A 72,089-nucleotide genomic window follows, 5' to 3' on the forward strand; every position below is an offset into this window, starting at 1 on the left:
TGATCTCTGTAATTAACACAAGAAAAATTCTACTGTCCCCGAAAAAAGGGATCAGAAGTTTACATCAATGGACTATATGATTTTTGTGGGATCATATCATAAACAAGTCCCAGCCTTTGATTTGAATTTCTCCTAGTTTTATTTTCTGGGTTTACTAGATCCACTCTTAATACAAACCGAGCACATGTTAGTGGTGGTTGGGCTTTAGTGGTAATGATGAGTTTTGGTGTGGATGTGGTTATCGGCCTCGTCTAGACAGATAACAGGGAGGGAGGGAGGGAGGGAGGGAGGGAGGGAAGAGAAGGGAAAAGAGACTGCGAGAGGGTGGAAAGGGAAAAGAGGTGACTGCGGTCGGGATAGGGGAGGGATGTGGCAGTTATCGGAAAAGTGAAAGAAGAGACAGATCCAGTATGAGAATAGAAGGGTGAGATTATCAGGTGTGTTACAGTGTATGTAATGCATGAACAATCATGAGCAAATTACTTGTCTTACAAATTAATGCTGACATGGCGCATAATCATTGGTGACATGGAAACCAGAAGATAAGTAAGAAAATACTATAGATAATTACATTTACCATTATAAAGGAAATTCATCAAAAGAACTGATGCCTACTTTTCAAAATAAAAATTAAATAAAATTTTAACTAGATAGGATGTTTTACTAATTTATAATATTTATGGGTTTATATTTTATTTTTGTAATCTTTTCCGAGACTAAATAAGTTTGAATTAAATATTTTAGGAATTTAATAAATTCAATCAATATTTAAGAACTAAATGGACTTTGATTTATATACTTTAGGTGCTTATTAGACTCAATCAATAGTTCAGAAACTAAATAGATAATTTGACGATAATTTAGGAGTAGAAAGTATAATAAACCTTAAAAATTAAAAATGCTCTATTGTCTCAATTTTTTATTTTAAAAAAATAGGCAAATTACACTAATAGTTCCTATAGTTTGGGACTCGTGTTACTTTGATCCTTGATTTTTTAATTGTGACAGATTTGACCCTAAATTTTGAATCTTGTTCCAAATAAGGACAATTGAATATACCATTACTCAATTTCAAGGGCAAAATTATCAATTTGATAAAATATAAACTAATTTGAAAAAAATAAATGTCAAAAAAAAATTTTGAATTCTTTAAAATAATTTCTACCTACCAAAGATAAAATTATGTAATATTGATAAATTTTTTAGACATTTTTTTTTTTACCAAATTAATTTTTATTTTTTGTTTAGATGATGGATCATGTAATGGGTGGTAACTTTGTAATTTGTAATTTATCCGGACACCAAAGATAAAATTTATAATTTATCCTGAATTGAATAATAAGCTACTTGCCCTTAAATTTAAAAATTTAATGTGTTTTAAGTGTAACTTTATTCACATAATAAATTAATCTCTCGAACGAGTTGTAACTAGTCAAACAAAAATTGAACTCAAATAGAATGGTTAGTAGCATAGCTCCGTCCAAGCTGCAAGCAGTTTCCATAATTCTCACAATCCGAGAGGATGAGTAAATTCAGAGTGCTATTATTAGCACCCTATAGATTATTTTGGACTTTTCAAGTTTTAATTTTTTTTATTACAATAATAATCTCAAATAAAATTACTATAAAGGACATCATTAATTTAGAACACCCCAAGTCACAATTAAACAGGCACACCAACTAAATCATGAATTACGATTTATGAAAACATCCACCTCCGCCATCACCCATCCATCATCATCAACAACAATATCATCAATATCAATATCAATGCCATCTTAACCTTTCAATTCCTCGCAACAATCTCTAGATATATATGTGAAAACTCTCAATTTGATATTTTTGTTTCTGTTTCCAAACATTGCTGCTTTACATTCCATCAATGGATCGACACTCAATTCCTGTTAGTTGAGATCTCGTATCAAGTTCTGCTTCAATTGAATGAATGAATTTTAAACTTGTGTTGAATTATTTTGAATCTTGTTTGTTTGTTGTTTGTTGTTACAGAGAATACCAACTATGACAATGGTTAAACCAGCAGAAATAGTATTCTTCTTCTTCTTCTTCTTCTTCTTCTTCTTCTTCTTCTTCGTGGATTTTGAAAAAATTGAGACTCTTCTTCTTAATGGGTTTCGTTAGTGTTTTTTGGAAGGGAGTTTTTTTGGGGTTGTAGGAGGTGGCATTCAATGAGTAGAATGTTTAAGGAAAATTTTGATATTATTTTGGAAGGAAAAAGAAATTTTAAGGCTTTCAAAATTTATAAGCGGAGATCCAAAGAAATGAGGAGTCTAAAAGAATTTATGGGGTGCTAATAGCACCACTCTAAATTAAAGGACATTTGGGAAGATGGATATAAATCATTTTGTGAAATTATCGAAGTACCCTTCATTTGGAAAATGTTAATGAAGGATAAAATGGTAATTTCATAAATATGCATGAGGGTAAAATAAAAATTTTACAATTTTAAAAAATAATGTGACACTATATTATAATAATTTAAAAAAAAACAAAAAAAAATACTTATTTAACGCTTCCCAAATACATTTGTAAAAAATCACAAAAAAAGCACACAAAAAAAAACTACGCATCTTCCCAAAACACCCTTGCCAGGCTTAGGATTGTTAGCAGTTAAGAAACCATCTCGAGCCAATTTCAACTATGAATTTTGTCTTTTAGATTCTTCTCTTTCTCATCGTTTGATGTGGGGGAACTTTCAACTTTACCATCACATTTAGATACAGAGAGAAATGTCAAACACATTAAACATGTTTGTATTGGGAGTATCACTTTCGAGCCCACAACTCGTGATATCTTTGAATAATAATATCCTTTGTGAAATCTTTTTTTGAGTGGAACATCCATTCAATCCTCCACCTGTTTATTTTTCCACATGTTAGATTATTTGGTTATATTTGTAAGTTGTGGATGGAAAGGACAAGAATTTTGATGGTAATCATAGATCTTGTGATTAGCACATCCAGAAGGTTTCACTATAATTTCATAATAGTCATAGCCCATGTCAAAGCTTGGAAGATTTTTTTGACAAATAAGCTTGAAAGGCTTTGAAATGTTGTAGAAAATTTGAATTTCAACACAAATCCTACAAGAAGGAAAATATTTATATATATATATATATATAAATATTCTTGAATGAGTGGACTGAAGAGCCAATGATCATTCTCTCTTAATCGGAATAGTGTTGTTGATGTTGTGATTGAAAAGATATGGAATGTTAATTTTGAGCTCTTGAAGAGGAAGATGTTATGTAGAAATATAAGGATATAAAAAATTACAAGGCAAACCACCAGTGATACTTGTTAGAATTAAAGGTGGAAGAGAGATTAGCCAGAATTGGGTATTAGATGTAGTGGGTATTGGATGAAATCAGTGGTGGAAGTGGTGGTCAAACGAGAGAATATTAAGGTGTTATTTGTCATAACTTAAAAAAGTCAAAAAATCACTATCCTATTTAAGTTATGTAAGAGGGGCTAATTTGAGCCCATTAAATTAATTAGGCCCAATAGTCCAAGATTGGTGGGCCCGAATTTATCACCATCAAACGGGCTAAATGGCTCTAAGCCTCGAAAGGGTTCGGATCCACGAACCTAGAGACTTACTCAGGCCCGGAACTCGAAAGGGTATTAGGCAAGCCTAGAGATCCGAGGCACTCGGACTCGAAAGGGTTCGGATCCACGAACCTAGAGGTCCGAAATACTTGGCTTCGAACGGATTCAGACGCAATCTAGAAGTCGCTCCGTTAATGAGTCCCAGAACACTTGCGGGGTCGGAGCTTTCCGGGATCTACGCACCAGAACCATGGGCGTAATGGAGTTCGAACAAAGGACCCGATCCCGAGGACGGTGAGTGGAGACAAATTCACTCTTCGGTTAAACTAGCCTATACTCGGGTCGAGGTGGCACGACCCCGGGGGGTCCATGAGACTCGGCAATATTTTGCGGCAGGACGTCCTCTGGGACTACCCCTGACCCTTTGGGATGATTGGGGATCATTGGTTAGGTGTGGCTAAGAAGAAGGGTTCGCCGAGGGATTGATCTCCTCTTCGGGGTTTTCTCATCCTCGGAGAAGTCACCTCCTCGGAGAAGTCACCTCCTCGGAGAGGTCACCTCCTCGGACAAAGTGGTTAGAGAGAATATCCCCCATGTGCCTTGCACATAGGCTCCATCCTACATCATGAGGTGTCTATAAATAGCACCCACCCATAGCTTTACAAGGGATGGATTTTGGAGATTTTTGAACTCTTGGGAAAGAACTAATTTCCCCTCTCCATTATCAACCTTGAGAGTGAAAGTGGGAGATCCCTGGGAGAGCCTTGCCATTATTCTCTCTCTAGCCATTTTGCCTTCTTCTTCACCCAATCTCTTATCTCCATCATCTCCTTTGTTTTTGTGTTCCTAAGTTGAGATTATTGAAGAATCTAAGCCTCTCATCATATTCTAGAGAATTCGAAGTTGTTTTTCAAGGATCTTGAAGATCTTCGAATTTTCCAACTCCTTTCTTGAACCCTCTCCTACATTTTGGCGACTCTGCTGGGGAGGCGGATTGGTTAATGGTCTCAACGAGATCTGGAATCCACACAACTCCAACAAGGATGGCGGGAGAAGATGAAGTTCACCAACAAGGATCCTCTAATGGTGGTGATGACAGAACCATGGCTCCAGATCAACCACTTTTGCTTGAAGCCATTCAAGGACTTCAGAATACTCAGCAAGAGATTCTTATCACTCTTCAGAATCTCACTCACACCATGTTGGTGATGAGTTCTAACTTTGCACCGGCGCCAAACGGAAATCAAACTGGTGGTGGAGTTATTCCCGCCGGAGCGCAAAATCAAATCCAAGGAGAAGTAGGCCCCAATCAGCCTATGGCTCATGGCAACACGGCCACAGTAACACATGCTCAAACCACAGTAGGCGGCGGCAGTTTGCCCATACCCGGGCTCCATGGCGTGCCAAGCCAAGATCCAATGGTGACTAGGGGAGTTTCTGGTGTAATGAATGGTGCTCCGGCGACTGCTGGTGTCCAGGAAAACATAAGGAGCGTGATGGCGCAAAAGAGAGCTCTGCCTGTACCTAATCTTGTCACGCCACCAGTAAATGTTACCCAAGCACTAAGCGGGCCTCCTTTGGTGCCGACAACAAATCTGCAAGCACAACCCGGTATAGCGGCGCCGTACGGTGGACTTTACGGGCCTCAATTCAATATCCCATCACCAACTGGCTTGTCTATAGGCGCTGATGGCCAGTATCGTCAAATGTCCTCACCAATGATGAATCCGCAGCACCAGAATGGCCAAGACGCCCCTAGCTCAGTCTTCGGGTACATAAGCCAAGTCCCGGGAATACCACCATCAAACTCTCTCCCTCAACAGTTTCTCACTCTCGCCGATGTGCAGGCCATGTTCGATCTCGAACGGGGCAAGAGGACCTTACCCTCTTTGCCTGATCCAGACATCAAGCCGCCTTACCCCATTGAGATGCTGAGCTATCCATACCCTGAGGGGTATACAGTGCCGAAGTTCATCAAGTTCGACGGCAAACAAGGAAATGCCCGAGAACATGTTGTGCGATTCATCGAGACTCTGGGTATTCATGGTTCAAACCACGTCCTCCGACTGAGAGAATTCTCTAAGTCCCTCACCGACCGAGCATATAGTTGGTATGTTAATTTGGCCCCAAACTCTGTCCGAAGTTGGGAGGAAATGGTTAACAAATTCCACTCCAAGTTCTTTCAAGTGGCGGAGAAGGTGACCACACTTACATTGTGTAAAGAGAAGCAACAAGAAAGTGAAGACATCCTTGACTACGTCAAAAGGTTTCAGGACAAGGCCATAGATTGTCATGAAGCAGTCGAGGAGAGTTATCTGGTTCAAATCTGTCTAGAAGGGGCATTGAGCAGATACAAAATGTTTCTAGTTAATCACAAGCTACCCACCTTCTCGGCATTAATAGAAGCAGCTCGGAACATTAGCATTCCTCATGCTCAGGAGTCCGGATTTAAGGCCAGTTACAAGACTAGTTTCAAATCGTCTCGTGGACCTATTGTTGCTGCTGCCTCTGCCCCAGATACCCGAAATTCACAAGGAGGAGGTCATAGAGGCCAGAAGAGAAAGCAATATAATGGTGAAAAGGGGAATGTTTCTTATCCATGTGGAATCGAGGAAGTGAAAGCTCTAGTTAAGGAATGGGTGGCTGACGGAGAGCTAAAATTGCCTTATGTTGAAGAAATGCCATCAAAAAAGGACCGCGAGAGCCCTGAATTTTGTGTCTACCATCGTACATTGAAACATCCGACAGAGAAGTGTTGGACTCTTAGGAAAATCTTCAGAGATAAAGTCGAGGCAGACGAATTGAGGTTCAAAAAGCAAGGGACTCAAGACATCCGAGAACAACCATATCCTCAACACCGAGACAAGGGCAAGAATGTTGCTATGATAGCTTATGAAGGCCCGATGATCGAGGCTATCGCCAATCTTGATGACGATGATTGTTATCTGGACGACATCCTCGAGCCAGAGGGTGAGCAAGTTTACTATGGAAGTGCTCTCGATCCAGAGGGCAGAACATTTATGACTCATAGCGAAGATCCCTTTGATCCAGAAGGAGGAGCAGAGTACTACAGAAGAGGAGAACACCATGTTTATGTGGCATCTTATTTTGAAGAGACCGAGGAGATGGTTAACTACGAGCCTCCAAGAGTGGAAAAAGATCCGAATCACTATGCCAAAACCCTGCAAGACTGTGTAAAGTTCAAGCAGTTCTTTGACCAGCTTGGACTTTCCAGGGAGGCAAGAACGGAAATCACCAAGTCTATCATTAATATAGCCGAGGCACACCATGAGGAATGCATGTCGACTGAGGGGTCTATCCCGAGGAAGGCAAAAGAGCAATCTAGTGCCATTACTTTCTCCGAGGCTGATCGAAAGTATCCTTTTTCTCACAATCGCCCGCTTTATGTGACTGTTTTTATTAACGGGGTTGAGTTCAAAAGGGCCTTTCTAGATAGTGGAGCCTCTATCAACATTATGACTCGCGCTACTCTAGAAAAAGCCGGAATCTCTGAAGAACGCATTGTGAAGCAGCCGATAGTCATCACTGGCTTCGGTGGAGAAAGGAGAGTTACTATCGGATGCGTAACAGTTGATTTAGCCGTTGGAGAAATTCGCTCGGCCACCAAGTTCCATATTATCGATTCTGAAGCAAATTATCACATCATTCTAGGGAGGACCTGGATGCATAGATATGGGGCTGTACCATCAAGTTATCATCAGTGTGTTAAGGCTAAATGGGGAAAGAAGACGGTGACAATTCAGGCTACAGAAAGGCCTTTCGAGATCCATGAAGCTCATTATTCTGATGCCATCTACTTCACCGAACTGGCTGTCGAAGAAGTTCCCACCACCTCTAAGCCTCGAGGGGTCAAAATTCCTCGTTGGGAGGATATCAAAGATGACAAGGAGCCGATGGCAGAGTCAAGTAAGCGGGCAATGTCTAGACCAGAAAGTCCGCCTATTCCTCGGAAGGTGATGAAAGTTCGAGAAGGAGGCAAGATGGTGTACTATTTATGAAGGTGCGGGGAGTCGGTTTCTTCAGTCACCGACTCCGAGTCAAAAGAAGAGCCTCCTGACAATGATATAGTAATAAAGCCTGAAGTGGCTCCAGAATGTATGCAAGATGGGCCGAAGCCTCAGCCCGAACAACTTATTGAAATAGATCTGAGTGATGGACAAGATGCATCGAGGCCGGTATTCGTAAGTTCGAGCCTTAGCCCAGAGAAGCGGGAACAGTTGTTAAAGTTGATAAGCAGATACTCAGATGTGTTTGCTTGGTCATATAAGGAAATGCCCGGACTAGATCCTGACCTAGTCTCCCACTATCTTGATGTGTTCCCAAACTCCAAGCCAATTAAGCAAGCTGCTCGAAAATATCATCCAGATCTCGAAGAGAAGACTAAGGAGGAGATTGAAAAACTTCAACAGGATGGTTTCATCCGGCCAATACAGTACCCCACGTGGTTAGCAAACATCGTGCCAGTAAAGAAGAAGAATGGCCAAATCAGAGTATGTGTAGACTTTCGAGATTTGAACAAATCTTGCCCGAAGGATGAATTCCCTCTTCCTCACATCAACACCCTCGTGGATACTACCTCGGGACACCAGATGTTCTCATTCATGGATGGATTCAGTGGATACAATCAGATTAAGATGGCTGAAGAGGATACAGAAAAGACTGCTTTTAGAACACCTCTCGAAAACTTCTTCTATACAGTCATGCCTTTCGGACTCAAGAATGCCGGTGCAACTTACCAAAGGGCTATGACTGCAATCTTTCATGACATGATCCATCATGAGGTGGAAGATTATGTTGATGATCTAGTGGTGAAATCCAAGAAAGAAGAAGACCATCTTCGAGACCTTGAGAAGGTATTCAAGAGGTGCCAGAAATTCAAAATGAGGATGAATCCTCTCAAATGTGCTTTCGGGGTGACGGCCGGGAAGTTCCTCGGGTTTCTTGTACATAGGCACGGTATCGAGGCAGATGAAGACAAGGTCAAATCTATCAGAGCAATGCCTCCCCCGCATTCTCAGAAGGAGTTAAAGAAGTTCCTCGGGAAGGTGTCTTATATTCGGAGGTTTATCCCAGCACTGGCAGAGATCTCTGCGCCTTTCGGCTCTTTGTTAAAAGGAGATGCCAAGTTCGAGTGGAACCAAGAGCACCAAAAGGCCTTTGAGAGAATCAAGGCGGCCTTGACCTCGCCTCAAACCATGATAGCCCCGCAGCCCGGGGTGCCTCTAATGTTGTACCTAACTTCAACCCCCAAGTCCATAGGGGCATTATTGGTCCAAGATGTAGATGGAGTAGAACGCCCGGTGTATTACATCAGTCGGAAGATTCGAGGAGCAGAAGTCCGATATACTCCAGTAGAGAGACATTGTTTAGCTTTGGTATTCACTGCCCAAAAGCTCAGACATTACTTCCTAGCACATCAGATTCAGATTGTTACTAGAAGTGATCCAATCCGATACCTCCTCAGCAAGCCTGCTCTAACCGGGAAGGTGGCAAGATGGTTGTTAGCACTGGGTGAATTCGAGATCACATGTGTAGCCCCCAAGGCGATCAAAAGCCAAGCCTTAGCTGATCTCCTTGCCCAATTTCCAAGTGGTGACTATGAACCAGTGAATGAAGAATTAAGAGGAGAGGTGCACGCAGCTATGGCTTCCGAGGAAAGCTTCTGGACATTGAGCTTTGACGGAGCAGCAGCCGGAGGGAAGGGAGGAACCGGGATAGTCCTTACAAGCAAAAGTGGGGAAAAGTTATATTTGTCTTATAAACTGGATTTTCATTGTTCGAATAACGAAGCCGAGTATGAGGCTCTTATTTTAGGCTTGATAGCAGCTGAGAAGCACAGTATCAAGAAGATTCGGATCCGGGGGGACTCAAAGCTGATAGTGAAGCAAGTTTCAGGACAGTTCGTCTTAAAGGAGTCTGCCTTGGCCACATATCGAACAACAGTCCAAAGGCTTCTTGACAAATCTCAGAAGGTCGAAATAGAGCATGTGCCTCGCTCCGACAACAAGTTTTCAGATGCCGTCGCAACATTAGGGGCAAGAGTTGACATTGTAGAGGAAGAGGCAACAATTGTTATCAAGAAGAGAACAGAACCTCCAATAATACCCGAAGACAAAGACCTTCCGGAGGACTGGAGAGGAGAAGTCCTCGAACAACTCAGAAGCAAAGTTGGAAAACTGACCAGGGCCAAGCTTGCCCAATTCATAATTATTCAAGGTGAACTTTACTTTCGAAGAGGTACCGGATTCCTAGCCCGGTGTGTTGGCCAACAAGAAGCGAGTTTCCGACTACAACAGATCTATGAAAAGTCTTGCGGGGATGTGGATATCAGTCTGTACAGAAAGATCCAAAGACATGGCTATGATGGTGCATGATGGCCACAACCCGAGCAGCTGGTGAAAACTTTCCAAATGATCTTACAACTCTAGGGGCAAATGTCAACATTCCGTAAAAGAAGTCTACCTATGACATTTACAGTTTGCATTTACTGCATTGTCCATAAAGTTCTATCTTTCTTATGTTATGAAGAAATTTACTTCCTCCATATTATGTATCTCCATTAAAAGTTATTTTCTCTACATTGTATATCTTCATTGTGTTATGTTGCTTGAAACAGTTTTCAATTTTTTTTTTACTGCCCCTCGAAGAAGAAAGGGGAATAGTAGACTCGGTTACCAACCTGAAGAGACCTTTCTTGACGTAGTAGAAGTATACTCCCACTCAGACCTCCGAAGAGCAGCTATTGCTTCCATCAATGCAAGCTTCGAGGGACTTTCTTATTGAAGCAAAGTGTGTGGTCCCACTTCAACTTCCGAAAAATAGCCCTCACTTCTGTCAGTTCAAGCTTCAAGAATCTTTCTTGTTGAAGTAGAGTATACTCCTACTCGGACTTCCGAGAGATAGACTTGTTTCTGCTCGGACTTCTGAGGGAGAGCCTTCCGAGGGACAACTCTTGCTCTCATTAGTGCGGGTCTGAAGAACAACCCTGGATTTCATCAATACGAGCTCCGAGGATCTTTCTTTTCAAAGTAGAGTGAACTCTTACTCGAACTCCCGAGGGATAGCCTTTGCTTCCATTAGCTGCCAAAGTAGAAGTGCGCATCCACTCGGACTTCCGAGAGAAAGCCTTGTTTCTACTCGGACTTCCGAGGGACAGCCTTATTTCTGCTCAGACTTCTGAGGGAGAGCCTTGCCTCCTGCTCGAACTCCCGAGGGATAGCCTTTGCTTCCATTAGCTGCCGAAGTAGAAGTGCACATCCACTCGGACTTCCGAGGGACAGCCTTGTTTCTGCTCGGACTTCCGAGAGACAGCCTTGTTCCTGCTCGGACTTCTGAGGGAGAGCCTCCCGAGGGACAGTCTTGCTTCTGTTCAGACTTCCGAGGAACAGCCCTTGCTTTCATTAGTGCGGGTTCTAAGGGCCCCCGAGGTCGTGGATTTCAAACAAGAATTCATTTGCCTGAAATAGCAAAGCCAACAAACGAGACAAACAATATCAATTTCAGATCATGATTCAGGCATTATCAGAATGAGGCAACATCAACAAATAATAATGATCTATTTAAGTTACAACAATTTTGTTACTCTGAGCAAGTTTATGAAAATGCAACAATCAAGTTTTTGTCTCTCCGGGCCAATTCCTCTCAAGCCGACGTAAAGCTACAACGGTCACACAAAATTTTGGCATCAGCTATGTATTTCCCAAGCATCCACAAGTTAAACAAACAACAATATATCATCTTTATTATTCAACGAGAGGAAGAGGGAGCCGAATTTCATACTCACAAATTTGGGACTGTTAGAGGGGTGAAGTCCGAAGCCGATGTTGGAAATTCAAGTTGAAATCAGAGAGGTTTTATAGACTGTAATCAACAGGACTGAGCTAGGCTGGGCAAGACCACGCACGTTGCGTTGAGTGGGCGAACGTGCGTGGTCGGCGTTGGACAAGTTAAGGCCGGAGGCAGCAATGGTGTCGGAAAGAAGGTGGTGACCATACACGTCGCGTTGAGTGGGCAACGTGTGGTCGGTGCTGGAATAGTTGAAGCCGGTGGCCAACTTGCAGCAGAAAGCAGCGTCGGAGAAAACTAAGGCCGAGATCGTTAGAGCCAGCGCTAGGGGCAGCCAAGACAGGGCGGCAGCAGTGAGTGTAGCTTGGACAAACAGTAAGTGAGAAGGGTGCTAGACGAACCAACGACGCGTTGAAAGGGCGACGTGGTCCACTTTGATTAATCACGGCCGAATCCAGTGAGTATACAAAAATCGAGATTCAAACTCCGAAAAAAAAAAAAAAAATAGCGCCGGGCTGTGAGACTAACGAGCTGGATGGTGTTAGGCAAAACCACACATCGCGTTGAGTGGGCGACATGTGGTTCGCGTTGAACAGCCGAAGACGAAGGCAAAGCATCGGGCATCCACTATTTATCTTCCGAGCATCTACAAGATCGACAAGACAATAATTAATTATTCAACATCAAACCTGTATGTATGTCAAAATTATTGTCAAAATTATCGGCACAGGTTCAAGATTCAATAGCATGGATTCAAGACAACAAAGCCAGATTTCTTCAATAAAATTAGCAAGGATTCAACATTGATTATTCCAATATTCACACAAAAAAAATCAAGATCTCTTCATCAAGATGTGCAACAGCAGAAATTTATGGGTTACATTATCCAAAAATTTATAAATCAGAGTTTATACAAATAAGAAGTTCAAAAATGGATTTCACAAAATGTTTGCTCACGGATCAAAAATCATAAGAAGAAGAGTATGTTTGAAATCAGAGAAATCAAGAGTGAGAGGGATTTGAGTTTTCTCATAGATTGGATGTATGAGACAAAACTTAGTCACAGCCTGAAGAAATAAAGAATGAGATTGGTAGAACCAGCGCCGAGGACAGCCAAGACAGGTTGGCAGCAGCGTGAGCACTGATATTTCGAGAGCCAAATCAGTCAGAGGAATTTCAGGCGGCTGGACCGACCAGCGACGCGTTGAGAGTGCGTCATGGTCAGCGCCAACAGTGACTCTCACGAAGGCCGGCGGTGGTGGCTTGTGTGGTCTTCGATGATTGTAACAGTGGGCAGTGAACAAACAGCAGCAGCCACGGTATTGCAGCAGCAGAACCATCCTTGAAGAAGAAGAGACCTGGGTTGGTCTCTCTGCGTAGAGAGAGAGAGCCGAAATGACTCTGCTTGCCGAAATGGGTTTTGGCAAAAAGGGAGTAGGGTTTTTTTTATCCTTATCCTTAGAAAATAAAAAAAAATCTGATGGCCCTCAAATATGCTAAGGCTAAGGCTCTATGTATAGATAATGGGCCTTTAAATATTTTGAGAATTTACGGATTTGAAAGCTGTTGCAGAAAATGTAAAGTGAGGTTTGACTCAAATATTTCAAATATATATATATATATATATATAAATAAAGGCCTTTGATTTGGACACCTGCAAAAAAAAAAAAAAAAAAAAAAAAAAAAAAAAAAAAAAAAAAAAAGAAGAAGTGGTTAGGCTTTTGATCTTTTGGTTTCAAGAAAGAAAAAGAATTATTATTATTATTATTTTCTTTGAACAACTTAGTTGGTGCCATATTAATTACATGCCCAGGTTGGTTTGGTGGAGCATTAAACAATTCAAGTTTTGTTTTTCTTTCAAAAAAAAAAAAAAAAAAAAAAAAAAAAAAAAAAAAAAAAAAAAAGAAAGAAGAAGAAGAAGTGGTTAGGCTTTTGATCTTTTGGTTTCAAGAAAGAAAAAGAATTATTATTATTATTATTTTCTTTGAACAACTTAGTTGGTGCCATATTAATTACATGCCCAGGTTGGTTTGGTGGAGCATTAAACAATTCAAGTTTTGTTTTTCTTTCAAAAAAAAAAAAAAAAAAAAAAAAAGAAGAAGTTATTTATTTATTTATTTATTTTTTATTATTTGTCGATTTTATCTGTAAATTACGGTGAATCCTCAGTTATATCCTTAGACTCTGTCAAGATCAAGTATTCCCGAAGACGTAATGCGGAGCATGACAGACAAGGTGAAACTATGCATGTCTGAGAAAATTACAATTTCTCATACATGCAAGGGGCAAATGTAAGAGGGGCTAATTTGAGCCCATTAAATTAATTAGGCCCAATAGTCCAAGATTGGTGGGCCCGAATTTATCACCATCAAACGGGCTAAATGGCTCTAAGCCTCGAAAGGGTTCGGATCCACGAACCTAGAGACTTACTCAGGCCCGGAACTCGAAAGGGTATTAGGCAAGCCTAGAGATCCGAGGCACTCGGACTCGAAAGGGTTCGGATCCACGAACCTAGAGGTCCGAAATACTTGGCTTCGAACGGATTCAGACGCAATCTAGAAGTCGCTCCGTTAATGAGTCCCAGAACACTTGCGGGGTCGGAGCTTTCCGGGATCTACGCACCAGAACCATGGGCGTAATGGAGTTCGAACAAAGGACCCGATCCCGAGGACGGTGAGTGGAGACAAATTCACTCTTCGGTTAAACTAGCCTATACTCGGGTCGAGGTGGCACGACCCCGGGGGGTCCATGAGACTCGGCAATATTTTGCGGCAGGACGTCCTCTGGGACTACCCCTGACCCTTTGGGATGATTGGGGATCATTGGTTAGGTGTGGCTAAGAAGAAGGGTTCGCCGAGGGATTGATCTCCTCTTCGGGGTTTTCTCATCCTCGGAGAAGTCACCTCCTCGGAGAAGTCACCTCCTCGGAGAGGTCACCTCCTCGGACAAAGTGGTTAGAGAGAATATCCCCCATGTGCCTTGCACATGGGCTCCATCCTACATCATGAGGTGTCTATAAATAGCACCCACCCATAGCTTTACAAGGGATGGATTTTGGAGATTTTTGAACTCTTGGGAAAGAACTAATTTCCCCTCTCCATTATCAACCTTGAGAGTGAAAGTGGGAGATCCCTGGGAGAGCCTTGCCATTATTCTCTCTCTAGCCATTTTGCCTTCTTCTTCACCCAATCTCTTATCTCCATCATCTCCTTTGTTTTTGTGTTCCTAAGTTGAGATTATTGAAGAATCTAAGCCTCTCATCATATTCTAGAGAATTCGAAGTTGTTTTTCAAGGATCTTGAAGATCTTCGAATTTTCCAACTCCTTTCTTGAACCCTCTCCTACATTTTGGCGACTCTGCTGGGGAGGCGGATTGGTTAATGGTCTCAACGAGATCTGGAATCCACACAACTCCAACAAGGATGGCGGGAGAAGATGAAGTTCACCAACAAGGATCCTCTAATGGTGGTGATGACAGAACCATGGCTCCAGATCAACCACTTTTGCTTGAAGCCATTCAAGGACTTCAGAATACTCAGCAAGAGATTCTTATCACTCTTCAGAATCTCACTCACACCATGTTGGTGATGAGTTCTAACTTTGCACCGGCGCCAAACGGAAATCAAACTGGTGGTGGAGTTATTCCCGCCGGAGCGCAAAATCAAATCCAAGGAGAAGTAGGCCCCAATCAGCCTATGGCTCATGGCAACACGGCCACAGTAACACATGCTCAAACCACAGTAGGCGGCGGCAGTTTGCCCATACCCGGGCTCCATGGCGTGCCAAGCCAAGATCCAATGGTGACTAGGGGAGTTTCTGGTGTAATGAATGGTGCTCCGGCGACTGCTGGTGTCCAGGAAAACATAAGGAGCGTGATGGCGCAAAAGAGAGCTCTGCCTGTACCTAATCTTGTCACGCCACCAGTAAATGTTACCCAAGCACTAAGCGGGCCTCCTTTGGTGCCGACAACAAATCTGCAAGCACAACCCGGTATAGCGGCGCCGTACGGTGGACTTTACGGGCCTCAATTCAATATCCCATCACCAACTGGCTTGTCTATAGGCGCTGATGGCCAGTATCGTCAAATGTCCTCACCAATGATGAATCCGCAGCACCAGAATGGCCAAGACGCCCCTAGCTCAGTCTTCGGGTACATAAGCCAAGTCCCGGGAATACCACCATCAAACTCTCTCCCTCAACAGTTTCTCACTCTCGCCGATGTGCAGGCCATGTTCGATCTCGAACGGGGCAAGAGGACCTTACCCTCTTTGCCTGATCCAGACATCAAGCCGCCTTACCCCATTGAGATGCTGAGCTATCCATACCCTGAGGGGTATACAGTGCCGAAGTTCATCAAGTTCGACGGCAAACAAGGAAATGCCCGAGAACATGTTGTGCGATTCATCGAGACTCTGGGTATTCATGGTTCAAACCACGTCCTCCGACTGAGAGAATTCTCTAAGTCCCTCACCGACCGAGCATATAGTTGGTATGTTAATTTGGCCCCAAACTCTGTCCGAAGTTGGGAGGAAATGGTTAACAAATTCCACTCCAAGTTCTTTCAAGTGGCGGAGAAGGTGACCACACTTACATTGTGTAAAGAGAAGCAACAAGAAAGTGAAGACATCCTTGACTACGTCAAAAGGTTTCAGGACAAGGCCATAGATTGTCATGAAGCAGTCGAGGAGAGTTATCTGGTTCAAATCTGTCTAGAAGGGGCATTGAGCAGATACAAAATGTTTCTAGTTAATCACAAGCTACCCACCTTCTCGGCATTAATAGAAGCAGCTCGGAACATTAGCATTCCTCATGCTCAGGAGTCCGGATTTAAGGCCAGTTACAAGACTAGTTTCAAATCGTCTCGTGGACCTATTGTTGCTGCTGCCTCTGCCCCAGATACCCGAAATTCACAAGGAGGAGGTCATAGAGGCCAGAAGAGAAAGCAATATAATGGTGAAAAGGGGAATGTTTCTTATCCATGTGGAATCGAGGAAGTGAAAGCTCTAGTTAAGGAATGGGTGGCTGACGGAGAGCTAAAATTGCCTTATGTTGAAGAAATGCCATCAAAAAAGGACCGCGAGAGCCCTGAATTTTGTGTCTACCATCGTACATTGAAACATCCGACAGAGAAGTGTTGGACTCTTAGGAAAATCTTCAGAGATAAAGTCGAGGCAGACGAATTGAGGTTCAAAAAGCAAGGGACTCAAGACATCCGAGAACAACCATATCCTCAACACCGAGACAAGGGCAAGAATGTTGCTATGATAGCTTATGAAGGCCCGATGATCGAGGCTATCGCCAATCTTGATGACGATGATTGTTATCTGGACGACATCCTCGAGCCAGAGGGTGAGCAAGTTTACTATGGAAGTGCTCTCGATCCAGAGGGCAGAACATTTATGACTCATAGCGAAGATCCCTTTGATCCAGAAGGAGGAGCAGAGTACTACAGAAGAGGAGAACACCATGTTTATGTGGCATCTTATTTTGAAGAGACCGAGGAGATGGTTAACTACGAGCCTCCAAGAGTGGAAAAAGATCCGAATCACTATGCCAAAACCCTGCAAGACTGTGTAAAGTTCAAGCAGTTCTTTGACCAGCTTGGACTTTCCAGGGAGGCAAGAACGGAAATCACCAAGTCTATCATTAATATAGCCGAGGCACACCATGAGGAATGCATGTCGACTGAGGGGTCTATCCCGAGGAAGGCAAAAGAGCAATCTAGTGCCATTACTTTCTCCGAGGCTGATCGAAAGTATCCTTTTTCTCACAATCGCCCGCTTTATGTGACTGTTTTTATTAACGGGGTTGAGTTCAAAAGGGCCTTTCTAGATAGTGGAGCCTCTATCAACATTATGACTCGCGCTACTCTAGAAAAAGCCGGAATCTCTGAAGAACGCATTGTGAAGCAGCCGATAGTCATCACTGGCTTCGGTGGAGAAAGGAGAGTTACTATCGGATGCGTAACAGTTGATTTAGCCGTTGGAGAAATTCGCTCGGCCACCAAGTTCCATATTATCGATTCTGAAGCAAATTATCACATCATTCTAGGGAGGACCTGGATGCATAGATATGGGGCTGTACCATCAAGTTATCATCAGTGTGTTAAGGCTAAATGGGGAAAGAAGACGGTGACAATTCAGGCTACAGAAAGGCCTTTCGAGATCCATGAAGCTCATTATTCTGATGCCATCTACTTCACCGAACTGGCTGTCGAAGAAGTTCCCACCACCTCTAAGCCTCGAGGGGTCAAAATTCCTCGTTGGGAGGATATCAAAGATGACAAGGAGCCGATGGCAGAGTCAAGTAAGCGGGCAATGTCTAGACCAGAAAGTCCGCCTATTCCTCGGAAGGTGATGAAAGTTCGAGAAGGAGGCAAGATGGTGTACTATTTATGAAGGTGCGGGGAGTCGGTTTCTTCAGTCACCGACTCCGAGTCAAAAGAAGAGCCTCCTGACAATGATATAGTAATAAAGCCTGAAGTGGCTCCAGAATGTATGCAAGATGGGCCGAAGCCTCAGCCCGAACAACTTATTGAAATAGATCTGAGTGATGGACAAGATGCATCGAGGCCGGTATTCGTAAGTTCGAGCCTTAGCCCAGAGAAGCGGGAACAGTTGTTAAAGTTGATAAGCAGATACTCAGATGTGTTTGCTTGGTCATATAAGGAAATGCCCGGACTAGATCCTGACCTAGTCTCCCACTATCTTGATGTGTTCCCAAACTCCAAGCCAATTAAGCAAGCTGCTCGAAAATATCATCCAGATCTCGAAGAGAAGACTAAGGAGGAGATTGAAAAACTTCAACAGGATGGTTTCATCCGGCCAATACAGTACCCCACGTGGTTAGCAAACATCGTGCCAGTAAAGAAGAAGAATGGCCAAATCAGAGTATGTGTAGACTTTCGAGATTTGAACAAATCTTGCCCGAAGGATGAATTCCCTCTTCCTCACATCAACACCCTCGTGGATACTACCTCGGGACACCAGATGTTCTCATTCATGGATGGATTCAGTGGATACAATCAGATTAAGATGGCTGAAGAGGATACAGAAAAGACTGCTTTTAGAACACCTCTCGAAAACTTCTTCTATACAGTCATGCCTTTCGGACTCAAGAATGCCGGTGCAACTTACCAAAGGGCTATGACTGCAATCTTTCATGACATGATCCATCATGAGGTGGAAGATTATGTTGATGATCTAGTGGTGAAATCCAAGAAAGAAGAAGACCATCTTCGAGACCTTGAGAAGGTATTCAAGAGGTGCCAGAAATTCAAAATGAGGATGAATCCTCTCAAATGTGCTTTCGGGGTGACGGCCGGGAAGTTCCTCGGGTTTCTTGTACATAGGCACGGTATCGAGGCAGATGAAGACAAGGTCAAATCTATCAGAGCAATGCCTCCCCCGCATTCTCAGAAGGAGTTAAAGAAGTTCCTCGGGAAGGTGTCTTATATTCGGAGGTTTATCCCAGCACTGGCAGAGATCTCTGCGCCTTTCGGCTCTTTGTTAAAAGGAGATGCCAAGTTCGAGTGGAACCAAGAGCACCAAAAGGCCTTTGAGAGAATCAAGGCGGCCTTGACCTCGCCTCAAACCATGATAGCCCCGCAGCCCGGGGTGCCTCTAATGTTGTACCTAACTTCAACCCCCAAGTCCATAGGGGCATTATTGGTCCAAGATGTAGATGGAGTAGAACGCCCGGTGTATTACATCAGTCGGAAGATTCGAGGAGCAGAAGTCCGATATACTCCAGTAGAGAGACATTGTTTAGCTTTGGTATTCACTGCCCAAAAGCTCAGACATTACTTCCTAGCACATCAGATTCAGATTGTTACTAGAAGTGATCCAATCCGATACCTCCTCAGCAAGCCTGCTCTAACCGGGAAGGTGGCAAGATGGTTGTTAGCACTGGGTGAATTCGAGATCACATGTGTAGCCCCCAAGGCGATCAAAAGCCAAGCCTTAGCTGATCTCCTTGCCCAATTTCCAAGTGGTGACTATGAACCAGTGAATGAAGAATTAAGAGGAGAGGTGCACGCAGCTATGGCTTCCGAGGAAAGCTTCTGGACATTGAGCTTTGACGGAGCAGCAGCCGGAGGGAAGGGAGGAACCGGGATAGTCCTTACAAGCAAAAGTGGGGAAAAGTTATATTTGTCTTATAAACTGGATTTTCATTGTTCGAATAACGAAGCCGAGTATGAGGCTCTTATTTTAGGCTTGATAGCAGCTGAGAAGCACAGTATCAAGAAGATTCGGATCCGGGGGGACTCAAAGCTGATAGTGAAGCAAGTTTCAGGACAGTTCGTCTTAAAGGAGTCTGCCTTGGCCACATATCGAACAACAGTCCAAAGGCTTCTTGACAAATCTCAGAAGGTCGAAATAGAGCATGTGCCTCGCTCCGACAACAAGTTTTCAGATGCCGTCGCAACATTAGGGGCAAGAGTTGACATTGTAGAGGAAGAGGCAACAATTGTTATCAAGAAGAGAACAGAACCTCCAATAATACCCGAAGACAAAGACCTTCCGGAGGACTGGAGAGGAGAAGTCCTCGAACAACTCAGAAGCAAAGTTGGAAAACTGACCAGGGCCAAGCTTGCCCAATTCATAATTATTCAAGGTGAACTTTACTTTCGAAGAGGTACCGGATTCCTAGCCCGGTGTGTTGGCCAACAAGAAGCGAGTTTCCGACTACAACAGATCTATGAAAAGTCTTGCGGGGATGTGGATATCAGTCTGTACAGAAAGATCCAAAGACATGGCTATGATGGTGCATGATGGCCACAACCCGAGCAGCTGGTGAAAACTTTCCAAATGATCTTACAACTCTAGGGGCAAATGTCAACATTCCGTAAAAGAAGTCTACCTATGACATTTACAGTTTGCATTTACTGCATTGTCCATAAAGTTCTATCTTTCTTATGTTATGAAGAAATTTACTTCCTCCATATTATGTATCTCCATTAAAAGTTATTTTCTCTACATTGTATATCTTCATTGTGTTATGTTGCTTGAAACAGTTTTCAATTTTTTTTTTACTGCCCCTCGAAGAAGAAAGGGGAATAGTAGACTCGGTTACCAACCTGAAGAGACCTTTCTTGACGTAGTAGAAGTATACTCCCACTCAGACCTCCGAAGAGCAGCTATTGCTTCCATCAATGCAAGCTTCGAGGGACTTTCTTATTGAAGCAAAGTGTGTGGTCCCACTTCAACTTCCGAAAAATAGCCCTCACTTCTGTCAGTTCAAGCTTCAAGAATCTTTCTTGTTGAAGTAGAGTATACTCCTACTCGGACTTCCGAGAGATAGACTTGTTTCTGCTCGGACTTCTGAGGGAGAGCCTTCCGAGGGACAACTCTTGCTCTCATTAGTGCGGGTCTGAAGAACAACCCTGGATTTCATCAATACGAGCTCCGAGGATCTTTCTTTTCAAAGTAGAGTGAACTCTTACTCGAACTCCCGAGGGATAGCCTTTGCTTCCATTAGCTGCCAAAGTAGAAGTGCGCATCCACTCGGACTTCCGAGAGAAAGCCTTGTTTCTACTCGGACTTCCGAGGGACAGCCTTATTTCTGCTCAGACTTCTGAGGGAGAGCCTTGCCTCCTGCTCGAACTCCCGAGGGATAGCCTTTGCTTCCATTAGCTGCCGAAGTAGAAGTGCACATCCACTCGGACTTCCGAGGGACAGCCTTGTTTCTGCTCGGACTTCCGAGAGACAGCCTTGTTCCTGCTCGGACTTCTGAGGGAGAGCCTCCCGAGGGACAGTCTTGCTTCTGTTCAGACTTCCGAGGAACAGCCCTTGCTTTCATTAGTGCGGGTTCTAAGGGCCCCCGAGGTCGTGGATTTCAAACAAGAATTCATTTGCCTGAAATAGCAAAGCCAACAAACGAGACAAACAATATCAATTTCAGATCATGATTCAGGCATTATCAGAATGAGGCAACATCAACAAATAATAATGATCTATTTAAGTTACAACAATTTTGTTACTCTGAGCAAGTTTATGAAAATGCAACAATCAAGTTTTTGTCTCTCCGGGCCAATTCCTCTCAAGCCGACGTAAAGCTACAACGGTCACACAAAATTTTGGCATCAGCTATGTATTTCCCAAGCATCCACAAGTTAAACAAACAACAATATATCATCTTTATTATTCAACGAGAGGAAGAGGGAGCCGAATTTCATACTCACAAATTTGGGACTGTTAGAGGGGTGAAGTCCGAAGCCGATGTTGGAAATTCAAGTTGAAATCAGAGAGGTTTTATAGACTGTAATCAACAGGACTGAGCTAGGCTGGGCAAGACCACGCACGTTGCGTTGAGTGGGCGAACGTGCGTGGTCGGCGTTGGACAAGTTAAGGCCGGAGGCAGCAATGGTGTCGGAAAGAAGGTGGTGACCATACACGTCGCGTTGAGTGGGCAACGTGTGGTCGGTGCTGGAATAGTTGAAGCCGGTGGCCAACTTGCAGCAGAAAGCAGCGTCGGAGAAAACTAAGGCCGAGATCGTTAGAGCCAGCGCTAGGGGCAGCCAAGACAGGGCGGCAGCAGTGAGTGTAGCTTGGACAAACAGTAAGTGAGAAGGGTGCTAGACGAACCAACGACGCGTTGAAAGGGCGACGTGGTCCACTTTGATTAATCACGGCCGAATCCAGTGAGTATACAAAAATCGAGATTCAAACTCCGAAAAAAAAAAAAAAAATAGCGCCGGGCTGTGAGACTAACGAGCTGGATGGTGTTAGGCAAAACCACACATCGCGTTGAGTGGGCGACATGTGGTTCGCGTTGAACAGCCGAAGACGAAGGCAAAGCATCGGGCATCCACTATTTATCTTCCGAGCATCTACAAGATCGACAAGACAATAATTAATTATTCAACATCAAACCTGTATGTATGTCAAAATTATTGTCAAAATTATCGGCACAGGTTCAAGATTCAATAGCATGGATTCAAGACAACAAAGCCAGATTTCTTCAATAAAATTAGCAAGGATTCAACATTGATTATTCCAATATTCACACAAAAAAAATCAAGATCTCTTCATCAAGATGTGCAACAGCAGAAATTTATGGGTTACATTATCCAAAAATTTATAAATCAGAGTTTATACAAATAAGAAGTTCAAAAATGGATTTCACAAAATGTTTGCTCACGGATCAAAAATCATAAGAAGAAGAGTATGTTTGAAATCAGAGAAATCAAGAGTGAGAGGGATTTGAGTTTTCTCATAGATTGGATGTATGAGACAAAACTTAGTCACAGCCTGAAGAAATAAAGAATGAGATTGGTAGAACCAGCGCCGAGGACAGCCAAGACAGGTTGGCAGCAGCGTGAGCACTGATATTTCGAGAGCCAAATCAGTCAGAGGAATTTCAGGCGGCTGGACCGACCAGCGACGCGTTGAGAGTGCGTCATGGTCAGCGCCAACAGTGACTCTCACGAAGGCCGGCGGTGGTGGCTTGTGTGGTCTTCGATGATTGTAACAGTGGGCAGTGAACAAACAGCAGCAGCCACGGTATTGCAGCAGCAGAACCATCCTTGAAGAAGAAGAGACCTGGGTTGGTCTCTCTGCGTAGAGAGAGAGAGCCGAAATGACTCTGCTTGCCGAAATGGGTTTTGGCAAAAAGGGAGTAGGGTTTTTTTTATCCTTATCCTTAGAAAATAAAAAAAAATCTGATGGCCCTCAAATATGCTAAGGCTAAGGCTCTATGTATAGATAATGGGCCTTTAAATATTTTGAGAATTTACGGATTTGAAAGCTGTTGCAGAAAATGTAAAGTGAGGTTTGACTCAAATATTTCAAATATATATATATATATATATATAAATAAAGGCCTTTGATTTGGACACCTGCAAAAAAAAAAAAAAAAAAAAAAAAAAAAAAAAAAAAAAAAAAAGAAGAAGTGGTTAGGCTTTTGATCTTTTGGTTTCAAGAAAGAAAAAGAATTATTATTATTATTATTTTCTTTGAACAACTTAGTTGGTGCCATATTAATTACATGCCCAGGTTGGTTTGGTGGAGCATTAAACAATTCAAGTTTTGTTTTTCTTTCAAAAAAAAAAAAAAAAAAAAAAAAAAAAAAAAAAAAAAAAAAAAAGAAAGAAGAAGAAGAAGTGGTTAGGCTTTTGATCTTTTGGTTTCAAGAAAGAAAAAGAATTATTATTATTATTATTTTCTTTGAACAACTTAGTTGGTGCCATATTAATTACATGCCCAGGTTGGTTTGGTGGAGCATTAAACAATTCAAGTTTTGTTTTTCTTTCAAAAAAAAAAAAAAAAAAAAAAAAGAAGAAGTTATTTATTTATTTATTTATTTTTTATTATTTGTCGATTTTATCTGTAAATTACGGTGAATCCTCAGTTATATCCTTAGACTCTGTCAAGATCAAGTATTCCCGAAGACGTAATGCGGAGCATGACAGACAAGGTGAAACTATGCATGTCTGAGAAAATTACAATTTCTCATACATGCAAGGGGCAAATGTAAGAGGGGCTAATTTGAGCCCATTAAATTAATTAGGCCCAATAGTCCAAGATTGGTGGGCCCGAATTTATCACCATCAAACGGGCTAAATGGCTCTAAGCCTCGAAAGGGTTCGGATCCACGAACCTAGAGACTTACTCAGGCCCGGAACTCGAAAGGGTATTAGGCAAGCCTAGAGATCCGAGGCACTCGGACTCGAAAGGGTTCGGATCCACGAACCTAGAGGTCCGAAATACTTGGCTTCGAACGGATTCAGACGCAATCTAGAAGTCGCTCCGTTAATGAGTCCCAGAACACTTGCGGGGTCGGAGCTTTCCGGGATCTACGCACCAGAACCATGGGCGTAATGGAGTTCGAACAAAGGACCCGATCCCGAGGACGGTGAGTGGAGACAAATTCACTCTTCGGTTAAACTAGCCTATACTCGGGTCGAGGTGGCACGACCCCGGGGGGTCCATGAGACTCGGCAATATTTTGCGGCAGGACGTCCTCTGGGACTACCCCTGACCCTTTGGGATGATTGGGGATCATTGGTTAGGTGTGGCTAAGAAGAAGGGTTCGCCGAGGGATTGATCTCCTCTTCGGGGTTTTCTCATCCTCGGAGAAGTCACCTCCTCGGAGAAGTCACCTCCTCGGAGAGGTCACCTCCTCGGACAAAGTGGTTAGAGAGAATATCCCCCATGTGCCTTGCACATGGGCTCCATCCTACATCATGAGGTGTCTATAAATAGCACCCACCCATAGCTTTACAAGGGATGGATTTTGGAGATTTTTGAACTCTTGGGAAAGAACTAATTTCCCCTCTCCATTATCAACCTTGAGAGTGAAAGTGGGAGATCCCTGGGAGAGCCTTGCCATTATTCTCTCTCTAGCCATTTTGCCTTCTTCTTCACCCAATCTCTTATCTCCATCATCTCCTTTGTTTTTGTGTTCCTAAGTTGAGATTATTGAAGAATCTAAGCCTCTCATCATATTCTAGAGAATTCGAAGTTGTTTTTCAAGGATCTTGAAGATCTTCGAATTTTCCAACTCCTTTCTTGAACCCTCTCCTACAAGTTATATCATCTTATTTAAATCACATCACCTCTCTACCGCATCACTTCAAATCCAACTCATACCCAACTCATGTTTCATAAAAAATCAAAAAATATACTTATTTAGATCATTTCAAACCACCTCTAAAGCCGGATTTGGGTATTGCATGGACGGAGGTATTGGGTGGAGGATAGAGGTCCTTGTCAAAATTTTAGGAAGGCATAAAGAGGTTTGGACATTTGGTGGTCTAGGGATGGCAACATGTTAGATATATATATATATATATATTGAGGTTTCATGTCCGAATTCATAGTTTCAAATTCAAGTAATTTAGTGATCAATAATGATTAAGAACTTTAAATAATGAATTCTAAATTCACTATTAGTGAGGTGAAAAAAAAATAAAAAGCACAACATGGGTTAATAATAGCTCTAATTAATAATCTCAAGCATTATTGTTTAGTGATCCAATTTCATACATCATTCAAAACCTGACAATTTCGACTCAGAAATTGCTTTGGAGCTCTAAAAATGTAACTCTAAATTGGCATTACATTGTCTTTTTCTTCCCTTTGTTTTGTCTTTTTTTGCTTTTTTTTTTTAGAAAGGGTTGTCAGCTCAGCAAAGCTGCTATTAAAGCAACTTTACTAGAGCTCTCAATCACTGCCATTTCGACTCACCTAACCTGACAATTTCGACTTACTTGTCCTTTCCATCATAATCATATTTGTAACTTGTAAGAGGTGTATGTGTTGGCTTTTTGACTTTTCGAAGGGTATTTTTGTAAATGTGAGCGTGCCAGCAAGGATCAATCAGTCCTTACAGAAATTGTGATTGCCAACCAATTATCAGACGATTGTGTTTTAATTCTTTTCAGCCTCAATAAAGAGGACTTTTACTGGTGGCTTGACTTAGGAGAAATTAAGAGAAATAACAGTAATATGAAGAACAATTGAAATATTTCATAAAAATGAACACTTACAATGGTCCAAACTCAGCCTCGGAGAGGTTTACAACAGCAATCTACTTGAATCTACTTGAAGCTACTCCTATGAATCGAAGTGCAGTGCGGGTATTTAAAGTGCGGGTATTTAAAGAACAGGTATTTAAAGACTAGAAATGTAAAAGACTGGAAAAGAAAATATATGAAGTAAATGACTGATTTGTATGATCTGAGTTCCGTCCTCCTCTTTTCTGGGGGCTACCCTGCTATTTATACTCGTCAGTGATGACCTTCGAACTGCACTTCGAACCGTCGAACTGCTCCTCCATGATCGTTGATCATGCTTCCTTACAAGTAGCTCCATTACGCTATTACTGGCAGTTAAGCTTCCCTCTTGTACTTGAATTTGAATATGAGTAACCGTTGAAGCTATGTCATCTTGCATCCCGTTATTGATCTAGTGTTACTCAGATCATGTGAGGACCAATATTTTTGCCACGTGTACGATCAGGATTGAAGGCTTGAATAACCTTCCTTTATTACCCTTACTCTGCCACGTGTCGAACTGTAACTGACTTTTACAAAATATATAGCTAACAGTATGAAATTGTCGAAATGGTAATCATATTTGTAATTTGTCCTTCCCATATTACTCCACCTTCCTCTTTTAATGCTCTTCCAAACCTTTTTTGGGAGTTGGGTACCAAACTTTTTTCTGTCATCATCCCCAGTGGTGGAATAAGTAAAAGAAATAATTTTTGTACCTATTAAGAAGATGAGAGTTCAACAATAGCTCAATAAAAAATTAAGGGTAAATTATAAATATATTTTTTAAAATTTGTTTAAAATACAAATTGTATTCTGTAATTTAAAAAATTACAAATATTTTCCTGTCAGAATTTTTTATTTAATAAAATTAATTAAAAAAATAAAATTTCTTATTGTGCACCTATACAATAATAAAATTATCTAAATTATTAATTGAAATAAATTTTTTATATTATTAAAAACTGTTAATTAACTTGATGATTTATTAATAAAATGACATATTTGTTATGAAATTAGAAATTTTATGATTTATTAATAAAATAACTTGTTTCTTATGAAATTATAAACTTTAGAAGACCTAATGTAATTTTTGAAATCATAAAAGATAATTTGTAATTTAAAACCAAAGAAGATAACCACAAGAAATAATTTATAATTTAAATAAACCTCAGTTGTAATTTATCCAAAAATTAAAGTAAGCAAAGATTTGAGACAAATACATGTAACAATTCTTTTTAATTTTTTATAATATAATTACAAAATTAATTTTGTAAAAAAATAAAATGAAAAAATCCCACACACCATTAATATGACAACCAAAGTACTACTTTTGTTTATAAATAGATAAATATACATAGGTAGATGTGTATGTATAGAAAGGGAATATGTGCAGAGATGGAGAGAAAGAGGGCATGGCAGTAGGAGAGAGAAAAATTTGAGAATGAGAATTAGACGGTTGGGAGGCCCGCTCAAGCGAGTTCTGCAAAAGTAAGCAGCGTCAAAGCTTGGCCAGCCTATAACCCCTCCATAAATTCATGCGCACAAATCTTGTGTTTTGCGCGACTCTCACCACTCACTTTGTTTTCCTTACTCAGTAGTTTAAGGCAATTTTTAATTATCGAAGCCCCTCTCTACTTATAACCTTTTTTTGGGTTCATTCTTTCTTTTGAAACCGACATGGGACATACTTAAATATTCCATCTATCTATTAGTTTTATTTGGCTGTTGATGCTCTCTTTCTATTTGCTTATATATATGTTGTAAAATTAATTGACTTTTACTCACGGCTGTCCCGTTACCCAATTATAATGTGCCACGTCAGTTAGTTCCCAAAGCCACCAAAATCATCTTCTTTCTTCCTCTTTCTCGAATTGTGATTCTCTCTATGGGCTCTATCCTTACTTTTTTAAGGCTCTCCAAGATCTTCAGACTCATTTTTTAGGCTCTTCAGGATCTTCAAGATCTTAATACTCCTTTTTTTAAGCTCTTCAGGATCTTTAGGATCTTAGGCTCCTTTTTTATCCTTACCATTAATATGATACTTTTGTTTATAAATAGATAAATACTCCTTTGTTTAGACTCTTCAGGATCTTAGCCCCCTTTTTTATCCTTACCATTAATATGATATCTTTGTCAAGATCTTTAGGATCGTAGTCAGGATCTTCAGGATCGTAGTCAGGATCTTAGGCTTCTTTTTTATCCTTACCATTAATATGATATTTTTGTTTATAAATAGATAAAGGAAAATGAGTGGGAGTTCTAATTAGAGCTACCACTAATAATGTGACAATGACAATGGGTATCCACTGCCACAGCATGTCTCGTTGTTGTTTTTCTTTTCTTTTTTTCTTTTTTTGCTTTTTCACTTCATTTAATGGTGGCTTTGTGGCTTGTCTCTTTTTTTTTTTTTTTTTTGCTTTTTCACTTCATTTAGTGGTGGCTTCGTGGCATGTCGCGTTGCTGTTGTTTTTTGCTTCTTTTTTTTTTTTTTTTTTTTTTGCTTTTTCACTTTATTTAGTGGTGGCTTCGTGGCATGTCTCGTTGTTGTTGTTTTTTTTTTTTCTTTTTTTTTGCTTTTTCACTTCATTTAGTGGTGGGTTTAAAACCACCAAATTAGTGTTGGATTTAAAACCACCAAATTAGTGATCTCTAACATGATTAATAGATAAATATACATAGTTGCATGTATAGAAAGGGAATATGTACAAAGAGAAAGAGAGCATTGCAGTAGGAGAGAAAAACTTGAGAATGGGAATTAGGCTGTTGGGAGGCCCGCTCAAGCGAGTTCTGCAAAAGTAAGCAGCGTCAACGCTCGGCCAGCCTATAACCCCTCCATAAATTCATGCACACAAATTTTGTGTTCTGCGCGGCTAGCGGCTTTCACCGATCGCTTTGTTTTCCTTACTCATTAGTTTAAGGCAAATTTTAATGTTGGAAGGCCCTCTCTACTTATATCCCTTTTTTGGGTTCATCCTTTCTTTTGAAACCGATGTGGGATAAACTTAAATATTCCATCTATTTATTAGTTTTATTTGGCTATTGATGCTCTCTTTCTATTTGCTTATATATATGTTGTAAAATCAATTAACTTTGACTCACAAGCTGTCCCGTTACCCAATTATAATGTGCCACGTCAGTTAGTTCCCAAAGCCACCAAACTCACCTTCTCTCTACCTCTTTCTTGAATCGAGATTTCTTTTTCGACTCCTATCCTTGCACGTCTTGCACTTCTAAGTATTTCATTATTTAAACTACTCATCTTTTATCACATATTATATCTAACTCTTTATTCTAATTTATTATTATTAAAATATTATTTTCTTATTATATTTGTTTTTTTTTTATTAAATTGATAAGTTATCATTCAAACAATTCTTAAAAAAAACAACAAAAAAAAATTACTGTTGACCGGTTGACTGGCCAGACTTTTGGCCAGACATCCAGTAACACACAAATAGTAACGAACAGTGCCTCATTTGTTGTAACGAGTTACTGTAGCCATCATAAATTTTGATGGCTGTAAACGAGTTTGATAAAGTTGATTTTTTGAAGTTTTTAGCTAAAAAATAATTTTAAAAAGCTTGATACAGATACTCTTACTTCTTTACTTGCAATGTTGGAGATATACTTTAAGTTGATCCAACAGTTCAAATTTGATTATTTAAAAATAATAAAACAAATTTAAATTTGTTTTTTTTGTCTAAATTTGAACAGTTAGGGATGGCAATTTCAACCCGGCCTGACGGGGACCCGACCCCCCGACCCTGATTAGAATGGTTTTTTCCCAAAAAATATCCCCGTGGGAACGGGGATGGTATTCAAAATTAAATCCCCGATCAATTTTGGGCCAGGGACGGTGATAAATTTTCCGGCCCCGGCCCCGGCCTCAGCCCGTCTTCGCCCCGAAACTTCCCCGTATATATATATGTTTAGGTTATATATATAATATCTACTGTGTTGTGTTTAGGTTATATAATATAATATCTAGGTTATATAATATAATATCTATTGTGTTTAGGTTATATAATATAATATCTATTCTATTTATCTATCTTGACTTTGTCTCTCTCTCACTCTCTCTCTCTCTCATTCTCCTCTTTCTACTCTTTGAAACTGTCTTCCCTCTCTCTCATCTCTTCACTCTCTCATCCCGTTCTCCTCTACTCTCTGAGACTAATGAAGATGAAGATGTTGAGCTCAGATTTGTTGAGAAGTTAATGAAGATGAAGATGAGCTTCAAATCTGAAAAATAATGAAGATGAAGATGTTGTTGAGCTCAGGTCTGTTTTTTTTTTTTTTTTGGATAAATAAGCTCAGATCTGTTATTGATGATCTAATATGTAAGATGATGTGTTAGATGATGAAGCTCAGATCTTTTTTTTTTTTTTATCAACGAAGCTCAGATCTGCTTAATGTGTTAGATGATGAAGATGATGTTGTTGTTGTCGATGATGTTGATATTGTAGTTGAGTTCTTGTATTTTTTGGAGTTGATTTTTTTTTTTTTTTTTGCCAGGGAGTTTTTGGGGTCAGGGAAACCCGATCCCCGTTAGGGGCGAGGGGCAGGGGCAGTGATAAGTTCCTCGTCGGGGATCGGGGACAGGGAGTGTGATCCCCGGCCCCGCCTCGCCCCGTTCTCATTACTATAAACAGTTGAATCAACTCGAGATACATCTCTACTATTGTAAGTAGGGAGATAGAAAGAGAGTCCAAGTAGAGGAGCCCAACTCCTCTTTCCCTATATTTACACAACGAATGCCTTCACTACAATTAAAGCACAATTAAAGCAAACCCAGCACAAGCATGTAGATTGAAATTCCAACATAATCCGATTCGCCGGAGCACCACCGTTAAAGTCTCATCACTAATCTTGCTTCCCCTTCCTCTCCCACTATTGAAGAAAATTATTGATCTTTGTAATTAATACAAGAAAAATTCTACTGTCCCAGAAAAAATGGACCAAAAAAGAATCAAAAGTTTACATCAATGGACTGTATTTAATCTGATTTTTGTGGGATCATATCATAAACAAGTCCTAGCCTTTGATTTGAATTTCTCCTAGTTTTATTTTCTGGGTTTAGTAGATCCACTCTTACAAACCCAGCACATGGTGGTGGTAATGGGGCTTTAGTGATAATAACGAGTTTTGGTGTGGATGTGGTTATGGGCCTGCTCTAGACAAATAATGTTACGTCTTAAAATTTGAACAATTAAATATTAAATTAGGACTAAATCTCAATTAATATTTCATCATCCAAATTCTATGGGTGAAACAAAATCTAAACGTTCTCGTCTCCATAAGGTTTAAATAAATTTCCATCCTCAAAAGATAACAAGAGATTAAAAAAAAAATTTAATAAACGCCAACCAAACTATTCATCATAGATTCATAACTATCTAATACCTTCAACATTAAAGTAGTAACAACTAGTCAAAACAACTTAAATAATGTAACGTTGAAAAACAACCCACAATGCCAAATTGTCAAAAATACTAAAGTCATAAAAAATAATAAATACATAAACTAATATCAACCCTAAACTCAAGAAAACTAAAAGTCCAAAAGACATGTCCTAAGATCATAGTTATTCCTTGTCACCACCATAGTCTCAACTGATCCTGCAAAGGAAGTTCAGCTGCGCTCAAGTAGAATGCACCCGAGATGCCAAGAGACAAAACGAATTAGTATACAAGTATACTGATATGAATACAAGATTTGACACCCACGTGTCCACCAGACACTAACAAATAGTACATTAATTCTTGTTACGGGACATAACAAGTAGTTTCACCCGCACCCAGACAAAGGAGTAGTTTCCCGAGATATAGTGACATTTAGTTTCTTACCCATACACAACTAAATATAAATTGAGTATAAAATAAATATAAAAATATGGTAGGTCAGCCCTGCATAAAAAGTTAGTAAGACTTCTGCAAAAAAAAAAAATTAGTATAATTTAATAATAAGAAACTTGCTGAATAAGTATAAAAATATACCGTTTCATTCTTAAATAATTCGAATTAACCAAAACTCAAAGAACAAAAGTTGTACAAAATTAAATTTGCTAAAAGGAAATGCGAACGAATTAAGTAGAAATTGAACAAGTTGAGAAAAAAACTTAATAAAAGAACCTAGACGGAATTCCACCAAAAAATCTGAAGCTGAAAACGAAAAGAAACTGTCCTAAGATGATTTTTTTTGAAAAAGTTCAAAATATGAAAAGTGTGCAAAATAATATTTTACTTCAATTTACGCAAAACCAATAAAAATGAGCTCATTTCGTGAGTTAAAACATCTAAGGTCTACACTGCTAAAATGAATAAAAATTATTGTAACCAAGATCATCCGATTGCAAGTTATAATCGATCTTTTTAATAAAAATTTAAAACACAAAAGTTGTCTAGAATCATGTATACATGCCTCTGCTCAAATTTCATAATTTATCGAGGTCGTTTACTATTTTTCAAGATGTACAAATTAATACAATTCACAATATAACAATAAACTCATATTTAATTCTTTATACCTTAACTCCAGCATTTCGGCCCTTCACTTCCGGCCTACACATATATCTCATGTGCCTCCTATAAGCCAAACTTGCACGGGATATTGTCCCGAGTTTAACCCACACTCCCCGACTGGTTAGCATATACGTACACGCGTAAATCAAAACACCCGTCTACTCATGAGAACGAGACAACAATATATATATACACAATCTCTCATCTACTCATGATAACAAACATAACAATGTCAAACCTAAGGCATTCAAATAAATCTCATAATCCTCACTTTTTTTTTCTTATACACTCTTTCTCACCATCACTCAAATAAAACAACAATCTATAGAGTCATGGTGGAGTATAAGGAATTTATCTATGGGTTCTAAATTTGTTTTAATTCATAGATTCATGAGTGTGATTACAACCATAAAATAAATCAGTTCCGATAGGTAGCTCGAATTTGGCTCGAATTCGGAGAAGAAGAAAAGAAGAAGAAGAAGGAAGAAGAAGAAGAAGAGGAGGAGGAGGAAGAGGAGGAAGGAGGAGGACTGGAGGGGGCATAATCACAGGGGAAGGAGGAGGCGGGGCCAAAGGCGACGGCGGTGGTGCTGCGACGATCGCTGGTGCTGCAACGATCGGCGGCGGCGAGGCGACGGCGGTGGTGCTGCGACGATCTCCTCTCCTCCTCTCTCTTTCTCCCTCTCTCCTCCTCTTTCTCTTCTCCTCTCTTCTTCCTCTGCTCTTCTCCTGTGTTCAACGAAGAAGAAGAAGAAAGGAAGAGAAAGAAAAGGCAGAAGAAAAAAAAAATCGATTTTCCAAAATAAATACATATAAAAATCCTAAATCTGATATACACAACTAATCAAAATAATTAAAATCAATCTATCATGTACATACAAATATAAAATCCAACCAACATCAAATAAATATAAATAAATAAATAAAAATAACGAATTAAATGTAAATCAAGAAAAATAAATTTTGTACTCACAATTATTTTTTAAAATATTAAAGAAATATTTAAAAAACTAATAGAGCCACCAAAACAAAACTCTAACCATTTTTTTTTCATTTCTCTCCACTCTTTTTTCTTTCTTCCGCCGGTTCTCCTTCTCTCTCATAAACTAATCTCCTCTTTGGTGATTAAACTCTCTCTCTCTCTCTCTCTCGGCTCTCACTCCGGCAGAGCACTTTTTTTTTTCTTTCTTTCCTAAGCCTCTTCTGATTTAACCTAATTGACATATATTATTATATTATAATTTACAAATACCACCTAAATACACATATATAAATATAAATATCTTATAGAAAATCTATATAAATAATTTCTTTTATATATATATATATATATATATAAATATATAAATATAAATATTTAGATTAATTATATATAATTAACTAACACATTAAATTAACTAAATATCACATTAAATTTTTATATAAACACACAATTAATAAAGTCAAAAATAAAATAAAATAATCATAATCATAATCATAATAATAATAAATAATGCCTTATGAAAAATTAGAATTAGAGTAAGATAACAGGGAGGGAGAGAGGAGAAGGGAAAAGAGACTGGGAGAGGGTGGAAAGGGAAAAGGCTGTCGGGATAGGGGAGGGATGTAGCGGTTATCTGAAAAGAGAAAGAAGAGACAGATCCATTATGGAGAATAGAAGGGAGAGGTTATCAGGTGTGTTACAGGGTATGTAATGCATGAACAAAATTACTTGTCTTACAAATTAATGCTGACATGGCACATAATCATTGGTTACCTGTAAACCTCTGAGTTTACGGTAAATAAGTTTATCTCGTAATTAAAACTTAGCTTGAGAATTTGGTTCTTATCATCTGAAAAGAGACATTTCTGACTCAGCTTGAAAACTCTCAAATTACATCACAGTAAAACAGACGTGTAGCTATTAAGCCTCTGTTTGGCAAGTTAGTTTTCAGGCTTTTTTGGCTATTTTAGTCACAAAAAACAAAATAGGCTATTTTAGCCATAACAAACAAAACATCACATCCAACTTATAATCATTACATTCTTCTCTCACAAAAAAAGTCAAAAAAGTCAAAAAGCCAAAAAGCCCTTCCCAAACCAAGCTTTTTAGCCCAGGCTAAAATAGCCAAAAAAGTCAAAAAGCCAAAAAGCCAACCTACTTCCCAAACCAAGCCTAAATGGGCATGGCGTCTTCTTCTGAAAGTTCTAAAATATTATTGCACATCGAAATTCGCACATAATCTGACATGTGCAAGTGTGTTTGGGAAACATAGATTAAAGAAGGATTTTAAGCGTGGTAAGAGTGCAATAGAGCCAGTTGTTTTTGCTAACAAAAAGCACAAACAACAGGGGACATTTCACAAACTGCTTTGTCAAGCATCATAGGACTTGCATACAATCTGCAAACTTTCTTCAGTTTGACAAATCTAAAACAATCCTCACTATTGATTTACTTCCAGTATTACAAGCAAAAACTTACAGGTGGCAACAAAATAAACAATGATTGCATGATTTTTTTTTTTAATCATCATGCCACTAATGGTGTGCTTGTGTGTGCTCGGGTTTATGAGTGTACTCATAATCAAGATGAACAAAAGCACGTTCAATTTCTGGGAGGAGCTCAAGCTTCACCTGCAAAGACTCCCCAATATCATGTGCCTCTTGCAAGGGCATGCCAGCTGGCAGGACGATGTCAACCTCGACGAAGTAGTGGGACCCAAATGTGTAGGCCCGGACAGTGTCGATGTGTCGAATGGCCTTGTGGTGGTTCCAGCAGAGGTATGTGAGTTTCTGCAAATATTCTGGCGCAGCTGATTTTCCCACCAGGGAGTTGACGTTCTCCAGCACGGTTAATGACCATGTTCGGATGGTGTACAAGGCAAGCTGCAATTGGTAGAAAATATAAATTTTAAATACAGTGAAGGATGAGAAATTAAGACATGGGAAACAGTAATTTAAGGCCAAGATGAGGAGAAATTCTAATCCACAGTTGGAAGGATCTCGACTCCCAAAACAACAAAGCAGCGAGAGCATGGGCACGCACACGCATATATTTCTATGTACTTGCATATATACATAACAAAGAAGGAAAATATAAAGAAAGGTAAAAGTTGTCATTCAACAGTCACCAAAGAAAAGAGCCGCTATCTTGTAACAGTATCTGTTTTGGCAGAAAACTTTTTGCAGAAAATATTTTTCATAAAAAACATTTTCCTTTAGTTGGTTACGACCTTGAAACTAATGTAAAGAATAGAGATCTCCCACCAGCACATGTAGTGGGGTCACGTTGGGATGGTGGTGGTGATAGTGGCAGTGGTAGTGAGGTGACATCAGTAAACACTTTAGTCCCAAAAATGCTTTCCACCTTTCAAAAGTGAAAAACATTTCTACCCAAATAAAGCTTGTTTTCCATTGTATTAAACACTTAAATGTGAAAAATGTTTATTGCTGAAACATGTAAGGATCAATCAATCTTTATTTTTATTTTTTTTTGATAAATATGATAGGATCAGTCAATCTTACTCATTAAATATAGGTTTGGCTTGGGAAGTGGGTTGATTTTTTGGCTTTTTTGGCTATTTTAGCCTGGGCTAAAAAGCTTGGTTTGGGAAGGGCTTTTTGGTTTTTTTTGTGAGAGAAGAGTGTAATGATTATGGGTTGGATGTAATGTTTTGTTTGTTGTTGCTAAAATAGCCTATTTTGTTTTTTGTGACTAAAATAGCCAAAAAAGCCTCAAATCTTGCTTCCCAAACGGTGCCATAATTTTATGGCGGGAGTTTTTCATAAAGTATGTTAAAATACCCCAGAGTACAACATGAGTGCATGCATAAACAACCCTGACACTGCAATCAAAATAGTAGAACATCCTGATAAATGTTGGGCATCCTTTTAATTTCACTTACAATGATAGCTCCAAGAGGGTCCAGCCAATCACTGAAGTAGTTAGCCAGTAATGCAGCAACAAGGCCAATGACATTGGTGATGACATCAAAAAAGTGATCCTGTGCATAAGCTTTGACAATCTCATTGGTAAAAGAGCGGCAATACAAAACCAGAACGAGTTTTACAAATGTCACAGACAGCATAATCCCAACAACCCATTCTTCTTGTTCCTTGGTCAAGTTGAACCCATTATCCTGGAAAAGTTCATAGTGGCTTTTATTAATTGTACAAGAATATAAAACCAGATTATGAGAATGGTTCAGAATTCAAAGAATCAAGCATTAGATTACACTTCCTAGCATCCAAAAGGTCAGAATCAACTTTCAATGAATGAAAATGAAACCTCAGCATACTAAAATTAAAGCAAACTGTTCACTTACATCAGAAATTAGTGTGCGCACAGACTCCAAGATGATCTGAAGTCCCAGAGTTGCCATGACAGAAGCAAAAACAAGGATTCCCTACAAATCATATTTTTAATGTAGAATTTGAGTATCACAATAGCAATATAGAATTTGAGCTTCACGCATATTAATAAGCAGTAGGCACTGTGCCAATAGACTGGTCAAAATTCAATTGGACTCGAACATTCCACATTTGAAGCACGATGATATGCCAATGAAGGATTATTATGGTCTGCCAGATGCACAATTTATGTTCAACTCACTGACTCTATGCTGTATAATTCAAAATAAAACTATTTGCAGCTCCACCCTGCCAGTGCATGATGAAAACTGAATGTCCCCAAAATCTAGAGAGAATATATACCACTGGAATCATCAACCATAAGTTACAAGAATAAACAAACCATAACATATCAGAAACGGAAAACAAGTCATATAGCAGTTGTGCACATTCACTTGCGGCAATAATGAACCAAAATTTGGGACAAACTGCCAAATTCTGAGGGTGGAAAAATGAGACCCATCATCAAACTATGAAAAAGCAGCTTATCCTTAGCAACATGATCTGAATACAGAATTATATACCCCTGACTTATTATGCAATAATTACCATTTGAATTTTAGGTAGCAGTGTAAATATCTCTCTAACTGTATAGCCAACGTAGATGTTAAGAAAACTGGTTCTTCATTACATTGCAATTATCACCAGGATACTGATTGTCCACGATGAATTCAATGGACAATCAAAGAAGCTGACACTAGAAGTGGGACTGTATTGTTTTTAGTGAAGATGCTAGGATGCCCATTTTAAGCCCTCTGGAAATGTGAACTAGAGAACATTGGTTTGCTTGTGAAATTAGGTTACTAACCTTCAAGCAGATGGGGGGGCTCATTTAAACTACCTTGTCCTACCCTTTTAAAATACATGAATTACTATCTATGGCATGGTGTCCATGCCAAAGAGCGTTACATCAACCTCATATTCAATCCCTCAAAACTTCCACAATCTCAATGTTATCTCTGCCACACCCAAGCAAACCTACAAGCCAATGTCCCCATATGTACCCAAAATCATGTGCACAAGTTATGCTGTCACATATACACAAGACAGACTCATGCTGCCAAGTACATTTAAGCATAAGAACCACAGTACATAGAAACATGTAAGCCAACAGTTGTTAAACCCTCAAATCGAGTGACAAGTTAAGTCATGCCATAATCCATAGCTAAGCCAAATGCTACAGACGTATGAGAAGCTGATAGGAGCACACTAATAGAACAATTTATGCAGATCTCAGAAAGTTTATTCGTAAAAGTAAGTAAGAGTTAAAATCAAATGAACCAAAGATGCAATTTAAGAGAATACAAAACTTAGATGATGATTATGATATCATCACCTTTTATATTAATCAATCAACTGTTACAAAAGGAAACCCTAAGGCACTGATTAAAGAATCACCTTTTATATTTGATTGAATGATTGACTGATTAAGGAATCACAATCTAATCTAAATAAGGAAATATTCTAACACTCCCCCTCAAGCTGGTGCGAAGATATTTCGTATGTCTAGCTTGTCTAGAATGTCATGAAATGATTTACTCCCAACTCCCTTGGTGAGGATGTCTACAAGTTGTTCGTTTGACTTCACAAAAGGAGTGCATATCATGCCGCTGGTGAGTTTCTCCTTGATGAAGTACCGATCAATCTTAATATGCTTTGTCCTGTCATGTTGAATAGGATTGTGAGCTATATTGATGGCAACCTTGTCATCACAATATAGCCTCATAGAGTTTGGCTAGCCCATCCCCAGATCACTCAACAACAATCTGATCCACAAAAGTTCACACACCTTGTGTCATAACTCTAAACTCAGCTTGTGCACTCGATCTAGCCACCACATTCTGTTTCTTACTCCTCCAAGTAACAAGATTGCAACCCACAAAGGTACAATATCCTGATGTAGATCTCCTATCAGTTATTGACCCTGCCCAATCAATATTTGTAGAGGCTTCCACTCTGAGATGATCATGTTTGGAAAAGTAAAGGCCCTTTTCAAGAAAAGATTTCAAGTACCTTCAAATTCTCATAACAGCCTCTAGGTGAATTTGATAAGGAGCATACATAAACTAGCTAACCATACTGACAACAATAGCAATATCAGAATGAGAGTGAGATAAATAAATGAGCTTACCCACTAGTCTCTAATAACTCCCCCTATCAACAGCTGCTCCTCCTTCATCATCACCAAGTTTCTGATTAGATTGCAGTAGGGTATCACAGGCCTTACATCTAAGAATCCCTGTTTCCTTCAAAAGGTCGAGAACATATTTCCTTTATGAGATGAAAATCTCATCCTTGGAGCAAGCAACTTCGATTCCCAAAGAATACTTCAAGTTACCCAAGTCTTTGCTTTCAAACTCACTAGCTAAATATTTCTTCAACAGAGATATTTCCTCACTATCATCGCCTACAAGCACCATATCATCCATATAAACAATGAGAGCTATAGTCTTACCACGTGAGGAATGTTTCACAAACAAAGTGTGATATGCCTGACTCTGTTTGAAATCATATTTAAGCATAGCCTGAGTGAATCTCTCAAACCAAACCCTTAAAAATTGTTTGAGACCATATAACAACTTCCGAAGCAGACATACCTTACCCTCTGTCTGATGATCCTCAAAACCAGAAGAAATGTCCATATATACCTCTTCTTCTAGATCACCATGTAAGAAAGCATTCTTTAAATCAAACTAATGAACTGGCCAATCGAAATTAGTTGCTAGAGAGAGAAGTATTCTGACTAAATTCATCTTAGTCACTGATGCAAAAGTCTCCTGATGGTCTACTCCATAAGTCTGAGTGAAACTTTTTACCATAAGTCGATCCTGTAACGCTCAATGGAACCATCAACTTTGTGCTTCACAATATACACCCATTTGCATCTCACCGATCGTTTGCCCTTAGGTAACTCAGTTAATTCCCAAGTGTCATTCTTACGAAGTGCTTTCATTTTCTCAATCATGGCAATTTTCCATTCAGAGGTAGTGAGAGCATCCTGAAAAATGGTTAGGAATACTGGCTGAGGAAATGTTTGATACAAAGGCTCTATAAGAGGAAGACAAATAAGAGTAGGATACAAAGTTTGAGATAGGATGTTGAGTACAAGATCTCTCATCCTTTCTCTTGGCAATAGGAATATCAAGATCAGTAAACTCAAGAGAAACAAGAGGTTCAAAGTTACATGAACTCTTACCAGAAGTAGGCTATGAAGCACGGGTACGGGTACAAGTCCTGGTACTAGTACGTCAATACAGTATAATTTTAAAAAAATAGGGTACGGCTTAGTACACTTGTAAAAAAATATTTATTTTTAATTTAAAGTAATGCAAAAATTAATTAAATTGTTTACTTTGTTAAGATCTAACCTATAATTAACATTTAATGCCAAAAGTAAATATATAAATTAAAATTAAATGTCAAAATATTAAATAACTTACAAACCATAATTTAATTTTAAAATTATACTAAGCAAAAATAAAAAATAAGTCTAGTAACGAGTTTTATTTCTGTAGTAGAAGAAAATATTGTTTCAACTGAGATATGGTACGATACGGCACGGCACGGCACAGCTTGGATATATACTAGGTACGTCTGGATATGCCAAAAATTAAAAAAAAAAAATTAGGTACCCATACGTATACAGAAATACCATACGAGGTCCCACACACCAGTAAATACCTGGTACGAATACGACATGTTTTTCGCAGTACCCATACTTCATAAGAAGTAAGAGATGGCATTGGGTGAGCAAAAGTGGTCTCTTATATCGAAGTAACTTTCTGTCTGTATTTGTCCCCGACATAAACTTGTCATTCCTTGTCCTTTGTCGCATTGGATTCTATAGTCCCAATAATAAGTGGTGCAGGAACAACTGATTCCACCATAAGAGCAATAGGGACAATAGGAATCTCTTCACACCAAGACTCCTCCTAAAGGGATGACTGTGACATCGAAAAAGACAAGAAATAGGACTGAAATTTGAAGAAGGTGACATCCATGGACACAAATCACTTACAAGAATGAGGGTGATAACACTTATACCCTTTTTACGTAAGCAAGTATCTGAGGAAAACACACTTGAGAGAGCGAGGGTCCAATTTGCCACGAGTAGGAGAATGATTGTGGACAAAACAGACATAGCTAAATATTTTTGGAAGAATGGAAAACAAAGACTCTGAACTGAGAAGGATTTGAAATGGAGTTTGTTTTTGCAAAACCTGGGTAAGAAGACGATGAATGAAATAGGCTGCGGTGAGAACGGCCTTTCCCCAGTAAGACCGAGGCACACTCATAGAAAAACACATGCAGCGAGCTATATCAAGAAGATGGCGATTCTTGCACTTTGCAATCCCATTTTGTTGAGAGGTATTGGTGTAAGATGTCTGATGCATAATGCCATGAGTGGAAAAATAGCTCTCTAACCCCGAATCGATATATTCACCCCCATTATCAGAACGCAAGATTTTGACAATTGCCCCAAACTAAGTACAAATCATTCTATGAAAATTTTGAAACACATAAAAAACCTCACTTTTTTCTTTCATGAGATACACTCACGTAGTACGAGAAAAATCATCGATAAAGGTAACAAACCATCTACGGCCTTTTAAAGACACAACATGAGATGGACCCCACACATCATAATGTACTAAAGAAAAAAGAACTAAACTTTTATTAAAACTTGGAGCAAAAGAAGCTCGATATTGTTTACCAAGTTGACAAGACTCGCAAAGAAACTCAGATAAATTGTTGTTTATAAAAACAGACAGAAACCTAAGTAAATGAAAGAAAGATGCCCAAGACGCCATTGCCATGGCCATAAATCATCCTTGGTGATTGGGAACTGAATGGAATGATGAGTAAGCTTGTTCAGCTGATCTAATTTGCCAATCGTCCTTCTCGTGACAAGGTCCTGAAAAAGACAATGATCAGGAAAAATGTCACACTACAGTTCAAATCTTTAGTAATACAACCTATGAAACACAGACATGGACACGCGACATGACACGCGACACGCAAAAATGCAAATTTTCAAAAAATAGGGGACACGTTCAATATATATAATAAATTTTATTTATTATATGTCGTAAAATTATTTTAAAAAATCAAATAAAGGTAATAAAATATATAAAATAACACTATTAAAATTATAAAAAAATAAACATTTAATTGATTTTAAAAAATAAACATTTAATTGAAAAAATAAACATTTAATTGATTTAAAAATAAACGTGCATTATTAAAATTATATACTCAAATAATAGAAGAAAAAAATAAAATTAGAATATAAAAAAAATAAAAGAAAAGAAAAAATTAAATTAAAATCAGAATAAAAGAAAAATAAAATAAAATTCAAATCAAAATAAAAGAAAAAAAAAATAAAAGAAAAAAATAAAATCAGAAGGGTTCGATCGACTAAGGAAAGAAGAGCTGAGAGAGAGAGAGAGCGACTGAGGGAAATCGAAGAAGAATAAAGATCGTAGATCGGAGAAGAAGCGTACCTTAACGACGAGCGATGAAGCACGAGAGACGACCGACGAGGAGCAACGATCGACGAGGAGAGCAGACGAACGACGAAGTCAAGTCCTCTCTTTCTCACCCTTTCTCTACTGTTTCTCACCCTTTCTCTTCTATTCAAAGTGATTAGGGCAAATTTTGATATGTTTTTGCTTATTTACAAATCGACTCCAAAAATATTTAGTAAATTGTGAAATTGCCCCCGTGCGTGTCCTAAACGTGTCTATAACGTGTCCTGAACGTGTCCGAATGTAAAAAAATTTTTAAAAAAAACGAGACACTCTGCTGCGTGTCGGACACGTGTCAACCGCATGTCCGACGCGTGTTCGTGTCCGACACATGTCTAACACTGGTACGAAGCCCTCGAAGAGGTGTCCGTGCTTCATAGAATACAACTCAAGGATAAAAGATTAACAGAAAAATTAGGAACGTGGAGCACTGAAGACAGAGGTAAGGTAGGGGTGACATGAATTAAATCTTTCCCAAGGATAGAAGAAACAGTACCATCTACAATCCTAACTTTGTCTTGACTTGAAGAGGGCTTATATGCTGAGAAAAGGTCAAAAAACCGAAACATATGATCTGAGGCACTAGAATCAATAATCCATGGCAAAGACTTACAAGAAAGAAAAGAACTAGAAGAGACGAAGTTACCTGAGCGGGTAATCGACGAGGAAGATGTACTGGGAGCAGTAGAAGATCGGTAGGCCAGCAAATAACGTAGAACATCCTTTAGCTCAGGAAAAGTCATGCTAGATAAACTATCAGAAATCAGACCAACTAAAGCGGAAGTAAAATCAAAGATGTCAACAGCACTAGACTGATGGGCCCATAGATTAGGACCACATCCTCTAGACTACCTGATCCCTGATGAAGCCTCACAAAGCTTTCAACACGTCTCATGAGTACGCCACGGCTTGCAACAGCAATCACCAAACACAGTATCCTTCCCTGAAGGATGGAAAAGAGGTAGTGACAAACCAACACCATCTCAAGAAAGAGCAGAAAGTAATGTTGAACGGCCTCCAGTAACCTGTGATAACATAGCAGAACGACAACTCTCCTCATTCTGTACATATGGAAAGGTCTCTTAAAGAGATAGAAGAACATACATGCCAAGAACACGACTCCGGACCTTATCAAACTCCATATTGAGGCCTTCTAGAAACTTGAAGACTCTCCTGTGCAAAAAACTTCTGGTAACCAACTGAGTCAACTATACAGATAGGCTTGTAATCCAGGAGATGATCTAAGCATTTCCAACCATTAGTTAGAAAGGTGTAATACTGGAGAACTATCTGCTCCCCCTGTACTAACCGCTCAATAGACCGGCATAACTCAAAAGAATGAGAAAAATTCTCTTTTCGAGAATATATAGCAAAGACTGCTTCCCAAATATCCTGGGTAGTATCCATGGATAAGTAGCCTTCACCAATCTCAGGAATCATGGAATGAATGAGCCATCCCATGATTAAAGAGTTGGTAATCTCCCATTGATCATAGCCAGGGTCCGTAATAGCTGGTGCTTGAACTCTCCCATTAACGTATCCCATCTTCTCCCTACTCTTCAAAAAAAGTGTCAAACACTAAGACCATGAAAGGTAATTCTGACCATTAAACAGAGCAGTAGTGATTTTGAGGTCATGGTTCAGGTTCTCAGATGTCCTAGTCATAATTGGACTGGAGCCCTCCCCTTTAGATGGGTGAGAAGTAGTGGTTGATTCATTAGTTAGGTCAGCCATAAGAACTCTACAATTTCAACCCAAAAAACCTTGCACGAATCACAAGGATGGAAAGAGGAATGGAATTGGCCGAAACGAGTAAAATCATATACAAATCACTATAGGAGCATAACAATCAGATTAATGGGTCATCTATGGACCCAAAAAATAAATCAAATACAAGAAAATGAACCTCCAATCAAAACAAGTGTTAAACTGTGTTCAAGAAAGTAGAGGGAAAGAAACTTAAAGCAACAGAAGATGGGCAGCCCTTAAACACTCATCCACAGGAGCCAAAATACACAAAGAACGGCTAGGACAATCCTCACAAGGATCGACTACGCCAAAAGGGCCTTTGGCTGAAGCCGAAATAGCTTTGTAGGACCTTGGTTGGTTCCAACAGAGACTTAGGACCAGCGATGGAGGATGGGTGGGTAGCAGCTATGTGGATGACGGTTTTTAGGATTTTGGCACTGGTACCATGTAATTTAAGAAAATACAAAGCTTGGATGATGATTATAATATCATCACCTTTTATATTAATCGATCAACTATTACACAAGGAAGCCCTAAGGTACTGATTAAGGAATCACCTTTTATATTGATTGATTGATTAACTGATTAAGGAATCACAATCAATCAATCACAATCTAATCTAATCGAAATAAGGAAATATTCTAACAGAAAGAGAGAGAAATGTTGCAGACAACCCAAGAGAACATCAGCCAATAGGTAAGAAGTGTGTTGTAGAACACTATCTCATCAAAAAGAAAAATAGATCAAATAGATGGACACAGTATCATGCTTGGATACACCTGATCTGAAAGTGAAAAATTCAATAAATTGCGAAGGACAAGAACTTCTGTAGTCAGACTCATCAAAGACCCAATATTGGCAGAACACAAAAAGTTAGTTTATTTTAATTTATCATAGATGTTGTGTTTTAGGCTTTGTACTATGCAACGTAGATAGCATGTGCAAGTATGTACGAATCCAAATTTGGCAGAATATTAAGTTGCATATATATAACTACACAAATAATGCGAAAAAACACTTTGAATAGAAGATGGGTAACTAACCAATGGCTGCATACGTTTCTTTCCAATAGGATATTGATATGGGTTTGGTGTCTGCATGGAGAATGCTGTAAACCACAGAATAAAGCCTGACAGAAGATCAAGAAGCGAGTCCAATGTGGATGCAATAATGGCTAATGAACCACTCCTGACGGATGCATAAACTTTAGCAGCAAAGAGAAACATATTTGCAACATTTGATAATCTAATGGCAGTTGTCTCACTTCTAGCCAACTTTTCCTTCTCTTCCTGCAACAGAAACAATTCGCTATTCACTCCAAGGCCTCTTCTATTTTTTATATTTTCTGAAAATTGCATCAGTACTGTTTCATAGAGAACAGAGCATGTAAAATATTACAAACCTTTGACATTCCGGGGACAAAACCACGCTCTGCTAAAGCATCCATTTCATTAAAACCCTCCAGCATTTCTCCCTGCTGCTGATAAAATTCTGCCACAGAATCTTCTGAAGCTGGATTCATTTAACAAGACAACTGAAATTGGACTTGTGTAGTCTCCAAGTATTTTAACCAATGCATTACTTCATCACTTCATGAACTCATCATTACATATGCAAGCATTTTGTGATTTGAAGCATAAAATCAACTTGGGGTTACCATACATATGTGACCAAACACAGGAGAATAAAGAAAAAATATGATTGGTCAATCTGATCATCACTTTGTGGATTAATTAATCTAGGCAACCAAAAAAGTTAAAAATCTTTGTTTACCTGTATCCAGCATACTGGTATCAAACTTACACGGTTCAAATAAATGCTTCCACTTCTTCGGCAATAGAAACTTAGAAGTTAGAAGAAATTACAACCATGCTCCATTTAGTTGCTGAGAGACCAGACAAAAAATAAACGTAAACAAATTTTCAACCCTACAATTCCATCATTTTGGTTTAGATGAAAAAGAAATCCACTTAACTAAGCCTAGTACAATTTTTTGGCCCCATTAAATTAAGTGTTCAATTACTTATGAAATGGATAGTTAAAATTTGTAATAATTTAAGTTCAATTTTCTGCATTTTATCCCCTACGGTTCTCTGTAACCAAACAGACATAAAACTAAAATGAGAGTGGCTGAAAAATATACAAAAATTTCAGCCTCAAAAACAATAAATTTCTTTGAAGCAATACCAAACTTTTGATTGCTAACAAATCCACTCAACGTTTACAGACCCCAATTGGCCAACAAATTACCTTTCCCAGATCACAACTGTCAGGCTTCCATCTACAACACTCCAATCAAGTACCAAGTTCATTTAATAAAATCAACAGCCTTCCACTGTATTAAAACTTTCCCTCTCCTTTAGTACTCTCGGAGAAGTGTACATCTATTGGCTTTGAAGTGTTATTTAAGTCATGTCCCTTTCAACCAAACCTAACTAAGTGCCTGACCAAAAACTAGACAAAAACTAAACGTAAACAAATTTCCAACCCAAAATTCCCATCATTTTGGTTTAGTTGAAAAAGAAATCCACTGGAATAAGCCTTTTACAATTTTTTACCTCATTAAATTAAGTTTTTAATTTCTTATGGAATGGATAATTAAATTTTGTAACAATTTAAGTCCAATTTTCTGTATTTCCCCCCCTAAGATTCTCTGTAACCAAACAGACATAATAGTATAATCAGAGCGGCTGAAAAACACACAAATATTTCAGTCTTGTTTTAGCAAATCCGCTCAAATTTTAGAGACCCCAATTGAAAATTTCCTTCAATCAAGAAAATTAATTTTTTCTAGATTACAATTGTAAGGCTTTTCCATCTACAACGCTGAAATCAAGTACCAAAAATCATTAAATAAAATCAAAATCCTTCCACTGTATTAAAAACTTCCCTCTAATTGTACATCTATTGCCTTCGAAGTGCTAATTTAATTCAACCCACATGTCCCTTTCACCATTTGATGAGGCTTAAGGCTGGGTTTGGTTTGGTTTATGTCCCTTTCAACAAAACCTAACTACATGGCAGGCCAAACCAAAAGGCTCAAAACCCCTTCGTCCATATACATAAAGATGTAACCACGAAAGTTGAAAACAATTAAAAAAAATAACTGGTAATGAATCACAGAAATTGAAAACAAAAAAAAAACATAAACAAAAGCATTTCCATAACAAGAATATTGCTAATTTAAGGCACTGATGAGGAATTGAAGAACAAAAGCAACAAAAAAGAGAATCAACTAATTGAGCTAAGTAATATTTTTTAAACAAACAAATCATAGGTAGGTAAAGAGAGAAAGCGATAGAAAATTACCTAAAACCCCAAGACAGTCATGGAAACCACGAGGAGGAGGCTTCTCTTTGTGCTCCGATAACTGAAATCCATTGAAGTTCAACCGCCATGACTGGTCGCCATTGCTGGACTCTCGCAAGAGGAGTTGCTCCTCCGATGAGTTCCGATCGCCGTCGAGCGCTACCGGTTCCATTGTTTTCCGGTGGCTTCTGCACCGAGAGAAAAACGCTAGAGAGAGAGTGGTGAGAGAGAAGTGAGTGGTGAGAGAGTGGTGTTGAGGGACATAGAAATGGACATCAGAGGTAGAAAAGGGAAATTTAAGGAATCAAAAGGGCATTTTGGCCTATCCGAAAATAGAAAGGGCTGTTTGTTTGGAGCATCTATTCACACACACCACTCACCCTCTATCCACGTACATAACTTTTTAACACATTTTCTCGTTAAGGCTGGGTTTAGAAAGTGAGTTAGTTTTTTAATTTTTTAATTTTTTTAATTATTTTAGTTTGGATTAAAAAGTTTAGTTTAGAAAGATTTTTTTAAATTTTTAATTTTTTTTGTAAAAGAAAGAGTGTAATGATTATGAGTTGGATATGATGTTTTGTTTGTTGTGATTAAAATAGTTTATTTTATTTTTTATGACTAAAATAATAAAAAAAACCTCAAATTTTACTTTCCAAACCGTACTTAAGTGTGTGAGAGGAGAAGATATGGTTTGTGCATATAGAAACTCCCCTGTTTGTTGTGACCTGATTGTCGCCTGATTGTTTACGGGCTCTCTATGCCTCCGTTTGGGAAGTGGGTTAACTTTTTGGCTTTTTAGTTTTTTTGGCTATTTTAGCCTAGGCTTAAAAGCTTGGTTTGGAAAGGACTTTTTGACTTTTTTGAATTTTTTTGTGAGAGAAGAATGTAATGATTATGGGTTGGATGTGATGTTTTGTTTGTTATGGCTAAAATAACCTATTTTGTTTTTTGTGACTAAAATAACTAAAAAAGCCCAAACCATGACTTCCCAAACGAAGCTTATATTGATTAGGTTGAGAGAAAAAGTCGCAAATTTGACCCATTTAAACCTTTATTAGCTGAATTCCGTATTAATTGTTACGTTCCTTTGGATAAAAAAAAAAAATTACGATAAATTTTATTTATAAAATAGTTTTTATATTTGATGATGGTAGTGATAAAATAAAGGTGGACCGGTGATAATAATAGTTGTGGGATAGTGGTGTGGTAGTAGAAGTAAGAGTAATAGTAATGGTGTGATGATATTAGTAAAAAAATTATCTAAAAAATATTTTATGTTAAAATATACTTATTTTTCATTTATCATAAAAAATATTTTCTATTTATTTTTATTTCCCATTATACCAAAAATTAAAAAATACATAAAATAATTTTCACCCAAATAAAGAAAACATTAAAATAAATTAATTATTTTATAATTATGGTTTCAATTTAGAAATCAATCTAATGATTTCTATATATATATAATTTGTTAAAAATTCCTTTGGTATGATTTTTTTTTAAAGTCTCTAATATTAAAATTTTATAATATAAAGGATATTTAATATTTTCATACTAGTTGGGATCTCTCAATATTTTTACAAAGAAAATCTACTCAGATAACAACTCAGAGAAATTTCAACCCCGACATAGAGAAATTTCGACTGTGTTTGGAAGTGTTTTGGAATTATAGTTCAACCTTTATACTCTAGTATGATGTTTGGTTTGAGTTTTTGAAAGTTAATTCCACCTCTTGTTTTGAAAACTCGTTCCAGACGGGCTTTTAAATTTTGAAATTTGGCCTACCAAATGTCCGTCCGGTCGTCCGCCCGGTTGACCTCTACAGTGCCTTTTTTTTTTCTTTTTTTTTTTGCACTTGTGTGTATTTTTATATTTTTAATAAAACAATATTTTTGGAATTTAAAAAAAAAAATTATTAGGTTTTAATAGATTTTTAAGTTGTATATTTGGTTATGAGTTATAAATTTTTGTATCCGATATCATATGTCACATCAAAATTTTTTCACTCAATTCAAAACTCATCCACCAAACAAATTTTCTACACTCAAATCATAATTCAAAAACTCATAAACTCAAAATACAACTCATATTCTCAAATCATAGTTAAAAAACTCCACTAAACGCAACCTTCAATTTTTATAGAGAAATTTCAAACTTTCTCTTAATTGCCTATAAAATTTCTCTGCAAATGTAGTCAGAGAAATTTGTACCTGTGTATTTGATTTTTACTAGATACATTACACACCTATATGTTGATTTCTATAGTTCATTTGATTTTTTTCTGAAATTTCTCTGCCATCATGTTGATATTCTTTGCCCATCACACACTTGCAATCTTAACTCACATATAAATTTTTTTTGTAAATGTAGCCAGATAAATTTACTTACATATTGATTTCTCTAACACATTTGATTTTTTCTAAAACTTTTCCACAGATGTAGTCAAATAAATTTACTTGTATGTTGATTTCTTTGGCACATTTGATTTTCTCTTAAATTTCTCTAACATGTTAATCTTCTTTGGCCATCACACACTTGCATGTCTAAAGAAAATTACAAATTACAAATAAATATCCAGAGAAAATTACAAACTTATACGTATGCTACACATAGAGAAAATCACAGAGAATTGTTAATTATTCCACAAAAGCACAGACAAACTCATATTAAACACAATTTTAATTAATTTCCCAATCAATACATCTAATCCAGAGAAAATTAAAATTCACAAATAAGAAATAGCAAAAAAAAACTTGCTTCAATTTCGCAAAAGAAAATTGAATTAATTAAATACAACCTTGCATTTGTTCACAATAACTTCGTAACAAAGCACTGTTTTGGTTTGTTTCCAAAATATAGCACTATTTTAGATTTGCTTGTCTAGTGATATTCACAAAAAAAAGAAAAGACAAGACTCTAAAGCTATCTTAAGCACTCTCTGATCTACAATTCTCTTGTTTCTCTCTCTTTATCTCTCTGAAAAGTTTCGATTTTCTATACGCTTGGCTCTCTTGTTCCCCAAACTGGGGTCACTACTTTAAATCTTAGCTTTTGAAGTGTGTGAAAATGCTTCTAGGGTTTTAGATGTTCAATGAAGTGCAATATAAGGCCCGAGTAGCTGTTGAAGGGAGATCAGTGGTGAGGGGTGGTGGTCAGACTAGCGGCTAGTGACGACGGTACGATGGTGTATATAGAGGATTGGTGGTTCAATGGGTAAAGAGAGTGAGAGTGAGAGAAAGAGAGAGAGTTAGTTGGGTTGGTAGTAAGAGACCTTAGGTAATAAAAAAAATAAAATATATTGGATATCTCCTACTACTCAAAGTTTGATAAGGATTTTTCACTAATTTTTTCTTTTTCTTTTTTTTTATATTACATTTTTTTTAGCAATTATTATATAAGTTTTTAGTACAATTGCCACAATTTATGATTTATAAACGAAAATTATGCATTTTTATAGTTATGTCATATAGTTTTTCATCGAAATATTTTTGAATCAAAAAATATGTAACATTATCATAAAAATATATAATATTATTGCAATAATACTAATTTCATTTATAAGCCATAAATTATTGTAATTTTACTAAAAAATATATAATGTTTGTCACACGTGAGTAATACTATAGTATGTACCATAACATTTGTAGATTTGATTATTACAAATGTCATAACTCAATCCTATATGAGTCATAACTATAAATAAATAAATGAGTTATAACTAAACACTACAAAAGTTATAACTAAAGTACTCTTAAATCATAACTAATATCACACTAATTTATAACTAATATCATAATAAATTGTAATAAAAAATACAAAAGTTATAACTAAATATACATATAACCTATATATTTGAAAAGGTGTGTACCATAAATTTTTTCATAACATGTAGTAAAAAAATGCATTGCATATGGCACTGAAAGAGTTTCCTAATTTGTTTTTTGTTTTTTGAGGGATAGTTTCCTAATTTGTTACTTACCATAAATATATCTTATTACTACATTCTCTATACGTATAAGCAGGGACGGTACAAACTTTTGGGGGAGGGGCGCCATTAAATAGGCGTATGAATTTACAGTGGAGTTTCAGTTATGTTTCAAATAAAATTGATAAAAAAAATAAAAGATTGAGATCAAGTTTGGCATTCTTAAAATAATTCATATTTTTATCTTTTTTTCATCACATTACCTTTCTATTTTTCTACACATATTTTCATCAAAAGATAAAAAGTACACTTATTTAGTTCATTTCAAACAACCCCTGAATATAGTAGTGAATAATATAAATCTTAAAGAAAGAAAAAGAAATACTCAATAATATAAAAATATAATAACAATGAAAAGATTATGATACACACTCTCCTCTTCTATTATAAAAAAAAAGTTTAGATTTTTTGTAATATTATTTGCGAATAATTGTGATTATATAAGAGTACATAATAATAATAATAAAATATTATTTATGGATCAGTGTGGTTATATATAAATATTAAAAAGTGAAAAAAGTTATGAATCATTCTGATTTTGTCACAAATCATTATAATAAAGTTATGAAAAGTATTCTTTGATTTAGGGAGGTAGATTATAGCCTTTCCCCCATCAAAGAATTTTAAAAATATATAATCACCTCTACATTGTCCATCAATTAAAATAAAAAGAAATTTTTATTGGTAAGTTCAATTTAAAAGTATTTTAACCTAAAAAGTTCATAAAAGAATTTTTTAATTCATTTAGTGTCATGTATGTATAGTTTTATTCCATAAAGTCCATTTTCTTGATTTACACTATTTTCTTGGACACTTATGCCCTTATATTTAATTTTGATACCCTTATAAATATTATTTCAACGATTAGCAATTTAATGATGTGAACATTCTTATTTTAAAATTCACATTTGTAGGAATGTAAATTGGCCCGTGGGCGGCCCAAAACCCGCCCGTGGGCTTGGCCCGACCCGTGACAATGTGAATATACACATTGACATGTTAACATGCACATTAATAGGAGTGTAAAATTAGCCCGCGCTCCGTGGCTGCCCGAAACCCGTCTACGGCCCGTGGGCGGCCCGGGGCGTGCCCGACCCGGCCTGTTAACAATGTGAATATTCACATTGATAAAAGTGTACAATTGGCCCGTGACCCATGGGCAGCCCGAAGCCCAACCTCGGGCCAGGACGGGCCCGGCCCGTTGGCAATGTGATTATTCACATTGACATGTTAATATTCACATTGATAGGAGTGTAAAATTGGCCCGCAGCCCGTGGGCGACCCGAAGCCTGATCGCAACCCGAGGCGGGCTTGGCCGACCCATGACAATGTAAATATTCATATTGACATGTTAACATTAACATTGATAGGAGTGTAAAACTTGTTCGCTGCCCGAAGCTCGCCCGCAGCCCGAGGTAGGCCCGGACCCAAACCCGGGCCACCCCGGGGCGCCCATGGGACGCGAGTCAATTTTACACTCTTATCAATGTGAATGTTAACATGTCAATGTGAATATTCACATTGCCAACAGGCTGAGCCGGGCCCGCCTCGGGCCACCCACGGGCCGTGGGCGTGTTTCGGGCAGCCACGGGGCACGGGCTAATGTTACACTCTTATCAATGTGAATGTTAACATGTCAATGTGAATATTCACATTGTCAACGGGCCGGGCCCGCGTCGGCCCGGGGCTAATTTTACACTCTTATCAATGTTAATGTTAATATGTCAATGTGAATATTCACATTGTCAACGAGCCGGGCCGGGCCCGCCCTGGGCAGCGAGCGGGTTTCGGGCCGCTCACGAGCCACAGACCAATTTTACACTCCTATCAATGCGAATATTAATATGTCAATATGAATATTCACATTGTTAACGGGCCGAACCGGGCTTGCCCCGGGCCGCCCATGGGACGCGAGTTAATTTTACACTCTTATCAATGTGAATGTTAATATGTCAATGTGAATATTCACATTGTCAACAGGCCGGGTTGGGCCTGCCCCGGGCCACCCACGGGCCATGGGCTAGTTTCGGGCAGCCACGGGGCGCGGGCTAATTTTATACTCTTATCAATGTGAATGTTAACATGTCAATGTGAATATTTGCATTATCAATGGGTCGGGCCAGGTCCGCCCACGAGCCGCAGGCGGGTTTCGGGTCGACCACAGCCCGCGGGCTAATTTTGCACTCCTATCAATGTGAATGTTAATATGTCAATGTGAATATTCACATTGTCAACGGCCCGGGCCGAGCCCGCCCCGACCCGGGCCCGGGCTTCCGGCTGCCCACGGGTCACGGGCCAATTTTACACTTTTGTCAATATTAATGTTAATGTTAATATGTCAATGTGAATATTCATATTGTGAATTGTGAACGGGCCGGTCCGGGCCCGCCCCGGGCGACGGGCTGGTTTCGGGCCACCCACGGGCCGCAGGTCAATTTTACACTCATATCAATGTGAATGTTAACTTGTCAATGTGAATATTCATATTATCAACGGGCCGGGTCGGGCCTATTTTTTTGGCTTGTGGGCCGGCCCGGCCCGACTCGAATTTTTTTGGGCACCCACGAGGATCGACATGAGCCGGGCCCCTACACATTGACGATATAAACATTTTATATTGATGGTGTGAACATTCACATTAAGGGTATTTTGGTAATTATGTCACCGATAGCACTTATTGAAACATAAGAAAATAATATGAACTAAATGGAACATAAGTAGATGAAAAGAGTATTTTGTTCTTCTTATATCAAATTGGACCTAATGGAATAATAAAAAAGAATATGGGTTGGATGGAATAAAACTCTTAGAAAATGGATTTAGCAAAAAAACTCCAAAATAAATATATATATATATATATATATAATCAATTAAGATAAGTTGATTGATCACGTGATTTTTTAATATAAAAATATATTTCATTGTAAATTAATATTTTAATTCCAACTAATTAATAAAGGAAAAGAACAAAAAAAAGAACAGTAATGATTTAGACCACCAATTTTGATACTCTAATGGAGTACTAATGACATGACAATGAATAAAAATAAAATAAAATAAAAATAAATCAAAACCAAAATATCATATCACTGTAGGTGAAACCCACTGCCAAAGCTCAAAAATTAGAACTCCAAAATATTTTTCAAAAAAGAATTCTTTGATTTGAAACAAGATAAAGAGTTTATAAATGTTCAACGAGGGAGAGATCGAATATGTATAAAATACTAAAAAAAATAATGTTTAAGTGAGCAGAGACCATGGTCTCTCTTTCATCCGTCCCTGTGTATAAAAGTAGTTTTAAACACTTTTTTTTTTTCAAAATAATGGTCTATTACTTAATATTTTAGTAAATTATAAATAATATTTTTGTAATTATATTATGAAAGATAATAAATAAGAGTAATACTAAAAACTCATATTTTAGATCTATAAATTCGCTTATAATAATATGATAAGGAACATAGATCTTATAAATGTATAATTAATCAAAAGTTGATACATGTTTCAATGTGGATCAAATTGTAGATTTTTTTTATGAGTGCCAAATATTTTCTAATAAATAAATCATATTTTACTCATTTCAAAATTTTTGTGATTTGATTTATAGAGAGTTTAGAATAATCTAAATAAATATATTTTTTATTTTTTATAAAATAAAATGTAAAAAAATAAAGATGCGGTGAAACTTTAAAAAATAAAAAGACAAAAAAAAAAAAAAAACTTTTACAAAAAATTGTCAAATAGTACCTTAATTTCAAATTATATACTGTAATTGGATTTGATTTGATTCCCAATTACATGATTGGATCGGATTTGATTTTTGAGCTTAATAATGCCACGCGTCGGCACAGCGTGTTGGTTGAACAGCAAGTTTGGCCAATGCTGACGTGGGAAGATCTAGAGAGGGAATGAATCTGAGTCAGAGCATTGATCGAGTGGTGGCCAGTGTTACGTAACATTCGGAGTTCGGTGAACACGTGTTCAGTCATGGCAATCAAACTCCGGACTTCCACGTGTCCGTGTCGTCAACGAAATATTTTTTTCAAGATAAATTATAGTAAGAAAATTTATAAATAAGTGATATTTTTACAAAATATTTATAATTTTAATTATTAAAATTTATTATTTATTTTTAATTTCTTTTCAAAAACATGTTCTGAAGTGAATTTTTTCTTAAATTTATATTAATAGTATCTATACTTTATCCCTTGTGTTATTTTAATTTATATAATTATAACTAATTTGATTTTACTTTTAAAATTTTAATTTTGTCTCAATTTAATTCAATTAATTATAAATGTTAACATTATTTTATTAAAAATAAACCTATGAGTGGCATATATCATACTTTTAGAAATAAAATTTTAAACTTCATCAATTAAGTGAGTTCACCTCAACTAACTCAATTAAAAATATAAAAATTAAAATAATATCAGAAATATCAATATAATTTTATATAATTTATCTTTTTTTTCAAAGGTCTTGTTTGGAAAGTGGCTATTTTAGTAGACTATTTGACTTTTTGGCTATTTTAGTAGGCTATTTTAGTTTTTGTGTTTGGGAAGATGAGATGGATTTTATTTGAGTTATATTAAAAAATGTGTTGAAATGATATTTGAAATTGAAATGACAAATTTATCCTTAAAAAAATATTTTTTTAAATTGCTATGCAGGGGTAAAATCGTAAAATGTTCATTGATGGAACAAGTGACAAAGCTGACAGTGTAGGCTGTGCCTACACTGCCGGCTGTGCAGTCCTATATATATATATATATATATTTTTTTTAAAAGTTTGCAAAAGTGATTTTTTGGCTAAAAATTATTTTTAGGTTATAATAACTTCTTAAGGCACTTCCCAAACAGCGCCAAAGTGTGGTGGGTCTAATGCGTTGGCGTGCTCCCAATGTGTTAGGTGTATCGCGCGGTCTTTGCCTTTGTTTGATATCGGATTAAAATAAGGTTAGGATTAAAATAATTATAAAAAAATAAAATAAATTAAAAAATTAATAAAATAAAATATTACATTTAAATTATAATTATTTAGTTTTTTCTTCTATAAAAGTTAAAAAAATTAAAAACTTAACTCAGACGAAAGTTTTAACCTTAGATAAATAACCAAAAAAAAAATAAAACCAACTTTACTTTCTTAGCGAATCCTTTGTGATGGATAATGGGTGTGCATGGACAATTTATTATTATTATTTTATTGCTTATGGGGTGATTTGTGGTGGGTCCATAATTAATTAATAGGGTCTGACTTTGGTCCAGTCTATCATCGGATTGGATCGTACTGTTGGGTCTGTAGGATTTCACAATGGGTCTCGTTTTGAAAATCTGAACCGTTTAATGTGTAAAATTCTTCGAGTACTATATGTCTATAAAAAATCACGTTGATCGGATATCAATAACTATGTGATCAAATCAATTTTTTGTCAACCGTTAATTTATTCACCGTCCATTTTTTTTATATAAAATTGATTTGATCACATAACTATCGATATCTGATCAACGTGATTTTTTTCAAGCATATAGTACTCGAAGAGTTTTACACATTCTACGGTTCAAATTTTCAAAACGAGACCCGTGATAGGCCCCCACAAGCCCAATAGCACGGTCCAGTCCGATGGTGGACTGGACCAAAGCCAGACCCTTAATAGTATATACTATGCTAGTAAAATAGTGTTTGGTAACACATTTTTTTATTGCGGTGCTGTTACATATATCAATTACTATACTAATTAGTATATCAATACTAGTTATAATATTATTATTGACCCCACTAATTAATTACATTTCAAATATCAAAAACTTCTTAAATTATGTCTTGTCATCAATTGGTACACTAATTAATAAATATAACATTATTTTTTTATTGAGTCTTTCACACGCCACTTTTATTTATTTATTTATATGTTTAGATGTAAAAAGTGTTTTTGTTTTTCAATATTTTGGCTTTGTTTGGGTTGCTTTTGAGAAATAAATTTTGAAAATTTTTTTTGTTAAAATTTTGTTTGGTTTAGTGATTTTGAAAAAAAAAAATCAAAAATTATTTTATCTCTCCTATACATCAATCAATCATTTTTTCTCTCTCATCTCTCTTTCTCAATCACTTTTTTCTTACACGCATCTACTCAATTATAACAAAATATTAAATCATCCCAAACTCACATACTCCAAAACTATTTTCAAAATATATGACCAAACAAACCAAAAAAAATTTCTACATTCTCTTCCCAAATTTTTTTTTGAAAATTTATCTCCCAAAGTGTGTTTGTTTTAAAGGATTAGGGTGTGAGATTTGACTATAAGTCCCACCGGACTAATAGTCTATTGTTTGTTTGAAAAATTTTACTCCGGACTAATAGTCTCCCGCGGACTATTAGTCTCACAAATATGGGACTATCCTATCCCATGGGGGTGGGATAGAAACCATGAGATAACTCATCCCATGGGATTAGACAATGAAATGACATTTTTGCCCTATAGTATTTAATTATGTATTATATTTAGTAAAATTCAAAAAAATTTAAATGTCTCAATTTGAAAATAAAATAATTTTATTTAATTTTTATTTTTGTTTTATTTATTTAATTTTTTAAAATATTTTTTTATTGATGTTTTATTTTAAAATTTTGTTTATATTTTATTTAATTTCATTATTTAAATTTTAATAGATGCTTTATTTTATTTCATTATTTAATTATTATTATTATTTAAAAAAATTATTTAAAATTTTAATTAAAAAATAACATATATTTTTATTTATATTCAATTTATTTAATTTTTTAAAAATAAATTTATTTAATTGTGCAAAAAATAAAATAAAATAAATTTTTATTTAATCTAGTTAAAAATAATTAGCATATTAAAGCTATGTTTAATATTGCTATTACTTAGTAAATAATTGAAAAGGATAAAATAGTCATTTGAGTATTTATCCTTCTCCATAATAACCCAAACAAATATTGGATAACTAAAAATAGTCCAATCTAGACATCTAATCCTGTGACTAAACAAACATAGGATACAAATTCAGTCCAACCAAATAGTTCCGGAATAATGTATCCCAGGACTAATAGTCTGATGGATTACAATCTCCCTTTATCCAGTCCGTCCAAACAAACACACTTTGGATCTAAATCGAAGAGAAAGTGGAATAAAACAGGTGAAATAAAAGATTATTTTTTTATGCTAAGTTTGATTAAGAAGGAAGTGGTTGAAAGTGAAGAAAATAGAAAAAGTAACCCCCCCCCCCCTTTTTTTTGTTTAATTTGAAAGAGGTGGAAGTTAATTTTGTTATATAACTCATTGTAGCATAATACTTAAATATTTAGTTTCTTGCAAAAAAAAGATTACAAAACAAGTTTAAATTTTTTTACAAAAGTTATTACTTATAATTAGAAAATTTCATTATAATTATAATTAAATTCATAGAAAATATATATATCTTTTAATTTCTTTCACTTCACTTTTTATTATTTTACTCTTCACTATTTATTTCTTATTAATCAAACGAACTCTTATGTAATTGGGTGAGAGAAAATTTTAAAATGTGAATGAGTATTTTTGGATTATCCCTACAAAATAAATGTGATATTTATTAATATACAATTATACATACCTTGGGCTGAAGTTGCCAAATGCTTATTCCCTAGACTAGTCCAAATTTTAATTCGTATTATATATTTTAGCCAAAGTCCAAAAAGGTAAAATAGCTACTAATGCTTTGTTTAGGATTTATGATTAACCTATCAAATGAGTAGATCATTACTATATTAAGGTTGTGCTTAATTGCCGATTTGGATAAGAATTTAGAAATAAAAAATAAAAAATAAGTGAATCCATTATAATTATATTTTATATGTTTTCTTACTTTTTCTTTTTAAAATTCTTACCCTAAATCTGTAATTCAAACATTATTGGTAGATGCTAGTAGTGGTGGTCGGTGAGAACAATTTCAATCTCACTTGCGGTTTAGAGAAATATTTTGGAATCCAATGATAGTATAAATAATGAAAAATCATATGGTGGCCTACAAACAAGACTTTAAATTAATCAGGTAGGTGAGAAGTACTTTTTTCGTTTTGTGGCATCCCAGACTTGCCACACCTTGAGATAGTAAACTTTTATTAAACGAATTTCGAATCTTTTAAGTACTTTTTTCGTGTTGTGGCATCCCAGACTTGCCACGCCTTGAGATAGTAAACTTTTATTAAACGAATTTCGAATATTTTAAGTTGGTTATTTTAATTCAAGAGAATTTTTGAGTTTGATAGGTTTATTATAGAATCGATATTAATAATTTGAACTGTTTACTATTTATGACTCGTTAAATAGAATATTAATGTGAAAAATTAAAATAATTTGATATCAGTATCTATATTTTAAAATCAAATTTGTATTTAAAAAAAAAAATATTATTCTTAAAATTATATTTGTCGTTTATTTTTTAAAAATATACATGATTCAAACATATAGTTACTAATGTCCAATCATCTTCATTTTTTGTATGAATAATCTAGTTAACGAATCCTAAAAAATGCAGAGTTTAGATTATTGAAATCAACCCCCAACTCGGCTAATCAATCTCAAATGCTCACTCAAGTTAAGATGAAAATTTGAGAGAAACTAAACTCTTATTAATATATATTTAGAGTATCATTGTATTATGGGATTTTTATTGATAAGTCCAATTTAGAAGTGTTTTAACCCAAGAAGTCCACGAATGAATTTTTTAACCCATTTAGTCCCATGTATGTATAGTTTTATTCCATAAAGTCTATTTTCTTGATTTACACTATTTTCTTGGACACTTATGCCCTTATATTTAATTTTGATACCCTTATAAATATCTTTCTAACGATTAGCAATTTAATGATGTGAATATTCATATTTTAAAATTCACATTTATAGGAATGTAAATTGGCCCGTGGGCGGACCGAAACCCGCCAGCGAGCCAAGGCGGGCCCGGCCCGTTGACAATGTGAATATTCACATTGACATGTTAAAATTCACATTAATAGGAGTGTAAAATTGGCCCCCGTCCCGTGGCGGCGCGAAACCCACCCGCGGCCCATGGGCGGCCCGGGGCGGGCCCGGGGCGGCCCGTTGACAATGTGAATATTCACATTAACATGTTAACATTCACATTGATAAGAGCATAAAATTGGGCCGCGGCCCATGGGTGGCCAAAAGCCCGCCCGCAGCCCGGGGCGGGCCTGGCCCGGCCCGTTAACAATGTGAATATTCACATTGACATGTTAACATTCACATTGATAGGAGTGTAAAATTAGCCCGTGCCTCGTAGCTGCCCAAAACCCGCCCACGGCCCGTGGTCGGGCCCGACCCGGCCTGTTGACAATGTGAATGTTCACATTGACATGTTAACGTTCACATTGATAAGAGTATAAAACTAGATAGCAGCCTAGGGCGGGCCTGACTCGGCCCGGCCCGGCCCGGCCCGGCCCGTTGACAATGTGAATATTCACATTGACATGTTAACATTCACATTAATAGGAGTGTAAAATTGGCCCCTGTCCCGTGGCAGCGCGAAACCCGTCCGCGGCCCATGGGCGGCCCGGGGCGGGCCCGGTCCGACCCGTTAACAATGTGAATATTCACATTGACATGTTAACATTCACATTGATAAGAGTATAAAATTGGCCCGCGGCCCATGGACGACCAAAAGCCCGCCTACTGCCCGGGGCGGGCCCGGCCCGGCCCGTTGACAATGTGAATATTCACATTGACGTGTTAACATTTACATTGATAAGAATGTAAAATTGGCCCGCAGCCCGTGGACAGCCCGAAGCCGGACCGCAGCCCGAGACGGGCTTGGCCCGACCCGTGACAATGTGAATATTCACATTGACATGTTAACATGCACATTGATAGAAATATAAAATTAGCCCGCGCCTCGTGGCTGTCCGAAACCCGTCCACGGCCCGGGGCGGGCCCGGCCCGGCCTGTTGACAATGTGAATATTCACATTGACATGTTAACATTCACATTGATAAGAGTATACAATTGGCCCGTGACCCGTGGGCAGCCCGATGCCCGACCTCGGGCCAGGGCGGGCCCAGCCTGTTGGCAATGTAAATATTCACATTGACATGTTAACATTCACATTGATAGGAGTGTAAAATTGGCCCGCAGCCCGTGGGCGGCCCAAAGCCCGATCGTAGCCCGAGGCGGGCTTGGCCCGACCCGTGACAATGTGAATATTCACATTGACATGTTAACATTCACATGTTAACATTAACATTGATAGAAGTGTAAAACTTGTCCGCTGCCCGAAGCTCACCCGCGGCCCGGGGTAGGCCCAGACCCAAACCCGGGCCACCCCGGGCTGTCCACGGGCTTCAGGCCACCCATAGGACTCGAGTCAATTTTACACTCTTATCAATGTGAATGTTAACATGTCAATGTGAATATTTACATTCTCAACAGGCCGAGCCGGGTCCGCCTCGGGCTGCCCACGGGCCGTGGGCGTGTTTCGGGCAGCCACGGGGCACGGGCTAATGTTACACTCTTATCAATGTGAATGTTAACATGTCAATGTGAATATTTACGTTGTCAACGAGCTGGGCCAGGCCCGCGTCGGGCAGGGGCCGGGTTTCGGGCTGCCTACGGGTCACGGGCTAATTTTACACTTTTATCAATGTTAATGTTAATATGTCAATATGAATATTCACATTGTCAACGAGCTGGGCCGGGTCCGTCCTGAGCAGCGGGTGGGCTTCGGGCAGCTCACGGACCACGGGCCAATTTTACACTCCTATCAATGTGAATGTTAATATGTCAATGTGAATATTCACATTGTCAATGGCCCGGACCGGGCTCGTCCCGGGCCGCCCATGGGACGCGAGTCAATTTTACACTCTTATCAATGTGAATGTTAATATGTCAATGTGAATATTCACATTGTCAACAGGCCGGGTCGAGCCCGCTCCGGGCCGCCCACGGGCCGTGGGCTAGTTTCGGGCAGCCACGGGGCGCGGGCTAACTTTATACTCTTATCAATATGAATGTTAACATGTCAATGTAAATATTTGCATTATCAACGGGTCGGGCCGGGCCCGCCCAGGGCAGCCCACGAGCCGCAGGCGGGTTTCGGGCCGGCCACAGATCGCGGGCTAATTTTACACTCCTATCAATGTTAATGTTAACATGTCAATGTGAATATTCACATTGTCAACGAGCCGGGTCGGGCCCGCCCCGACCCGGACCCGGGCCCGGGCCCGGGCTTCGGGCTGCCTACGGGTCATGGGCCAATTTTATACTCTTGTCAATGTTAATGTTAATGTTAATATGTCAATGTAAATATTCATATTGTGAACGGGCCGGCTCGGGCCCGCCCCGAGCGACGGGCTGGTTTTGGGCCGCCCACAGGCCACAGGCCAATTTTACACTCCTATCAATGTGAATGTTAACTTGTCAATGTGAATATTCATATTATCAACGGGTCGGGTCGGGCCTATTTTTTTTGCTTGTGGGCCGGCCCGGCCCGGCCCGACCCGACTCGAATTTTTTCGGGCACTCACGAGGATCGACATGAGCCGGGCCTCTACACATTGACGATATAAACATTTATATTGACGGTGTGAACATTCACATTAAGGGTATTTTGGTAATTATGTCACCCATAGGACTTATTGAAACATAAGAAAATAATGTGAACTAAATGGAACATAAGTAGATGAAAAGGGTATTTTGGTCTTCTTATCTCAAATTGGACCTAATGGAATAGTCAAAAAGAATATGGGTTGGATGGAATAAAACTTTTAGAAAATGGATTTATCAAAAAAGCTCCCTTGTATTATTTACATATTATTCTCAATAAACAAAAAATTATAATACATATTACGTAGAATAAATGAGAATTTATGACATATATAAAGTGGACCATATTTTATGTCTGATCTATTTGACAAAGGTGAGTTAATATCTCATCGTAAATTTATTTGTTACATAATTAATTGGAAATACTACATTAATAACAACCTATAATATTTCGAAACTGTTCAATAATTACTTGATAGGTAGTGTGTAAATTTTTTTTCATGTGATAGAAAGTTTTTTTTTGTTTTTTTAAGAACAATTAAAACTACATATATACAAGGATAGAAGAACATAGATAGTCCCCATACTGGGAATTGAACAAACATAGAAAAACATCAAAAATTAATTCTAAAAATGCAAGAGCCAGCATAATCAGTACATCCAAACGAAGATCAAGAATTATTTACCAGCAACCTCACACTGCAAGCCACAGTAACAAATCCCTGCAAAGATATCAGAACACATCCAACAGACACATAAGTATAAGAACAATAACAAATTACTAGATTATATAGTTGTAGCAACCCTAACTTATGATTAAATGTTAAACCATGATTAAGTGTTTTGAAACTCATTTTGGTATCCCCATTGCATCCTAGGCATTCTTAGGCCACGAATAAGATATAATAATGAGGAGAAGACGTAGAAACACACTAAAAACGAAATGCAATGAGTTGAGTACTTTCCAAGTGTGTGTTTCAATCCGTGTACCTGTTATGTTTGTGTAGGTCACACGCCATAAGCTATCTAATTTGTCTGCTCTATCCGTCTGCTTTCAGAGCCATCTGTGAGCAATCACTTAGTAAAGCTATGCTCAACTTTATTTATTTTTTTATATGTTGAATTAAGATCTATTTTCTAAAATGATAAGTTCTGTACAATGAATGATTGTCCAATTCTGACAATGTATTTGTGGCATCCTTAGCATCATATGATATCTGTTAGCTGTTACCCGATATCGGAGGTTCCATCATGGAACTTAATATGTCTTTTACATGTTACCCGTTTAGGCTTAATTATGGAGCTCAGCATATTTGTTATTTGTTACCGGGATCCGGAGGTTCCTTTATGAACTGGTTATACAGAACCACCATCTATTTTGTATTTGTCTGTATCTATTTGTAGCTATTCTATTAACGCTAATGGATGTACCATGTATGATTAAGCACGAACTCTGATTTCTACTTATGACTATGAATCTGTTTTTTATATGAACTCTCATTTCTGAATCTGATATGGGACATCATTCAATTAAAACCCTTTACTCTGTTATTATTCACTGGGCCTCCTTTCACTAATTATATTATGTATGTAGGTGATCAGGTGCATAACCAAGCACAATGATGACTGCTTCGAGCTTGTTTCGTTGGCCAACCCTTGTGCCTCCCGCAGAGGTTCCGAAAGTCATGCGGTTATGTTTTGTGAATGTATAAGACTTATTTTATTTTGGTATATGAACAAGTTTTATGTTTATCTGTACTTTGGGCTAAGTCCCTTTTTGACTTTATTTGTGTAAATGGGTGATGTAAGACTACCATATCTATGACGTCACATGTACATATATGAGTTTTTGAAAATTCTGTCTCATGTACGTCAGCACAGCTCAATAGACTATGAATGTTTTTATATATTTGCTTCCGCAACCCCTTAATATGTGATAGACTGTACAGAGGCCTTTGGTAATCCAAGGATTACTGGTCGGTTACGACGCTAAACCTATAGGAGTGAGTTTGGGTCGTGACAATAGTTCTACGCCAAAGAGGTCAAAAAAGACTAGGGTTGCTAACATTGTCTTCAATGCATGGCTCTCTCTTGCGCTTGCCAAGATCAAGATCATAGGGTTGAAGTCTTGGTGCTTGAATTCTCTTGGGCCTCCTACACAAAAATTCCCAACGTACTCAAGAACTGGTGCTAGCAATTGAAGACTTGGTACTCGAATTTTTTTATGGCCTCCTACACGAAAAATCTCAACTTGCTTCGAGATCGGATCTAGTAGTTGCGCTTCATGTACTATTGAAACGGGGTCTTGCTGTTCTGCCAGAGAAATATTGTTAATCGTTGTGATTGTGGCTCAAGGACACTCGGGTGATGTTTATTAGGTTGCACTTCAACATTAGGATCTTCAACCATGTCAACAGGTGCATTTGATAGGGGGACTTTGTTGTTTGCACTTAGACAGCCGACAAGCTCTAGCTATAAGGGAATCCGAATGTACCACCATCATTAAGGTTGTGACACAGACTACGATCAATAAAAATAACATTTTTGTCCAAGATCACCTTTTTCTTTCGCTTGAGAGGCTTTTTTTAGAGTGGCTCTACTTGTGCCCCCTCTTACCCTGCTACCATTGTGTTCATACAAATGTGTGCTTCCTGATGGACCCACTTATTATAATCAACTCCTATGCCACACTTAATTGGAAAATCTAATGGGAACCTAGGAGGGAATTTAGAAAAAGCAATGCCATTCATACCAATATCTTCATCTATAGCTGCAAAATCCTTATATTGAAAAGTTTGCTTAGCCTTTTCGCAATCAAAACGGAAATCATCATCTAGCGTATCATTGATAAGAGCAATTTCAAAGGGATCAAAAAATGAAACCATATCATCTTGCAACAAATATTGTGAATTGTCATGAGTTGAGTCACTTTCTATCATAATACCTTTAACTTTTTCTGTCCTTGATAGCCTCTTAATGACTGGAATAGACTTAAGCAAAAATCTTTTTTTCACCATAGTGACAAACCTTCCAAGAGCACCAAGAAAGACCCAAAACTGACCAGCCAAAGAGACCTAAAATAGTAAAAAAATTACACCACAAAAACTTAAAAAACACCAAACAAATAGAACCCTAAGTGCAGAGGAGAACCACAACCCACAAACTTCTTAACTATTGCAAGTTAACAGAGATTTCAACAAAACCAAAGCATAAAACCAGGACTAAATCTGGACTAAGAACAGGGGAGGGAAAGACTAGTTCTTTGCTAGAAAATGAGGTTGAATATGGCTCATAGCACAGCCGACTAATAGATCATACATTTGCAACTCCACTTTGTAACAACCCCAACTCATGATTAATGTTAATCCATGCTTAATTCTGTCTAATAAGTAATTATAGTGAAATTTAGCATCATATGATGCCTTATATGTATTTATATCTGTTTAACGTAGAAAAATCTGTTCATGTTTTCATTTCGGTTTACGAATTAAAGGTCTTATCGGCATCCGATTCAGAAATTGACTTGATTTATGTGTTAATTGTAATTTTTAGAATTTTATGGTAGGTTCAATTGAAAAACGATTATAAACGATTAAATTAGAATAATTTAATGTCCAATTGATTAGTTGATTAACAATTTAATTAAACTATTAACCAAGCCTATATAAGGCTCCCATGTGTGCCCTCACTCATTTTTTTCTTCATCTTAACATATTTTTGAACTCACACACAAGCCAAAAGTGAGAGAGAGAGAAAGAAGAGAGGTTCGAGCTCAAATTAAGGAGATTGCTAGGGAACTTAGAGAATTTGGCTTAGAACTACCAATAATTGATCATCTAGAGCATCATTGACAAGCCTAAGTAAGAATTCAACCTTTAGATTGTATAATTATGATGTGTAAAACATGAACTCTAGAAAATTATGATGGATTGTGACAACCCTCACCACTGTTTACTGATAATACCACTGAATACTGCTAAACTGTGACTGAACATGATTAAGTAACTGATTTGACTGACATTCTGAACTGATTGATTGAGTGTATTAGTTTAAATGCAAATCTATCTGTTTGACTGTTAAATGATTTGTTTATGTTTTATGTTTTAAACTGCAACTTGAAGGCCTTATCGGCGGCCGAACCAGAATCTGATTAGTGTTTTATGCTAATTGAAATTTATGTGATTTTATGGTATGTTTAATTGAAATGTGATTTGGAGTGTTTAAATTAGATTAAATAAAGTTAAAATTACATTAGTTGGCTTTATTACCAAATTGCCACTTAGTGGGCAATCCTAGACCATTCTTTGTCTACTTCCCTCATGTTTGATATGCCATTCATTTCCTCTAGAGGCCAAAAATGTGAGAGAGAGCTAGAGAGTTGGAAGTGAGCTTGAGTTTACCAAAATTTGCTTGAGACTTAGAAGATTTGAAGAATTCATTGCATATTTGAGCTTCTACCTTTGAATTGAGGACCTAAGGTAGAGAATTCATATTCTCCATTATGAATTTGAGTTACTTCTTGCATGGTTCTTGGTGAATTAGAGTTTAGAGTCAAGTTTTGGTTTAGAATGTTGATTTGAGTAGTAATCATGCATGCATGTTTGCATTCTTGAATTTTGAGGTTGTTTTCATAGAATCCTCACATGCATGTCCATATTTGGGTTATAGTTCATGAATTCATCATGTTTTTTAGTGAATTGACTCATTTGATCAAGTATTTGAAGCTTTGATTTCAATTGAACACATGCATGTTACGTACACCTTATGTTCTCAAAGTTTATTTGAAATTGTGTTTAATTGACTCACCATTGGGCTTTGATTTTGTAAATTGATCTTTGAAACATGCCATTTTATGAGTTTTAAAGTGTTTTCCAGAAAATTAGCCCAAAATGATCGAATTTGATGCTTTAAAGATTGAGTTTCATGCTTGGAGATAAATCTGAAAATTTCAGATTTTGGATCCACGCTCGAGCGAGGAACTTCACGCTCGAGCGTACACTCTAAGTTCATGCAGTCCGCTTGAGCGAGTAAAGTAACGCTCGAGCGTGAAATGCGTGTATCCAGTACTTTGCATGTGTTTACAGTCTGCTCGAGCGAGGGAATGCACGCTCGAACGAGGACTGGTGTCTCACGCTCGAGCGGAGGTCGAGCGCCCGTCGAGCGTGAATTTCATACATCTAGTACTTTTGCAGTCCACTCAAGCGAGGAAAGTGACGCTTGAGCGGAGATCTTTTGTCTACATGTCCGCTCGAGTGTAGAAAGCCACGCTCGAGCGAGACCCCTGTTTTCTGAAAATTCTGAAAAGTGTTTTAAAGTACATCTTTGCATCCTCATTTCATCCTAGGTATTCCTAGGCCTAGTTTAAGGCATCTTAATGAGGTTATTGATGTAGAACCACACTGAGTCAAGATAGGGACTAAGTTATTATTTCTCAAACGTACAACTTAGTGTGTGTTCATCCTGTAACTGTGTAGGGTTGGCATTCGAGGATGCTCACTAGCCTATCTGTAGCCCAGAACTCTGTGAGTAACAATGTTGTAAAGATATGTTCAATCATGAATATTTTCTGAATGATCAACTGTACTGCTTTTTGAAATGATATTTCTTACTGAATGAATGTTTGTCCTATTTATGAACTGAATTCGCGGTATCCATAACAATCTACTGTTACTGTACTGCTACTGTTACAGAGATCTCTGTCGGTTCCCATGTTTGGAACCATTACTGTTTACTGTTATGATGGCCATCAACTGACTGTTCGGTCTGTTAAGACCTACTGTACTGTTTTGCTTTTGGATGTACCACATATAACTGCTATTGTTTCTAAATGACTGATATGACTGCTTATTGACTGAAATGACATTCATTCTTAACCTCTTTACGCATATGTTATTCACTGGTCTTTAGCTTACTGTTTATATATATATGTAGGTGTCCAGGCACCGGACCGGAGCTAGAAGCGTTGGGTTTAAACTCCCTTTTTTGTCAAGCCAGTCAACGTGTCTCACTGCGAGGTTCCAAGTGTGTCCAAGCCAAGGCTACTTCAAGGTGTTTTAGATTCCCCCTTTCTGTCTCTATTTTTGTATAGACTAACTGCACCTGTACTGTACTGTTCTAATAGGGATTAGGTCCCTGTCCTGGATGATTGTATATGTATGTGTATACTGTTTTAGTTCTGAATGTGAATATGTATGAAAAGTCTTTTTGCATACAGACTGTCACAGCTCATTGGATATCTTTTATTACTGTTTTGGCTTCCACCAGCCCCTGTACTCTGTATTACTGTCTTTACTGTTAAACAGGCTTTCGGTAATCACGGATTACTGGCTGGTTACGGTGCTAAACCCATAGGGGCGGGTTTGGGTCATGACATGGATAATGCAATAATTAAACTAGAAATGATGAAGATTGAACCATGCCACGCATGTATGCATATATCAAAGCATATTGAGTTTGAATTTTACTCAAGTCATACATGCATGTGTCCTTTTTGATTTGGTTTAGAGAATTCATCACATTTCTTACCATTTGACCTTAATTGATCATATTTTGGAGAACCTAAGTTCATATCAATTCATGCATGTTATCTTCAAATTATGTTCTTGAGCTTCAAGCTTAGTCTTGTATAATTTACTTGTCTTTGGGCCTTGATTTTGTGAATTGATTTTAAATTCAAGTTGTTTTGCATGTTCACACTAGTTTCCTTCAGTTTTTGGCCCAAAGGATCATGAATTTCAGTTCAGAATTGGAGTTTTGAGCATGGGAGCAAATTTGAAAATTCTAGAATTCTGCTCCTACGCTCGAGCGACCACTCTGAGTGCGTGCACTTCCACTCGAGCGACCAGAAGTTCGCTCGAGCGTGAAATGCATGCCCCTAGAAGTTCTTATGCTTTGCAAACCACTCGAGCGACAAAAGTTGCGCTCGAGCGAGGGTATGTCTCTCTCGCTCGAGCAAGCGTCGAGCGAGCATCGAGTGGAAAAATAAAGCAACCAGCATTTTTGCAAAGTTTACAGGCCGCCCGAGCGAAAGAAGGTATGCTCAAGCGACCACTCGCATTTTGCATGTCCACTCGAGCGAAGAAAGTTGCGCTCGAGCGAGACCCCTAATTCTAGCATTTTTGACCTAGTGTTTTCAAATGCATTTTTTTGCATCCTCATTCCATCTTAGGCATTCCTAGGCCGGGATTGAGACACAATAATGAGGATAAATGTAGAAACACACCAAGACAAGAAAGAACTAAGTTGATGTTTCCGGGTGTGTAATTCAGTATGTATTCATTTTGTACCTGTGTAGGTCATGTGCTACAAGATATCTGAATGGCCTAGTCTATTCGTCTATTTGGAGCCATCTGTTATTTGTGAGTAATAACTTTGTAAAGCTATGTTCAATGTTAAATATTTTCTGAACATTATGATACGAAGTGATCAGTTTTTTGAAATGCTATGTTTTGTATGAATGAATGAATGATTGTCCAAGTTTCTGAAATATATTCGTGGCATTCTTAGTATCATATGATATGCGTTCCTTTATAGGTCACCGATATGCCTTTGTGGCTGTCCCTTCATGGGTCATCAGAAATGTCTCTGTGCACATGAGTCATCGGAATACCTTTGTGGTCATCCCCTTTATGGGTCATCAGAAACGTCTCTGTGCACATAAGCCATCAAAATGCCTTATGGCTGTCCCTTTATGGGTCATTAGAATGCTTTCACGGCCGTCTCCTCGCGAATCATCGGATTTGTTAACGTTAATGGATGTGCCACACATTAAAATATGTAATGTACAAACTTTGACTACAAATATGAACATGTATAAGAATCTGTTTCTAATTTGAAATTTGAATATGCATTATACTCTGTTTCTGCATGGATATCATTCAGTAAAATCTTTACGCTGTTATTATTCACTGAACCCTCGCTCACTATTTATATTATGTATGTAGGTGATCAGGCGTGTGACCAGGCTCAGAGTTGAGAACCTGGCATTTCAATTTTTGTCAGCTAACCTTTGTGCCTCCCGAGGAGGCACCTGATTAAGTCAAGTCTAGTGGCTATGTTGTTATGAATATATAAGACTTTGTTTCTTTTGCTCCACGAACAAGTTTTTCTATTTATATGTATATGAAGTGACGTGCAAGTACTGTATCTTTTGACAGCACTCGTATGTTTATAAAAGTTTAAGATTATCCGTCCCATATATATCTCCATAACTCGATAGACTATGTATATTTTAGGTATTTGCTTCCGCAGCCCCTAATTATACATTATTATATTAAAAGGCTTTTGACAATCTAAGAATTACTGACCGATTACAACGCTAAATCTATAGGAACATGTTTAGGTCCTGACACCCTTCCCTAAAGAGAGACGTGATCTAATGAAAATGAGAGAGGAGTGGTTCTAGAACTCCCTAGAAGCCGCTGGAGAAAGCGCCGAAAATTGCCCAGACTTCACGCGTTTTCTTTTCATATGATAGAAAGTTGAAGTGAAATAAAACATACTTTCTTGAATGCATTTGATTATTATATATATATATTTTTTTATAAAAAAAACACACTTACTTGTACCCAAAGAAGTATAATATTTGTAATTTTAAAAAAAATTCACTAAATATCAAAATACACAAAAATAAAAAAAGAAAAAGAAAATTCATTATATTTTTTAATTTATATTTTTGTGTATTCATGTAGCCGACCCCATTTGATGGGACTTAAAGCTTGGTTTGGTTTGGTTTGGTTATTAATTTTTTAAAATATTTTTTCATAAATATTTTACTATTTAGATATATCTAAGTGAGGTGCATCTAAAAAAGTAAAAAAATTGATTAAAATTTGAAAACTATTTACTAAAAACAAAAAATATGAAAAATAAAAAACTCAACTTTTAAAAAATTGAATTCAAAAAATTAAAACCAAACACATTGAATAATATTTTATTTTTAGTAATAAATTGAAAGTCAGATGACTAAGCTCATATAAGTTGTACAATAAATTTAATCATATGATATTTTTCATCACTCCTAGGTCTTGTTTGTTTTGACGAACTAAGTTTATTTCAGTTCTTTTGAATTATGTATCATATTATATATTTAGATCAGTTGAAGATTATAAGATAGGATTGATAGTTCAAACCTTCTCCTTAGCCTTTAATATTGGGACAACAATGGTAGAGGGC

The 72,089-nt window shown here is 37.7% G+C and overlaps 1 protein-coding gene, 1 long non-coding RNA gene and 2 other non-coding genes across 6 annotated transcripts; all 4 read right to left on the bottom strand.

Annotated features, from left to right (window-relative positions):
• Positions 1-27,330: 27,330 nt before the first annotated feature.
• Positions 27,331-27,480, bottom strand: LOC114275067 (U12 minor spliceosomal RNA). The gene has a single exon (XR_003633601.2). It is a non-coding gene; the product is annotated as a U12 minor spliceosomal RNA (small nuclear RNA).
• A 1,157-nt stretch (positions 27,481-28,637) lies between these two features.
• LOC114275066 (U12 minor spliceosomal RNA) lies at positions 28,638-28,794 on the bottom strand. The gene has a single exon (XR_003633600.2). It is a non-coding gene; the product is annotated as a U12 minor spliceosomal RNA (small nuclear RNA).
• A 5,936-nt stretch (positions 28,795-34,730) lies between these two features.
• Positions 34,731-47,797, bottom strand: MTP11 (Cation efflux family protein). 3 transcript variants are annotated; one of them, XM_028217020.2, is made up of 7 exons: positions 47,369-47,753; positions 45,833-45,944; positions 45,462-45,571; positions 45,103-45,348; positions 36,698-36,778; positions 36,278-36,511; positions 34,731-35,258 (listed from the first exon to the last, which is right to left on the bottom strand). In XM_028217020.2, the coding sequence occupies exons 2-7, from the start codon at positions 45,843-45,845 to the stop codon at positions 34,911-34,913; spliced, it is 1,032 nt and encodes a 343-aa protein (XP_028072821.2). In that variant the 5' UTR covers positions 45,846-45,944; positions 47,369-47,753; the 3' UTR covers positions 34,731-34,910. The 3 variants fall into 3 exon arrangements, with proteins under 3 accessions (XP_028072821.2, XP_028072820.2, XP_028072819.2); XM_028217019.2 differs by lacking the exon at positions 47,369-47,753 and adding an exon at positions 46,310-46,434; XM_028217018.2 differs by lacking the exon at positions 45,833-45,944 and having other exon boundaries at positions 47,369-47,797.
• Positions 41,467-43,335, bottom strand: LOC145792858 (uncharacterized). The gene is made up of 3 exons (XR_014332968.1): positions 43,163-43,335; positions 42,957-43,054; positions 41,467-41,697 (listed from the first exon to the last, which is right to left on the bottom strand). It is a non-coding gene; the product is annotated as an uncharacterized LOC145792858 (long non-coding RNA).
• Positions 47,798-72,089: the final 24,292 nt, after the last annotated feature.

Source organism: Camellia sinensis, chromosome 1, assembly GCF_055761805.1.
Source record: "Camellia sinensis isolate YWXY chromosome 1, ASM5576180v1, whole genome shotgun sequence".
Lineage (NCBI taxonomy): Eukaryota > Viridiplantae > Streptophyta > Magnoliopsida > Ericales > Theaceae > Camellia > Camellia sinensis.

Coding starts and splice junctions, on each gene's coding strand:
- MTP11 (XM_028217018.2), bottom strand. CDS start 47,540: ATGGAACCGGTAGCGCTCGACGGCGATCGGAACTCATCGGAGGAGCAA. Junction 45,349..45,461: donor TTGTCCCCGGAATGTCAAAG/GTTTGTAATATT, acceptor TTTCTGTTGCAG/GAAGAGAAGGAAAAGTTGGC. Junction 35,259..36,277: donor ACCCTCTTGGAGCTATCATT/GTAAGTGAAATT, acceptor TACCAATTGCAG/CTTGCCTTGTACACCATCCG.